Consider the following 72,089-nt stretch of genomic DNA (forward strand, 5'->3'; position numbering starts at 1 on the left):
TTTGAATATGGAGGAAAACCTTTCCTCTGCTCTCTATCAATTCCCTACTCTCCAGTTAGAATAATTTCCAATAGTAAAATTGGAAAAAGATAAAGAAAATCATGGTGAAATAACAGATGTAGAAAATTCACTGGATTTTTCTGACCAGTTCAACCAACGTGAACTATTAGGGAATACATGTGCACCCCATTCCCACTGGTACTCACTGTCTCTGGTTAGGCAATTCTGATGAAGACAAGGAACAAGATGAAAAAGTGAGGAATGGTATCATTTGCAAAAAAAAATGGAGAAGTATTAAAGCAAATTTTTGTTTGGGCTGCTGAAAATAATCGGCTTACTACAGTGCAGACACTGCTTTCCTAAAAGGCCACTCATGTGAATACTAGGGATGATGATGAGTATACCTCTCTTCATCGGGAAGCCTCCAGTGGGCACTTAGACATTGTCCATGAGTTGGTGGCTCAAGGAAGATATTCATGCAATTACTGTGAATGGCTAGACACCCCTGCACAGTGCTTATATGTTGAATAATACCAGAGTGGCTGCTTTCTTAGTTCACATTGAGTCAGATACCAATGCCCAAACTAAAGTCCTCTTGACTCCCTTGCATCTTGCTGCTTGGAATAGAAATAGCAAAGATACCTGGATCGCCTTCTATTGAAGCATTATATCAAACCAGGTCTGAAGAACAACTTGGAAGAAACTGTATTTAATATTGCCAAAAGGATAAATATGTATCACTACCTCTTTTAAATTGTGGAAGGCTGTAAAAATTGTTCTCTTAACTCATAATGGTTTGGTTAAGATTCTTAAATTTCAAAAATGCCAATCCATCTTTGTGTCTGTACAAAATATTTTCACAATACAAAGCAACAGCAATATCTTACTTTAAAAATTCATGGATTCCATAGTATTCTTCAAGTGAATTGCCTGACTTTGATGTCAAAATGTATTCAAGAGTTGTTTGTATACATCTATAATGATTTCTGCAGGGTTTGTGATTTTTAAATCAGAAATCACTTTAACTTATCTGTTGAAATTAGTAGTACAGAAACTAAAAATATTTCTGGTGCTTGTATGAAAAAAGTATATTTTAAAATACTCTGTATTTTGTTTGTATAATGTCCATAATCTATTTAATTCTCTCCTAGATATAATACTTTGAATTATACATTGTTTTATAATATATAGGTTCGTTAATAAATGTGTTATTTCAGATAGCATTCCAAACAGAAAAAGTTTAAGATTCCTTTTTTTTCCTAGGCCCTTATAGTATTTTATTTCTTTGGGATAAAATGACAATGTTATCCAATTTCAAATGTTTTGTAAAGATTATGCTATGTAAAGGCCATTCTAAGGTGAGAATTTAACGCACTGATGTCAAACTAACTTTCAGTTCAATGAATTACATATATTGTTACATTTGCCTTTTTAAATTTTTTATTGTGAAAATACTGTACAGAGGGGTTACAATTACATGGGCAAGATAATGAGTACATTTCTTATCAAGCATTGTAGCCTCCTCCTGTATTTACCCTTCCCATCCATTCCCATCCTTCCCTTGCTCCCCCACTCAATCCTCCCTCTACCCCTCCACCCGCACAAAGTTGTAAAATTTATTTTTCGACATAACGACTTGTATTTTTGTAATCAATTTTTTAATAACTGTTTTTCATTTCTTGTATCTCAAGAATGAAAAATATGGAATATTTCACAAATTTTCATATCATCCTTGTGCAAGTGCCATGATAATCTCTATATTGTAGTAATTTGGGTAAACGTCCTGCTGAAGCATGTAGTATCCTGTAAATTTAAGTAGTTATTGATGCAATCTTTATACAGGCATATATCCTTGGTTGACTGTTTGTAACTAGGAAACCTTATTGTTCCTAAAAATGTTATTGATCTTACTTCTCTAAAATTCTGTGTATATTGGGAAAAGCTTATATTGTTTGGTCGATTGCTCACATTTGCAATTTTTTTGTCAATGACTATTTTAAGTCTTTTTCATTTTAAATTTGATCATACTTTGAAGCCTTTATAGCTAGGTCCAAAGGTGATTGTTTTTCAAGTACTTATTTATAAACTGAGTTAGCTTTGTGGAGCTAATGGATTCAAAGTAAGCCTTGCTTAAGAGCTACTTCTAAACTTCTGCAGCTTAAAAATTCCTAAATGATGTCTTACTGGTACAAATGTCTACCTGACCCTTTATTCTTCTTCCCTGTAGCAACAGACCAACCAGAATATCTTACCCTGACAGCATAGATTTTCTTATTGGAACAAAACTAGTATTAGTTAAAAGGGATCATAGAGAGATAAACAGTAAAGACAGAATCATTTAGGCTAGAAGGTATTTTATCAAAATATAATTGTTTTTTTATACCTAACATTTCAATAGTAGCTAAAGCCAAGAAGGTGAAAAAAATTTTCACATGCATGATTACCAAATGTCCTGGCCAGTCTACCATCCATCCAGGCAGGAATTTACACTACTGCCTCTCTTTCATCAAATATTTTCATAGTTAAAAGAGTAGTCTATATGTTTCTCCTCGATATTAGGCCTTAAATTGGTAATGTTTCAACCACAGTGTTTCCTCTTGTCTCTAGGCTGTAAATCTCCAAATGGTAAAGCTTTAGGTCCAACTCTACCAAACACTGAGGTAGAAATAATGTAATAATATTTTAAAACACAGTTGCCTTTGATACCCTAACCACAACAGAACATTGCAAAACATGTGCCTTTTTTCTTATATTTTATAGTTATATATTTTATATTTATACGTGCTAATATTTTATTTACTTACTAGAATTAATTGATAATTTGACAAATAAATAGATATTTATTACAATAAATAGATTGGAATATAAATAATAAGGTTTAGAATGTACATTAGAATATAAAAAGTATCAATGCAATGTCTTTGGTATAAACTTGTGATATGTTCTAAGTATTCTTGGTCTTCTGAATTCACATTGTAAAAAAAAACAATTGTTTTCCTCTAATCTATAAGGGATTTTACTCTGCTGCTCTGTTTATTGTTTTAACTCACTGGTTGCAAAATGTTTTTCTCTATATTTCTGAAGCATTTCTACTGATTGTACCCAAATTTTGCTGATATGATATCTGCAGGATCCACGGGTCCTAGGATCCCAGGTCTTAGTTATCCTCTTCATCTGATAACAAGGGGAAGATTTCTCACCTAGGCTCATGAAACATGCCAACAGAAAGTAATTGAAAATCCATCTCAATTCCTTATGACACCGGAATTAGTGGTAAGAAATTGTGTAATGCAATGCAACTTAAAATGAAAGATGAGATCACAAAATCTGAGAGAAAGTACAGTAATTCAAACTTTCAGTTTACAAATGACCAGCCCATATGAGTGACCAAGATCACAAATGTCACAAAATTATTTTTAATACCCCTCTTCTAATGATTACTCAAAGATTTCAGTCCAGCATAAGTAGGCAAAAAAAATAGTTCCTAGAACGATAGATCCATAATTGGTCTACCAGGGCTAGGAAAACTTGACTTACAGGTCAAATATAATTCACAAAAACATTAATTGAGAAGATCGTTAATGCTTCAAAATACTGGTACTTCAGTAAAACTTGTTTCTGTAGAATAAAAATGTTATCATTCTCAAACCAACGATAACCTACACTTAATCTCCTGAAAACAGATTCCTTTTCAAATAATCTTTTAAAAATCACATTCACCAAAATAACATTTGACAAGTAGACAATATTGACATTACAAATTTTTCAAGTTTAGGGTGCAAGTTACAATAGAGTTGTTTTATTTACCCAGCACTAATGCCAAACAGGTTCAACCATTCATTAAAGTGTAGAAATAGTACCATCCACCACTTGTGCTGTTCAGTAGGTGCCTTACAGAAATGTGTCAAATAGAAAAACCTCCCATAATTCAAACCCAAACACTAGCTAATAAAGTAAGTTTAATCACTCACTAAGGTACATTTTAAAAAGTCACAAATAGTTGCTTTATCATATGTTGTTTTATGTTTTACCTATCAGTCTAACATAGTAAGAAATATGACTTAAAATCATGAATATGGGTACTCATCAGAGATGTGACAAACATAAAATCTGTCTTCTATTTCTACCAAGTCTTCTTCTTATTCCAAAACTTATAGGTAGTAGAAAATATTATCCCATGTAAAATAAAATAATCACAAACCTTTTTCAAAGCCATTTATAAAATTTGGTAGTTAGGAATATATCCTAAGCCATTTTTAAACTTTCTTGTTGACTAAAGATTAATCTTACAAATGGATGAGAATAAAATCATGTCTAGGTGCTTCACATCTCCAGTCTTGCAAATTGTTATTGCAGATGAATGAATTATGGAAATATAAGCTGACATCAGTTCAAGTGTACGCAGGATTGAAACTCCATGGATAGTATATAAACCTTTCAAAATATTAACAGTTTAACAGAATGACTATCAGGAAGTTGAAACCAGAGAGGAATAATAGTAAAGACAGAATGAATGAAAAATGGAACAAGGGGCAAGTACAGCTAGAATACTCAATGTACACATGTGATAAAGGAAGTGATAATTCTGAAATACATCTTAGAGAAGGGGTTGGTTGAGAATGATAGAAGGAGTCACTCTGATCCAGGAGCATTGGACAATTAGATGGACATATTTATTGCAATACACTTGCACAACCTTTTGAAATTTAATTAAAAAACACAACAAAAAACAAAAACACACAAAAATCACAACCAAACAGCAATCTCTTGAGAGGATGTATATGACCTCTCAAAATTTTAAATAGTTCATGAAGGGTAGTCTTGGGAATAGCAAACAAAGCTGTTCAAAGAGGGCAGTTTGAGGTAGCAGAGAATTTTGAACAGATTTAAGTAGATTGTCTAAGGTTGTGAATCACCTACATCTGCTGCAAATATTTTCTTCTGTGAGTTCTCTTTGTCTGCAATGGATACTCCAGTCCTCAGCCACACTTGATAGCTTGTGAAGATAGAATGGAAGAAACAAGATCAAGAATCCATTACTCCACTGGAGACAGAAGAGTCCTCTTTGTTTTCTCTCATCTCTCTTCACTACTCTTTCTTCATACTTTTAAGTCAAGTGATTTTGAATTACATCTTTCATTCTTTCTTCTGGCAAAATAATTAGCCAAACTAATTTACTAAATATTATTTGCCATTTTTTTTCTACCATGCTGTTTACTTGTCCAAGGGAGTCCATTAAGCTTCACCGTTGCATTTGGTTGCCACGAAAATCCAACATCTATGTTAATGAGGACAAACTCTAATGTAAAACTTTGTCTCCAAAAAACCGATCCAAGAAGCTGTGATCACAAATATTTAGCTATACTTTTTTTCTTTTACCTTGAAAGTCTTCTTGTGTCTAAAGTTCCACAAAAATAAGTACTCCACTACTTTTTGGTTCAATCACTTCTAACCTCAAAGATATATTTTGCTAACAAGATGCTTAGAGGAAACCGAAGTATACTCCACTTTTATGTTCTCTCTTAAGACTCTCCTTAGATACCATATCAGGATCAGTGAAGTTATTCTTTGCAAAATTATTTCAATAGATTATTTTTTCTTGGTCTTGCATTTGCTCAGCAAGATGTATGGAACAGAATAGAGTTAAATCATCCATACCTTGGGTAACAGTGTCTATTACAAAGGACAATGCTTCTATGTCCTAATTCTATGTCCTCCTCTTAGCTCTTCCCTGATTTCCAATTAAGCACAGCTTCTTGACTTCAAGTCCAGTGAAGCTGAAAGACTATAAGATCTCCTCCCCACCCCACCCTGCTACATCTTCATGGTTTCTCTTTTAAAACTCTTTTAAGTTGCCTCATTTGGACGTAGAATTTATTTTCCTGTCCTCATTCAAACTGTTCTACATTATAGTGAGCCAAATAGGCTCTGTAAAATCACTTTAGGTAGCAAAAATATTAAGACAATCTATATCAAAATTTTTGGCCTCCCTCCACTGCTGAAGTCAGTATGCTTAGATAGGGCTTCTAAGAACATTGTTTTCTTACCCTTTCAATTTTCTCAATTCTTTTCTGATCCCAAACTTTTTGGCTTATGTAATAAGAGAAGTCTTCACTACCTCATGTTAATAAGGATATTATTTTTTGTGAGCTACTTAGAAATGTGTAATCATTGGTGTAACCAATCAGATTTTTTTCTGTGTTTCAGTGCTTCACGTGCAAAGACATTGTGGAAAGTGTTACAAACAGAAAAGTGTGAACCCAATACTTTCTTTCATTTTGAAGGGCCCTTTCTCCCTAAATATTTTGACCCAAATTATCTTTTTCAAAGAATAATTTTGGTAATTAAAGGTCAATTCACAAAATTTGATGTCTTAGTTTTCTTAAGAACTTTGAATTTCACACAGTGAGAGTATATTTCCTGGGTAAGGACAATTCTCAAGGGAACCTACAGGATTTACAGTAAGGTTTCTGAAGTTTGTTTAGTGTGAAAATGAGCTATCTTTACCCACATTGCTCCCTCTCAACTAGGTCTCCATAGCTTTCTTTGCATGTAAGCTTATTTTCCCAGGCAATTTTCTTAATAGGCTAATTTGTTAAAAATTTGAACAATTAAAATATACCTGTCATAATTTTTAAACTCTTTTGAAATTCCTTTATCAGAATCACGTTTTCCCCAATCCTAATTCAACCTTTTCCATCAAAAACAGTAACATGTTATTTATATGATATAGTGTCCATGCAGCTATTATTTTCCAGTGGCTTTATGTGTTTATATGAACATATAAGCTGATGCTGAGCAAAATGAACTCCAAGGTATGGAAACAGAGATTTTTTTTTGCAGTTGTTTTTAATGTACTATGTGATTTCTATTTTCTTTGGGTTTTCCACCTATGGTTTGGCATCGGCTGTATTTGATTTTGTGCCTTGTGTATTGTGTATACATTTACCTTAATTAGGGAAGGGAAGAGGAACAACAAAATGGCAAGACAAAGGACAAAGGGCAAGCCAATGCAATAACAATACTCACAAGACAATATGTTGGAAATGTACATTAAAACTTGTGAGGAGTATTGAGGTAAAAGAAAAGTGTAAGAAAAATGAAAGAGGGGGTAAAAGTTTGAAAAGTTATGTATTCACTACCTTACAATTACTGTAACCCATTGTTCACCAATTTGACAATAAAATTAAATTAAAAAATAAGCTACATAAAAAATAATTTCACTGTATTGTTATAGTAAATATTATTTTATGTAGTAACTTTTTAAAAATCAATACTATTTGGCATCTAATTTGAATTGATTACTCCTTTATTTATCAGAGAGTCATCAACTTGAATGTTATCCAACTAGACAATATTTTCACAATAAACTTGACAATATTTTGAAAAAAGGAAAAATTTAGTACTTTCTCATACTAAAAGCGAATATAGTTTAATTCTATGGAAATCCATAACTTTTAAAAGTAAATGAGTTGTTAAGAGGACAGAATATATGTGTTCCTCAAAATTCCTATGACTAATAACTACTCATTTTCAAATTCTGAACATTCCATACCTGAGAGATTCAAAACAGTACCTGTTTGCATGTTATGTAATTTTGCAATAGATGCAGTTTCCAATGGAGTGTTACAGATTGAGAAGTCAACAGAAAAATAGCCACATTCTGGTAGAGGATAAAATTATGAAGCATCTGTAATTAATTCTTCAAGAGTAAGCAAATTTTATCAGAGTAAGCTATAATTTCTATGAACCATAAATCCAAAGATTTATGCCATAAAGTCATCCTAGTCCAATAATTTCCAACTTGTAAAGTGCACCTTAATATTCCCTTAATTCACATCATGAATAGCTTATCTCTATTGTGAAAAAAATACTACACCTCTGATAATGTGATTCTCTCCTTGTTCTGGAAAGAATACTACAATTAACTGGGTTGCATAATTTTTCCCCCAGTGAGATTCTTGAGATCAGAACACTTGCAAATGTTATTTATATTTATACTTTTTTAAACTATCACAGATATTTAGGATGCTAAGGTCAGAAGATTATGGTTCAAATATCCAATAAATTCAGAAAAAGTCAGACACAGGTGGCACTGAGATTGAAGTGGTAGCGCACGAGCCTTGAGCATAAACAGGCTCAGAGACAGTTTCCAGGCCCAGATTTCAAGACCTAGGACAAACTAATGAAACAAAAACAAACCCCAAATGTAGCATTTTTCTCATTGTATACAGAGGCACGTAATTAAGGAAATTGCTTCCTGTGTTACATATAGGTAGAAGAAAGAAGATGTCACACAATTATTCTCTTCATACAATGTTATACAAAACCCTCAAAAATTGCAATTTTTCTATATTTATAAATTAATATCGATTTGTTGGCAACTCTGTCTAGATTATTTACATTATCATTTTATACATGAATTGTTGGAATTTTCTATTAACTAAGATCTAATTATAACTCTCTTGAAAGCATATTCTAGGCAAATAGAACACCAGAATCATTTGTGAATTTGTCAATTAAACCCTCTACTCAAAAAAAATTTTGTAGTATCCTATAAAATATGAAATTACAAGCAAAACTAAAATATTTATGTTAACTCTAAATTCTAATTTAGCAAGATCTACAAAGTCCTGCTTTAGATGAACTTTGAAATTTCTCTAGGCTTAAGATTTTGTAATCCTTCCTCATTTCTTTGGAATCCAACAGAATGATGCTTACTTACTTTTTCAAATTTTGGGTGGGAATCATGAGCCATTTTGAATCTAGGAATGTTCTGTAATGAAGAGAGCATTTAAAACAAAACTGAAGATTATATACGAGTTGCATTTCAATAGGAAACTTGACTTCTCAAAACATAATAACAAAAGTAGCCCAAACTTCCAACTGTGTATTTCTTTCTTGTTGTTTTTTTTTTTTTTTTTTTTTAAATAATTTTATTTGTGAACATACTGTACAGAGGAGATACAGTTACATGGGCAGGATAATGCGTACATTTCTTACCAAGCATTGCAGCCTCCTCCTTTGTTTATCCTTCACATCCCTTCCCAGCCTCCCCCCTCCCCCCCTAATCCCAATCCTTCTCCTTCCCCCCCCCCCCCCGCACCAACGTTGTAAAGCTCGTTTTGGACATGACAACTTGTACTTCTCATTGTTGCAACAGGTCCACCTGTATCCTTAAACAACTGGTTTTTCCCCATCTCCTCCACAAGTTATACTGACATCAAATATAGTGAAAGCAGGGGTTATACTGTGGAGGATGGACATACAAAGCAACAAAGAGATAATCTTATAAATGTGTTAGAAACACATGCATGAAAGAAAAAAAAAACATTAAAATACACATCTAAGGGTTCATTTTCCTGACATCACATTATCTGACCTTTTCCGCTTGACTCATACATATACTAGTTATTACAAATAAGGGAAACCATGGGACCTACGTTTCTTTGGGCCTGGCTTACTTCACTTAATATAATTTTTTCCAAGTTTTTCCATTTCCTAACAAATGGGGCAATGTCATTCTTTCTGATGGAGGCATAGAATTCCATTGTGTATATATACCACATTTTCTTGATCCATTCATCTACTGAGGGGCATCTGGGTTGGTTCCATATCTTAGCTATGGTAAATAATGCTGCAATAAACATAGTTGTGCTGGTAGCTTTAGTGTGGTCTTGTTTGTAAACATTAGGGTAAATGCCCAAAAGTGGGATTGCTGGGTCATAGGGGAGCTCTATGTGAAGTCTTTTGAGGAACCTCCATACTGCTTTCCAAAGTGGTTGAACAAGTTTACATTCCCACCAACAATGAAGTAAGGTTCCTTTCTGTCCACATCCCCTCCAGCATCTGTTGTTGTTAGAGTTCTTGATTTTTGCCGTTCTAACTGGAGTGAGGTGATATCTCAATGTTGTTTTGACTTGCATTTCTTTTATGGCTAGGGATGTTGAACATTTCTTCATGTGTCTATTGGCCATCCTTCTTTCTTCTTCAGAGAAGCTTCTCTTTAATTCTTTCGCCCACTTACTTATTGGGCAGTTGTTTCTTTGAGGATTAGTTGTTGGGTGGTTTAATTTTTTGAGTTCCAAGGATATTTTAGATATGAGACCCTTGTCCGTTGTACGGCTAGTAAAGATCTTCTCCCAGTCCGTGGGCTTTCTATTGATCTTGCTAGCTATGTCATTTGCCCTGCAGAAGCTCTGCAACCTTATACAATCCCATTTGTCCAACCTTTCTTTGATTTGTTGTGTTTCCGGGTCCCTATTCAGAAAATTTCGGCTTGAGCCAAGGAGACCCAGGGTTTCTCATATTCCATCCTGTAATGTTTTCAGAGTGTCTGCTTTGAGTTCAAGGTCTTTGATCCATTTGGAGTTGATTCTGGTGCAGGGTGATATATAAGGATCTAGGTTTAGATTTCTACATGTAGTTAACCAGTTTTGCCAGCACCATTTACTGAAGAGGCTCTCTGTCTTCCATTCTATTGTTTTAGCTCCCTTATCGAAGATTAGATGGCTATAGGTCTGTAGGTTCATTTCTGGGTTTTCAATTCTATTCCATTGGTCCTGAGGTCTGTTCTTATGCCAATACCAAGCTGTTTTGATTACTATGGCTTTATAGTAGAGTTTGAAATTTGGTATTGATATTCCTCCAGCAGTGTTCTTTCCATTCAGGAGCGTTTTTGCTATTCGGGGTCTTTTATTGTTCCATATGAATTTTTGGATTGCCTCTTCTATTTCCTTGAAGAATGAGGGTGGAATTTTGATAGGTATTGCGTTGAATTTGTACATAGCGTTGAATTTGTACATAGCCTTAGGAAGTATTACCATTTTCACGATGTTAATCTTTCCAATCCAGGAGCATGGGAGGTTTTGCCATTTTTTAAGTTCTGTGTTGATTTCCTTTTTCAAGGTTTTAAAGTTTTCATCATAGAGGTCCTTCACTTCTTTAGTTAAGCTAATTCCGAGGTATTTTATTTTTTGTGGGGCTATTACAAATGGAGTTGCTTTCCTAATTTCAGCCACACTTTTCTCATTGTTGGCATACAGAAAAGCCATTGATTTTGGGGGATTAATTTTATAACCTGCTACTTTGCCAAAGTTTTGAATCAGCCTGAGTAATTTGGGAGTGGAGTCTATGGGATTCTTTAAATACAAGATCATGTCATCTGCAAAGAGGGAGAGTTTTATTTCTTCTTTCCCTATTTGGATCCCCTTTATGTCTGCATCTTGTCTTATTGCTGTAGCTAGGCATTCTAATACTAGATTGAAGAGAAGTGGAGAGAGTGGGCATCCTTGTCTTGTTCCTGAGTTAAGAGGAAATGGCTTTAGTTTTTCACCATTGAGTATAATGCTGGCTGTAGGTTTGTCATATACAGCCTTTATTGTATTGAGGAATGTTCCATGGATTCCTAATTTTTCCAAAACCTTCATCATAAAGGGGTGTTGGATCTTGTCGAATGCTTTTTCTGCGTCTATTGAGATAACCATGTGGTTCTTATTCTTGCTCCTGTTGATGTGATGAATAATATTAATTGATTTGCGTATATTGAACCAGCTTTGCATCCCTGAAATGAATCCTGTTTGATCGTGGTGTATGATTTTTTGGATGAATTGTTGAAGTCGATTGGCCAAAATTTTGTTGAGAAGTTTTGCATCAATGTTCATCAAAGAAATGGGTCTATAGTTCTCTTTCTTTGATGAGTCTCTGCCTGGTTTTGGGATGAGGGTTATGATGGCTTCATAGAATGTGTTCGGTAGTGAGCTTTCTCTTTCAATTTCATTGAAGAGTTGGAGGAGTATTGGTGTGAGCTCTGCTTTGAAGGCCTTGTAAAATTCCGCTGTAAACCATCTGGTCCTGGACTTTTTTTAGCTGGGAGGTCTCTTATTGCTGTTTCTATTTCAATGCTTGATATGGGCCTGTTAAGCTGGTTTAACTCATCTTGGTTTAGTTTTGGCATGTCAATATTTGCTAGGAAAAGGTCCATTTCTGTCAAGTTCTCAAACTTATTAGCATAAAGTTTTGAGAAGTATTCCCTTATAATGTTCTGAATCTTGGTTGTTTCCGTGGTGATGTTTCCATTCTCATCTCTGAGTTTATTAATGTGGGTGTGTTCTCTTCTTTTTCTGATAAGATTTGCTAAGGGTCTGTCAATTTTGTTAAGTTTTTCGAAGAACCAACTCTTTGTTTTGTTGATTCTTTCTATAGTTTTTTTGGATTCTAATTCATTTAATTCTGATTTAATTTTGATTATTTCTTTCCGTCTACTGGATTGGGGTTTATCTTGCTGCTCTTTTTCAAGGAGGTTTAGATGTGTCATTAAATTGCTAGTTTCAGATCTCTCCAATTTGTTGATGTAGGAGCTCAGAGCTATAAACTTGCCTCTGAGTACTGCCTTTGCTGTGTCCCAGAGGAGCTGGTAATTTGTGTGTTCATTTTTGTTGAATAGCATGAACATTTGAATTTCCTTTCTAATCTCTTCCATGACCCACTCTTGATTCAGCAGTGTGTTGTTCAGCCTCCATGTGATACTGGACTTTCTTTGGTGGCCTTTGGTGTTGAGTTCTAATTTTATTCCCTTGTGGTCAGAGAGAATGCAAGGTATAACTTCAATGTTTCTGAATTTAGACAAGTTTGCTTTGTGGCCTAAAATGTGGTCTATTTTAGAAAACACTCCATGTGCTGCTGAGAAAAACGTGTATTCTGATGCTGCTGGGTGAAATGTTCGGTAGATGTCTGTTAAGTCTAGTTGATCTATGCAGCTGTTTAGATCTGCGGTTTCTCTGTTGAGTTTTTGCCTAGTTGATCTATCTAGTGGGGAGAGTGGTGTGTTAAAATCCCCAACAATTAATGTCTTTGGATCTATATGGGATTTGAGGGAAAGTAGTGTTTCTTTGATAAATTTGGGTGCTCCATTGTTTGGCGAATAGATATTTAGAATTGTAATATCCTCCTGAAGGAGAGATCCTTTAATTAGTATGTAGCGACCTTCTTTATCTCTTCTCACGAATTTTAATTTGAAGTCTATTTTATCTGATATTAAGATTGCAACTCCCGCCTGTTTATGGGGGCCGTTTGCTTGGTAGATTTGTTCGAGCCTTTAACATTGAAAATGTGTTTGTTTTTACGGGCAAGATGTGACTCCGGCAGGCAGCGGATAGAAGGGTCTTGTTTTTTAATCCAACTAGACAGTCTATGTCGCTTAATTGGAGAGTTCAGTCCGTTAACGTTAAGAGATAGGACTGAGAGGTATTTGGGAGTTCCTGCCATGTTATCCACCTTCTTGGGGGCTGCGAAAACTGGGTTCTTCCTATGGTTCTTGGATTCTCAGTTTGGGTGCAGTTTCTTGGCCTTTGTTGCGGTCTTGTTGGTTTTCTATGGGTAGGACATCTTTAAGAATCTTTTGCAGGGCTGGTTTGGTGGAGATGTATTGTTTCAATTTTTCTTTGCTATGGAAGGTTTTTATTTGGCCTTCAGTTATGAAGGAGAGTTTAGCTGGGTACAGTATTCTTGGTTGATAGTTGTTTGTTTTTAGGGCATGGCATACATCATTCCAGGCTCTTCTTGCTTTGATTGTCTCTGCTGAGAAATCTGAGGTGATTCTAATTGGTTTCCCTTTATAGGTGATTACCCTTTTCTCCTTAACAGCTTTAAGGATCTTTTCCTTGGTCTGAGTTGATCCTGTATGGATTATAATGTGACGGTGGGATGTCCTATTATGGTCTGGTCTATTTGGGGTTCTAAAAGCTTCTTGTATCTGAATAGGCCTATCTTTTTGTATGTTTGGGAAGTTCTCTGCTAGGATCCTGTTAAACAAATTTCCTAGACCATTAACTTCTGTTTCTAGGTGCTCCTCTACACCCATTATCCTTAGATTAGGCCTTCTGATGGTGTCTTCCAGGTGTTGGATAGATCTATCATACTTCTTGGACTTGTCTTGGATGGTTGTATGTTCTTTCTCTATAATATCTAGGCTGTCTTCAATCCCTGAGATTCGATCTTCTGCATGGTCTAACCTGTTGTCAAGACTCTCTACTTTGTTTTTTTATCTCTTTTCCTTCTAATTGGTCAGCTTTGATGGCTTCAAGTTCTTTGTTGAAGCTCTGTTTTAGGTCTTGTATGAATTTCTTTACTTCCTTAATTTGGTGTTCAGTGTTTGTTCTCAAATCACTTAGTTGATTGGTTATGGTTTCTTTGGACTCCCTTTCCTTCTGTTGGGTTCCATTCAGCCTTCCCTTTGTGGTCTCCCTGACTTCCTTCAGCTATTTGTTAATGGATTCCATGAATGCCTTTAGTGATCTTTGTGTGTTCTCTACCTGGTCTCTCAATTCCTGAATTACTCTTTGATTAGCTTCCTCCCGTTTGTGGGATTCCTGCAGTTCTCTTTCCTCCCGTTCGTGGGATTCCTGCAGTTCTCTTTGAGTGTTCTCAGCCTGCTCACGCCATTCCTCCCTTTCTCTTTGAGTATTCTCAAGTTGTTCACGCAAATCCTGTATCAGTTTTTGAGTAGCTTCCTCACGCTTATGATATTCCTGTATAAACTTTTGGGATGCCTCCTCTCTCTTCCTATCACGCTCATACAGAGTCCTTTGTAAGTTGTCAAACTTCTCATTTATCATGTTTGCCACCAGTGTTTGTAGAGCTATTTGGGAACTCTCCTCTGGATTGTTCATTATCTGATCTGACCCCTGATTATCAAGATTGGGAATTGAGATACCCGGATTTGCCATTTTTCTTTTGTTTTTCCGGCTTACTCTGCCCATTTGAGATGAAAATAGCACCAGTTTTGTGCTAGAACACTATCTTAAGGCAACCATCAACCAACGTTTGCATTTATACAGTCAATAGTCTACAGATACAATCTAGTTCAACAGATACATCTATTCAACATCAAACAACTATATGTTAATGGGCTTCGAACTGCAGAGAAGAATTTGGAAAACCAGAAATTTTTAGGGTTAGGGAGAGATGTGGGTAAAAATTAGGAATAGATTAGTGTGGGGAGGCCCAGGGAGAGTTAACTATGTCCTAATCTCAATGCAGGAAATAGGTTGGGTAGGATACAAGTAGAGAGGGAGAGAAAAAGAAGAAAGGGAAAGGGAAATGAAAAGAGACCAGAAAAAAAATTAGAAACGTAAAAATTAATATAGTTATGGAGATTGAAAGACCATCTATTTAGGGAGGAATGTGAATATAATGAGAAAACAGGAGGGAGATAGAGGAGATGTGAAAAACTTAAAAAATGCTTAAAATATTATATAGGTATAAAGAGGTAGTACTGCTATTAAGGAATTTAAGTTTCAGAGGTTTTGGATTGAGTAATAAATTTGTGGATTAAGTGTGTACACAATGGGGGATAGGGTCTACTAGTTAACTATGGGTTTATCTGAGGATGTGCAGGGCAAGAGTTAAGTCACATACAGAAGAACAAAAGAAAGGAAAAGGTGAAAAGGATAAGAAAGGGAGAAAAAAAAAGATCAGAAGTTCAGTAGAGCTAGACAAAAAACAAAAAGATAATTAAGAAAGAAAGAAAAAGAGAGAGAAGACAAGAAAAGAAAGGAAAACGTACATTCACGTATTCCTAAAATAAAAATTATAAGAGGAAAAAAAAAAGTTACTGGAAAACAATTATTTTTTCAAAAAAGGCAAAAATTAAAGATTAATAAAAGTTTTAGAAAAGGAAAAAAAAAATTTATATATATAAGGTACCCCCCCCCAAAAAAAAAAAGAAAAAAAAAAGAAGAAACAAAAGTTCTTTGATTTTTTTTTTTTTTGGGAGGGGTGGGAAGAATCCTGTATCTCCCTTTTGTCTGTAACCAGCCTCTTGTTGGAGTCTCTGGTCAGCTTGAGGTCCTGTGGCTTGATTGGTTTCTTGAGTCAGTTTGTTCAAACAGGCAGAAAAATGCTCTGCTTTACCCAAGATTTTGAGATCCCCCTCCCAGGTTAGTTTAATGGGAGGGTGATCTGCTTTGAGAATCACAAAAGAGGGGTGATGAGGCTAGGTTCTGGTAGAGTTGAGGCCTTTCAACAAACTGTAGCTTTTCCCTGGGGCTATTTTGTGAAAAATTCACAGAGCCCACCCTGGATCCATTCTCAGGGTTTCTGTTTTTCAATTGATTGTGGTGGCTGCTAGAGGGAGGGGCAGCCTCTGGCTCTGGTTACCCAGTGAGGAAAGCCACTCCAATGGCTGGCACCTGAGCTGGGTGACTTTTCCCTGGATGGAGCTGAGTCTGGCAGGTCACTTTGCCGTTAAGTTCTTGTGACCTGTTATATGACTCGTTTTATTCCAAGGCCTGAGTTGGAGCTAGCAGCTCCTCCGAGCTTTGTCGGTATCCAAGATGGAGATCACCGGTGCTGGGGGGGGAGGGGTGGCCTTCCCTCCTCTGCTCCCGGAGAAGGAGTGAGGATGTCGGGCTTCTACTCACGCCGAGTCTTGGATCCTGGGTCGTCTCTGGTCTGCAAACTGCAGGATGAAGATGTCCACTCCTTGTTGGTTCTTGCTGTTGTTGAGTAGAATCCTCTCACCCGCTGCGTCTGGCTCCTTCGTCCCGGACTCTCTGTGTGAGCGCTCAGGTATGGCCGCGGCAGCAGTTGCCGCCGCGTCCCTGCCGCCGCCGCGGCAGCTGCTGGCAGGCGCTCAGATGTGTCTCCTTGTCTTGGCTTCCCCTCTCTTGTCTAACTCTCTGTCCTGTGATGGCACACTTGGTGTGATTCTCTGGCTTAGGACTGTTCACTGGAACTCTAAACCTGCTTTCTATGCGAGAGCTTGTTCAGATTCCAGCTTATCCTCCGCCATCTTCCCGGAACCCTTTCTGGTTTGTTTTATTAGACAAAATTATACTACCTGGTCCAGGAAATGTATCACTATTTAATTCCACTCTCTAATCTCCTGTCTTAGTCTGAGTACTAGAATTCCAGGTTTGTATCACATTGCCCTGCCATGTTTGTTGGTTTATTTAATCTAGACATAGACTAGCAATTCTGAACTTCTCCAATGATATTATCCACTAGACAGAGTGCTCAGAGTGTTTATGTACTATTTTAGAAGATCTTCTAACATTTGACACAGGATATGATCATTATCAGATGTACCTGCTGGGATCTCTGATTCATTCGATCCCTTTAATAATAATTACTTGACTCTCTTACTATCTCTCGTCCCTACCTATGTAATAGTCTCAAACTTTTTTGAAGAAAGTTCATGAGGACTTTCTAATATTAAAATTCATCTCTTAATTCTTACTCAGGACGTATTTTCTATTGCTATTTTTAAACTTTTCTACATATTCTAAGAGTTGTTTCATTTGTGTATTTGTGTGTGCACATATAAGTGCCTCTGTGTGTATGTGTATGTTTGTATGTATGTATGCAAAAGCCTCAAGCTCTTATTCATCAATCTTGCTCATGCCTGGTATTCCATCACCTGAGACATTCTTCCAATTCAGGTTTTGGCTAGTAGTGTGGCAAAGACTGTTCTGCCCAGGCTGCATGCAAACTGAACTTCCCAGACTGCTACATTCTTAGGTTTTGTATCTCCAGAAGTATCAACTTTTAAACTACAAACATTTTTGTGAGTGAAAAGTCTAAGCTGTAGCCCACATTTTTAACTCAAAAATTCATATAAAGGTAAATGAACATACACATTGCATATGCTGAGTGTACACTGTTAGAAATGTGATCTTAAGCTGCGTGGTGGAGAGATCTGGGGATTGGGGTTCAAAGCCAGCCCAACTAGGAAAGTCCCAGAGACGTTTTTCTCCAATTAACTACAAGAAAACTGGAAGTGGCACTGTGGCTCAAGTGGTAGAGCAGTAGCCTTGAGCTGAATAGCAGAGGGACAGTGTCCAGGCCCAAAGTTCAAGTGCCAAGACCAACAACAACAACAAAATGCAAGTAAAGGAAAGAAAAAGAAATGTGATCTTAGCCACTAGTTCATTGCCAGTATAATCCCTGCTCTCTCAAGATGGACTTGTTTTTCCAGTTAAGTCCATGCCCTTATATCTGACTTTCATTGGAACCAGAATTATTCTTCCATTCTACTTTTAAAAATTTGTGCGATTAGCAAACATGATTGAGAAAGGGAAAAGCCTCATACTTCATATTCCACTTAGGAACACTCCCATAAATCTACATATTGGACTTGGCTTTATTGTTTCGATGTTGTCTTATTTGTAGTCTTCTATATTGTATTGAACCCTTATACTTAAACACAGAACTTCTCTTTCTCCTATTGTTGCAAATGTTTCTCTTACTGTTAATTCATGTGCACTAGGGAAATAACGCACAACAAATACACTCACAAAAAGAATGATCTGAGGATCTTCTTCCCATTTAAAATTTGGCTTAATTTGCAGAGCAATTATGAAGTTTGAACTAAATGTACTCATGGATAATGTATTTATAAGCAATATAAATTTTATATTTTCTCTTTTACTAAGTTGTCTCTGAAACACCTATTACCTCATGTCCAAAAGTGTCCTTGTGTTATTTCAATGAAGACAGAAAACATTCATTAGACCTCAAGAAGCACCAACGATTGTTACTGGACTTTGTGGAAACTGATCCCAGGAGAGGAATTGAACACAGAGAAATGATAAAGTTCAAATTAACTTGTGCTTTCCTTTTTACTGTACAAGAAAAGAATCCCAAGGCTTGAAGGAAACTCTGTCCCTTACTTTTTCCAGTGTGTTTTTTATTCATATAAACTTGTCTGTAAACTTCTAGTTGAGAGTATTACAAAAGATAATAATGTGCCATGTGAAGGCCAGCATAGAATAAAAGGAATTAACGTTGTTGTTTTTTTAGTTAGTTTGTATTTGTTTTTGCCAATTGTAGGGCCTAAAGTCTGGGCCTGGGTGCTCTCCCTCAGATCTTCATCTCAAGGATAGTGCTCTACCACTTGAACCACAGCGCCATTTCTGACTTTTTCTGTTTATGTGGTACTGGGAAATCAGGGCCTCATGCATACAAGGCAAGCACTGTACCACTGAACCACATTCCCAGCCCCTAATAACATTGTTTTAAAGTTGTTCTACTGCAAAGAAACAAAGACATGGAAGTTTAAAAGTGTCTTATGTATGGATATTTCACCCCTGAGAAGATTCTCTTTTGGCAGGAGTCAGTTATCAATTCCTTTAGTCTGGTCCTGAATTCTCCATAGCAATAAGGATTCCAAAAAAGCTGGATCTTGTGAATATGTTCAGCACAAGCAGCCTCTTCTCAGAGCAGTACTCCTTTAAGGACAGTCCCAAAGAAATATCTGGGGGTTGTTTTTGTTTGCTTGTTTAGTTTGTTCTGGTTCTGGGACTTGAACCCAGGGGCTGGACCCTGTCCCTGAACAGTTATCTTTCTTGCCCACCTATCCTCAAAGCTAGTACTCTACTGCTTGAGCCAAAACTCTACTTCCGGCTTTTTTAGTGTTTATTTAGAGATAATAGTTTGACAGACTTTCCTGCCTGGATTAGCTTTGAAATAGGATAGTAAGAAAGCCAAGTGATATCGACAGTATGGACTTCTGTTTTGAAAAAAAAATATTAGATGAAGTTTATTATAAAGCTAATATTTGACAATTTTTAAAAGAAGAGAATATGCCCAGCAAAGAAGCCATAACTTAAATAACTCAGTGAAAGTAGGTGCACTGAATCATTTTGTAATTATTTTTATGCTTGGAAAGATTACTATTGACCTTGTCATTCCTTTTGGGGAAACTGAAAGTCATATTTGCACTTTTTTTTGTGGGCGCTGTCCCTCACCTCTTCATCTCAAGTTGAGCACTCTACCACTTTAGCTACAGCACCAATTCCGGGTTTCCTGTGATTAATTGAAGATAAGGGTCTCATGGACTTTCCTGACAAGGCTTGCTTTGAACCACAATCCTCTGGTCTCATCCTTCTGAGTAGATAGGATTACAGGCTTGAGCTACCAGCACCTGGCTCATATTTGCATTTATGTGTACTTAATGACACTATGTAGACAAAGAATGGAAATTTGAACCAAATGATGACATTGCAGCTTTTCAGAAAAATTGGGGTAGGAATAAATATGTCCTCATTTTTCCATGTTGTTATATTAATGACTCATGAGCTATGGGACTCTTACATTAGCATCCTCTGCCATCTGTGTAGGTGTTATTTAGTATTAGGCAATATTCATAGAGTAATATAGAAAGACTGAGATTTTTAGAAAGCAAAGGAGATCAGATATAAAAGAACAGCATAGAAGGAGATACATTTATCACACAGAGATTAAAAACTAGCCTAAGAGATTTACAATGTTAAAGGCAATGAGGTTTAAGCCTAGTTGATAACTAGTTCTTCAATAACCAAAAATATTTACCTAGAACAGTTTCTGGTATATGTTAGTTACTATCATTTATTCCTTCCATCTGGAGTTATTCTTTCTCTTCTATCACAACTGTTTATTAGTCTCTGCCTTTTTAGTGCCATGACTGACCAAAAAGATTTCCAAATCTCACTTAGACTAGCCTTCTCTGTGATTAGCAGTGACCACTCAAAAGCCTGGAATCTTTTAATTTCCAGAATTCATCTTCCCTTGACATCTAAGTACATTCCTGGCATTAACTGCAGTGATCTAATGAACAAAACATTTTTTTTTCAACACGGTATCCTAATATAGGCAAAATGCATGAATTAGGGACTATTGTCAGGTATCAGTATGGAAGGAGCAATTATATATTCCAAGTATGTGTTCTTTATTTTTCATTTACTAACTGTTTTGTTTTGTTTTGTTTTGTTTTTGACAGTCCAGGGGGCTTAAACTCAGGACTAGGGAATTATTCCTGAGCTTGCTTTTTTTTTCCTCAAGGCTACCACTCTACCACTTGGGGCACAGCACCTCTTTCAGTGTTTTTCTGTGAGGAATTGAACCCAGGCGTTCAGGCAGGCTAGGCAATCACCACACCATGAAGTCACATTCCCAGAGCCCTAAATGACTTTCTTAAGATGGCATTATATTTTCATTCCATAACTATGTATCATAATTTTGGCCAGGTGCTAGAAAATAACATACAAAAAATACTAAGTCCAGTAAGGCTGGATGGACAATGAATAACCGTTATAGTCTAGCCAGGGCACAGAGGGGCTTACCTCATGGAGCTGGTTCAACAGGCTGAGCAAGACAGCTCCTAACCCACAGTCTACCTCCAGAATGAGAGGGCCACCTTGGGTTCCAACCACATGGGGACGCTGGGCCACCTCCTCCAGCACACATTCAACCAGTTCCTGTGAGAGAGAGAAAAAAAGTCAGAATTAAACTTAAGCCGGGTGCCCATGGCTCAGACCTGTAATCCTAACTACACAGGGGGCTGAGATATGAGGATCATGGTTCACAGCCAGCCCGGGCAGGAACGTCTGTGAGACTCTTATCTCCAAAGAAGCACCAAAAAACTGTAAGCGGCGCTGTGGCTTAAGTAGTAGAGTGCTAGCCTTGATCTGAGGAGCTCGGGGACAGTGCCCAGGACCAGAGTTCAAGCCCCACGACTGACAAGAATTGGACTTCTCACCACAAGAAGTGGACTGAATAGCACCCATTGTCCTAGGGAGTATGGCAGAGAAGTCAGGCAGAGCTTCCTGTGAACTGGAAGTCATGAGTATGTCACCTGGCTTCTCCTTGCCTCAGTATCCCCAGCCGCAAAACTGAACACAGTGAAGGATCCCCTTCCTCATGGGGATAAGGTAAGGATGAAAGAGAGACATGTTTTGTTTCATAATCCCTCACCTGTTCCATGATTAATAACAAGCCCCACGTGAGCCTTTTCCAGGTATCTTCCTTTCATTTGCTCACAGAATTGCCAAGAACCATATCTAATGGCCACTCCCTCTGTGCCCTGTGCCAGAGATCCCTCTGTATAAATCCCTTGTTTCCTCACAACTGTCCCAAGAGGAGACTGAGGTCCAATAGTTGAAGCCTAACCCAGGGCTTACCCTGTGGTCAAGAATTGACTGCTGTGCACTAAGAGTTTGAGATAATCCATCTAAACCGATGACTGAACATGGTGCTACATGTCTACTATCCCAACTACAGAGAACCAGGCCTGGTGGAGCATGCCTGTCACAGATAGGAGGACCATGATCCAGCCCAGCCTGACCATATATTTAGTCTCTATTTTGGAAATGCCCAAGACAGAAAGGCTTGGCTCACATGGTGGAATACCTGACTGGCAAGCCTAAGGCCTTGAGTTCAAATCCTAATATACCAAAAAGAATCAGAGGCCTGGTGCCAGAGGATCATGCCTGTAATCCCAGCTACTCAGGAGTCTGAGATCTGAAGATCACAGGTCAAGATTTAAAATAAGGTTGGCCTCAACCATCAGACATCATGATGAGAAGACCCGGAGTCTGACTTATGCTGGTGCACTCCATACTCGCAGTGTGCACATCCTTACTAAGTGCTGGCCACACACTCTGTCCCCCTGGGAAATCACCCCCTGTGAGACTCACCCCCAGGTCCTACCAAGCTCCCACTGCCACCAACCATGCCCAAGGGAGTAGAGAGCTCCAGGGCACACAAATCCCTTGGTCTTGTAATTTAAAGGTGATCAGTCCCTTCAAGCACCTTACCATTCCAGGCCCCTGGACCTCAGCCGTGAAGATCATGCACCCCCCCTCCCCTCGCGAAGATAGCAGGAAAAGTTACCAAAAGGTTCGACCATCTTTGTTGAAACCCACTTCTACACACACACAAATCCAGACTGGTGACAGAAGACTTATCCATGCAGCACCTGAAATTTGCCAATTGATAACTCACCTGAGCATTGTCAGGATGTACAAGTAGAAAGATGATCTCTCTCTCTTTCCCTCTCTCTCTCTCTCCCTCCTTCTCTGTCTCTGTTTCTCTAATGCACACACACAAACACACACACACACACACACACACACACACACACACACACACACACACACACGACTCAGAGCAGTGCCTCTGTTCATTCCTCATCTGGGACAATGTACAAGCTGGAGCATGGAGGTTCCCTTGAGACAACCAGGGGCTCCCACCCAAGGGGAGCACCACTCAAATGATGCAACACCACCCCACCTCTCTGTTTCTCCAGGGTCAGATCCTTCCCCTTGGGAACAACCAGCCTTGACTCTACATTCACCAAAACCCTAGGCCAGGATGCTGGGTGAAGGAGTCCTGAGACAGGTGTCTCCTCAGAGCCTGGGAAAGGAAACTAGTTCTATATATCATTTCACTGATATTAACCACTAAACTCACCCACACTAGCACTATGGATGCTCAAGAAGTAGAAACTATCTGAACAATTCTTCCAGCTGTTATCCTAGTCATGATTGCTCTACCCTCCCTTCGCATTCTTTATATAATAGACGAAATCAACGACCCAGCATTAACAGTAAAAACTATAGGACATCAATGATATTGAAGCTATGAATATACCGACTTCAATGACCTAATATTTGACTCCTACATAATCGCCACATCCGACCTTAAACCTGGAGAACTACGTCTCCTAGAAGTAGACAACCGAGTCGTCCTTCCAATAGACCTACCCATCCGCATGCTAGTTTCCTCAGAGGATGTTCTACACTCATGAGCAGTACCCTCACTAGGAATCAAAACAAATGCTATCCCAGGACGACTAAACCAAGCCACCCTATCATCCACACGACCAGGATTATTTTACGGCCAATGTTCTGAAATCTGCGGTTCCAACCACAGTTTCATACCAATTGTCGTCGAAATAGTCCCACTTAAACATTTCGAATCATGATCAACAACAATACTTTAGACCCCATTATGAAGCTATCAAAGCATTAACCTTTTAAGTTAAAGACAGGACACCAATTGTCCCATAATGGTATGCCACAATTAGATACATCTTCATGATTTGTTACCATTACAGGAACCACACTTACCCTATTCATTATCTTCCAATTAAAATTCAAAACTTTCACCTTCCACCCTCAACCACAAACCAAAAATCTTATGCACATCAAACCAACCAATCCTTGAGAACTAAAATGAACGAAAATCTATTCACCTCTTTCACTACCCCTACACTTTTAGGCCTACCCCTCGTTATTGCAGTCATTATATTCCCATCCATCCTATTTCCACAACCAAAACGACTAATCAATAATCGTCTCACTACTTTCCAATCATGACTCATAAACGCAATCATTAAACAAATAATAAGCATACACAGCCTAAAAGGACGCGCCTGAACACTCTTACTCACATCCCTAATTATCTTTATTGGCTCCACAAACCTCCTAGGCCTCCTACCCCACTCATTCACCCCTACCACCCAACTCTCCATAAATCTGGGAATAGCCATCCCATTATGAGCAGGAACTGTCTTACTAGGATTCCGACACAAAACTAAATCATCACTAGCCCACTTTCTACCCCAAGGAACTCCATTACCACTAATCCCGATACTCATTATCATCGAATCCATCAGCCTATTAATCCAACCTATAGCCCTCGCTGTACGACTAACAGCCAACATTACAGCTGGCCACCTCCTAATCCACCTAATCGGAGGAGCTGCCTTGGCAATCTATTCTATCAGCCCAATCGGATCACTGGCAGCATTCATCATCCTCACACTCCTTACAATCCTAGAATTTGCAGTAGCCCTTATTTAAGCCTACGTCTTCACCCTACTAGTAAGCCTATACCTACATGACAACACCTAATGACACACCAAACACATGCCTTCCATATAGTAAACCCCAGCCCTTGACCATTAACTGGAGCTATATCAGCTCTCCTCCTAACATCAGGAATAGTAATATGATTTCACTATCAATCTACCCCACTCCTCCTCATAGGCATCTTGTCCAGCATCCTTACTATATTCCAATGGTGACGAGACGTAATCCGCGAAGGAACATTCCAAGGCCATCACACCCCTGTAGTACAAAAAGGCCTCCGCTATGGCATAGTCCTATTTATTATTTCAGAAGTATTTTTCTTTGCAGGCTTCTCTGAGCATTCTACCACTCCAGCCTAGCCCCCACTCCCGAACTAGGAGGATGCTGACCACCAACCGGAATCACTCCACTAAACCCTCTAGACGTCCCACTACTCAACACCTCCGTCCTCCTAGCCTCCGGGGTATCAATTACATGAGCCCATCACAGCCTCATAGAAGGTAACCGAATACCAATAATTCAAGCCCTTTTCATTACTATCATTTTAGGAATTTACTTTACTGTTTTACAAGGCTCCGAGTATATAGAAACCTCCTTTACTATTTCAGACAGCGTGTACGGCTCAACATTCTTCATAGCAACAGGCTTCCACGGCCTACACGTCATAATCGGAACGACATTTCTTATCGTATGCCTAATCCGCCAAATCCAATTTCACTTCACATCCACTCACCATTTCGGCTTTGAAGCAGCAGCATGATATTGACACTTCGTAGATGTTGTCTGACTATTCCTATACGTTTCCATCTATTGATGAGGATCATACTTTTCTAGTATAACTCAGTACTTGTGACTTCCAATCACCCAGTTTTGGTCTCACTCCAAAGAAAAGTAATAAATATACTAATCGCACTAATAATTAATTTCAGCCTAGCCTCACTATTAATCCTAATCGCCTTTTGAATTCCACAAATAAACATCTACTCAGAAAAAGTAAGCCCATATGAATGTGGATTTGATCCAATAGGTTCCGCCCACCTACCCTTCTCAATAAAATTTTTCTTAGTAGCCATTACATTTCTCCTATTTGACCTAGAAATTGCCCTCCTCATCCCACTTCCATGAGCTCTTCAACTAACCTTTATTCATTCAACTACAACCCTCTCACTTCTCCTAATTATCTTAGCCCTAGGCCTAGCTTACGAATGATCAAACAAAGGCCTCGAATGAAACGAATTAGTAGTTAGTTTAACTCAAAACAATTGATTTCGGCTCATTAAATTATGATTCAATTCATAACTACTATTAATGTCCCTAACCATATTTAACCTCTATATCACTTTCTTAGCCTCTCTAATAGGCACAATGATCTTTCGCTCACACATAATATCATCCCTCCTATGCCTAGAAGGAATAATATTATCCCTCTTTCTCATATTATCTATCTCCATTACTTTTACACACTCATCCTTCTCATATACCCTACCCATCATTCTACTTGTCCTAGCTGCATGCGAGGCAGCTGTAGGACTAGCCCTACTCGTAAAAGTCTCAAACACATATGGCTCAGATTACGTACAAAACCTCAACCTACTACAATGCTAAAAATCACCATACCCATAATTATAATAATCCCAATAGTCTGACTATCAAACAACAAGTTTATCTGAATCAATACATCCATATATAGCTTTTTAATCAGCCTTCTAACTATCACAACCCTAATTACCCCCTACAGCTCCATACATTTCTCAACACTATTTTTCACTGATCCCTTATCTACACCACTCCTAATCCTTACATCATGACTCACCCCACTGATAATCATTGCTAGCCAAAAACATATATCTAAAGAACCACTCATCTGAAAAAAAACTTACATCTCCCTAATCATCATCCTCCAAACTACGCTTATCCTAACATTTTCATCAACCGAACTAATCATGTTTTATATCCTATTTGAAGCCACACTAATTCCAACCCTAATTATCATTACACGATGAGGAAACCAAACTGAACGCCTAAATGCTGGCTCATATTTCCTATTCTACACACTTATAGGGTCCCTACCCCTCTTAATCGCATTAATCTATATGTACAAATCAATAGGAACTTTAAACATAACTTTCCTGATGTACAAATCAGACCCACTATACAATTCATGATCCAACCACCTAGTATGGCTAGCATGTATAATGGCATTCATAGTAAAAATACCATTATATGGCCTTCACCTATGATTACCAAAAGCCCACGTAGAAGCCCCAATTGCAGGTTCAATAGTTCTAGCAGCTGTATTATTAAAACTAGGCAGTTGCGGAATGATACGTATTTCAACCTTTATCGAACCCCTTAACAAATCTTTAATATACCCATTCATCCTTTTATCTCTATGAGGCAGAATCATAACCAGCTCAATCTGTGTACGACAAACAGACTTAAAATCACTAATTGCATATTCATCAGTAAGCCACATGGCCCTAGTAATTATCGCTATCCTCATCCAAACCCCATCAAGTTATATAGGAGCTACAGCCATAATAATCGCCCACGGATTAACCTCCTCAGCCCTGTTCTGCCTAGCCAATACCAACTATGAACGCATCCACAGCCGAACTATGCTCCTAGCACGAGGATTACAAACAATCCTACCACTAATAGCCCTCTGATGACTACTAATCTCACTCACAAACCTAGCCCTCCCTCCATCCATCAACCTAATCGGTGAACTAATAATCATCATTTCGTCATTCTCATGATCCCACCCAACCATTCTACTTATAGGAATCAATATATTAATTACCGCATCATACTCACTATATATACTAACCACCACACAACGAGGTAAAACTACCCCCCACACTATAAACATTAAACCGTCCTTTACACGCGAACATACACTTATCTCCCTTCACCTTCTTCCTATCCTCCTTCTAACTGCTAAACCGAGCCTAATCCTAGGCCCCACTTTCTGTAATTATAGTTTATTAAAAACCTTAGACTGTGAATCTAAAAATAAAGAGTTACATCTTTTAATTACCAAAAAAGTACAAACAGAGAACTGCTAATTCTTCTGACCCATATATAACAATATGGCTTTTTTACATACTTTATTAGGATAACAGTAATCCATTGGTCTTAGGAACCAAAAACTTGGTGCAACTCCAAACTAAAGTAATCAACATATATTCATTATCCACCCTAGCTATATTCACAATCTTACTTTACCCTCTCCTTTTTTCCACCTTATCACCACCCAACTCCAACTTTCCAAAAAAAGTTACATCATCAATCAAATACGCATTCCTAATCAGCATAATCCCCCTCACAATTTACCTAAACTCTAATAAAGAAGCCTACATCTCCAACTGACACTGAACAACTATCCAATCAATAGAACTCTATGCTAGTTTCAAGCTAGACTTTCTATCAATTATCTTCATACCAATCGCACTTTACGTTACATGATCAATCATAGAATTCTCCACATGATACATACACAACGACCCCAACATTAACCAATTTATACAATATCTTCTTATATTTTTAATCACTATACTCATCCTAGTCTCAGCCAACAACATATTTCAACTTTTTATTGGCTGAGAAGGTGTAGGAATTATATCTTTTCTTCTAATCGGATGATGATACGGACGATCAGATGCTAACACAGCTGCCCTCCAAGCAATTATCTACAACCGAATTGGAGACATCGGATTTGTCCTAACAATAGCCTGACTATTCTCTAACTACAACTCATGAGACTTTCAACAAATCTTCTCAATAGATACAAACTCAAATATTCCAATCCTAAGACTTATCTTAGCAGCCACTGGAAAATCTGCCCAATTCAGCCTACATCCATGACTTCCCTCAGCAATAGAAGGTCCAACACCCGTATCAGCTCTACTCCATTCCAGCACAATAGTTGTTGCAGGAATCTTCCTTCTAATCCGTTTCCACCCTATTATTCAAAACAACCAAAAAATACTCACCCTCATTCTATGTATTGGCGCCCTAACAACCCTATTCACAGCTATCTGCGCCCTTACACAAAATGATATTAAAAAAATTATCGCATTCTCAACTTCCAGCAAACTAGGATTAATAATAGTCACCCTAGTAATCAATCAACCATACCTATCCTTCCTACACATCTGCACACACGCTTTCTTCAAAGCCATACTATTTATATGTTCAGGATCAATTTTCCACAGCCTAAACGACGAACAAGACATCCGAAAAATAGGAGGCTTAGCCAAAATCCTTCCATTCACCACTTCAGCCCTAATCACTGGCAGCCTAGCACTCACAGGCATACCTTTCCTCACAGGATTTTACTCCAAAGACCTCATCATCGAAGCAATGAATACGTCGTATACAAACGCCTGAGCCCTAATCATTACTCTCATCGCAACCTCACTTACTGCAGCCTACAGTACACGAATCATCTTTTTTGTTCTAACCAATAATCCACGATTTCAACCCATCACTAACATCAATGAAAACCACCCAAACCTAACAAACCCTATCACACGCCTTTGTGTATCTTTGTGTATCTTTGCAGTATCTTTGCAGGATATATCATTTCAAATTTCATCAACCCAATCACTACCCAAACTATAACCATACCAACCATTATCAAACTCACAGCACTTATCATTACACTAACAGGATTTGTTATTGCAATAGAACTCAACTCTATAACACTTCACTTAAAACTTTACCCAAACACATACCACTACAACTTTTCAAAACTATTAGGCTATTTCCCACTAATAATCCACCGCCTAATTCCATATTACAACCTATCTTTCAACCAAAAAATAGCCACATCAACATTAGATTATATCTGAACTGAAAAATCCATACCCAAACTTATCAGCTCACTTCAACAAACAGCTTCAACTTCAACATCAAACCACAAAGGACTAATCACAATTTACTTCCTATCGTTCCTCCTATCAATAATAATCCTTACAATTACAGTAATCTAAACACCTCGTGTTACTTCCACAATAATAAATACACCAACAAACAAAGACCACCCTGCTACAACTATTAATCAACTACCATAACTATATATAGCCCCTACACCTACCGAATCTTCCCGAACCAATACCATCTCATCATTATCAATTACAACCCACTCATCCACATCATAAACATTCTCCAACATATCTACCCCCTCATCCCCGAGAACATAAACCACCAACATAGCTTCCATAATCACACCTAATAAAAGCAACATTCACAGCCAAATATTTGAACTCCAAGCCTCAGGATACTCCTCAGTAGCCATAGCAGTAGTATAACCAAACACCACCAACATACCTCCCAAATAAATTAAAAACACCATTAATCCTATATATGAACTACCATAAATCATCATTAACCCACACCCCACTCCACCACTTACAATTAACCCTAAACCAGCATAAATAGGAGAAGGTTTCGCAGCAACACCAACAAATCCCACTACCATGATTGTTAATAAAATATACATTAAATATGTCATAATTACTACATGGATTTAAAACCAAGACTAATGACATGAAAAACCATCGTTGTCCATTCAACTATAGTAACCTATAATGACAATTATACGAAAAACCCATCCACTAATAAAACTAGTTAATCACGCATTTATTGACCTCCCAGCGCCATCAAACATCTCTGGTTGATGAAACTTTGGATCACTCCTAGGAATGTGCCTAATTATTCAAATCACCTCAGGCCTCTTCCTAGCCATACACTACACACCCGATACTCTCACAGCATTCTCATCCGTCACCCATATTTGCCGAGATGTGAACTACGGGTGACTAATCCGCTACATCCATGCCAACGGAGCATCCCTCTTCTTTATTTGCCTATACCTACACATCGGCCGAGGAATCTATTACGGCTCCTACTCCTACATAGAAACCTGAAACATCGGCATCATCCTATTATTTCTAACAATAGCCACAGCTTTCATAGGCTACGTACTCCCTTGAGGCCAAATATCTTTCTGGGGAGCAACCGTCATTACTAACCTCCTATCAGCCATCCCATACATTGGAACAGACCTTGTAGAATGAATCTGAGGGGGTTTCTCAGTAGATAAAGCTACCCTCAACCGATTCTTCGCATTCCACTTCATCCTACCATTCATCATCGCCGCCATAGCCATAGTACACCTTCTCTTCCTTCATGAAACCGGATCCAACAACCCCCTGGGAATCCCATCAGACTGTGATAAAATCCCATTCCACCCATACTACACAACCAAAGACTTCCTAGGAATCGTACTTCTCCTAGCCTTCTTCCTCACTCTAGTTTTATTTTTTCCAGATCTATTAGGAGACCCAGACAATTATTCACCCGCAAATCCCTTAAATACTCCACCACATATTAAACCAGAATGATATTTCCTTTTTGCATACGCCATTCTACGCTCAATCCCTAATAAACTAGGAGGAGTCATCGCATTAGTTCTCTCAATCCTCATTCTAGCCCTACTACCACATATTCAAACAGCCAGCCAACGAAGCCTGATATTCCGACCCATCAGCCAATTCCTATTCTGATTATTAGTGTCCGATGTCCTAATCCTAACATGAATTGGAGGCCAACCAGTTGAACGACCATTTATCATCATCGGACAAATCGCATCCCTTTCATACTTCACAATTATCCTAGCCCTCATGCCAATCGCAGGAATCATCGAAAACAAAATATTAAAATGAAGAAGCTTTGATAGTATAATAATTACTCAGGTCTTGTAAACCTGAAATGAGGAGCCCCTCCTCTCAAAGCATCAAGGAGAAGATTTTACATCCTACCTCCAACTCCCAAAGCTGGAATTCTACTTCAACTACTCCTTGTATGTAATTCGTGCATTATTTTATTACCACATTAATATCGTACAGTACATTAAACTAACTATCGTACATAATACATTAAATCTTAATCTCACAATTCAACCACAACAACATGAATATCGTCACAGTAACTTAAATTAATGTTCGAAAGACTAGATTTTCCATGATACGTGCATAAACCATCCTATTATGTCTATCCTCGTCCAAATGACTATCCCCTTCCATTGGTGGTCTCTTAATCTACCATCCTCCGTGAAACCATCAACCCGCCCACTAGGACCTCTCTTCTCACTCCGGGCCCATGACACTTGGGGGTAGCTAATATGAAACTATACCTGACATCTGGTTCTTACCTCAGGGCCATAAGCTGTAAAACCGCCCACACGTTCCTCTTAAATAAGACATCTCGATGGATTAATGTCTAATCAGCCCATGATCAACATAACTGTTCTGTCATGCCTTTGGTATTTTTTTATTTTCGGGATGCGAGGCTCAGCTGAGCCGTCAAAGGCTTGATATAGTCAATTACAGTCAAGCTGGACTTCCTGTCTAATATTCAAGACCCCCAAAAGATTAAGCTCTCGAGTATTTTATGAATGCTTATAAGACATAAAAAAGAATTAATACTAACTTCCCACTCAACCCATCACTTTACCTAGAAGTGAGCCAAAAACAGGATTTTAGTAGACCTATTAGGAGCAATTATTCTAAATTAACACTTTAGTCCCTATCACCTTATCACACCTTTACACAACCAGCTCTTCAAAATTAACTAACCAAAAACTTTGTCACAACATACATTCCCTAAATCTACTAGTTTACGTAGCTTAAATTATAAAGCAAGGCACTGAAAATGCCTAGATGAATCATAAAGATTCCATAAGCATAAAGGTTTGGTCCTAGCCTTAATATTAACTGTCAGCAAAATTACACATGCAAATATCCGTAAACCAGTGAGTTCAGCCCTATGTTTTCTACAGACCACAAGGAGCAAGTATAAAGCACGCGTACCCAAACACGCAGCTAAAAACACTAAGTCTAACCACACCCCCACGGGATACAGCAGTGATAAAATTTAAGCAATGAACGAAAGTTTGACTAAGTTATGCTGACTCCATTAGGGTCGGTAAATTTCGTGCCAGCCACCGCGGTCATACGAAAGACCCAAGTTAATATTCCAACGGCGTAAAGAGTGCTAAAATCCTAAACAAATAAACAAATAGAGTTAAGACTTGACTCCGCTGTAAAAAGCCAAAGTCAAAGCAAAAATAAACAACGAAGGTGACTCTAATTTTTGCAGCACTAAAGCTATAGCCTAAACTGGGATTAGATACCCCACTATATCTAGCCATAAACATAAATAGTTCATAACACTACTATTCGCCAGAGAACTACAAGCCACCGCTTAAAACTCAAAGGACTTGGCGGTGCTTTATATCCATCTAGAGGAGCCTGTTCCATAATCGATGATCCCCGATCTACCTTACCACTCCTTGCTAATTCAGCCTATATACCGCCATCTTCAGCTGACCCTAAAAAGGAAACAAAGTAAGCTAAAAAAGTAAATACTAAAGAAGTTAGGTCAAGGTGTAGCCCATGGAGTGGAGCGAAATGGGCTACATTTTCTAATCCTAGAACATTACGAAACTCTATGTGAAACCCATAGAATAAAGGAGGATTTAGTAGTAAATTAAAACTAGAGTGTTTAATTGAATCGAGCAATGAAGCACGCACACACCGCCCGTCACCCTCCTCAAAACCTTAACAATTAAAAGTCCATAACGCCTAATTATAAAAGACTGAGAGGAGACAAGTCGTAACAAGGTAAGTGTACTGGAAAGTGCACTTGGAAGAATCAAAATATAGCTTAAACAAAGCATCTGACTTACACTCAGAAGATTTCAATCCTAATGAATATTTTGAACTATATCTAGCCTAACAAACTACCAAATTAACTATAACATACACATAAATCAAACCATTTACCAAAAATTAGTATAGGTGATAGAAAATTTAACTTTAGCGCTATAGATAAAGTACCGTAAGGGAATGATGAAAGAAAAACCTAAGTAAACAAAAGCAAAGATTAAACCTTCTACCTTTTGCATAATGAACTAACTAGAAAAACTCTGACAAAGAGAACTTTAGCCAGAAACCCCGAAATCAAGCGAGCTACCCTAGAACAGCCTTTTACAGGGCCAACTCATCTATGTAGCAAAATAGTGAGAAGATTTTAAGGTAGAGGTGAAAAGCCTACCGAGCCTGATGATAGCTGGTTGTCCAGGAAAGAATTGACCTCAGAGGGGTGTCTGACCAGGGGTGGGGCATTGTTGGTGAAATGGATGGAGTCCTGAGGCTACATACATCGACATACTCCTTCCTTCTGACCTACATGCTTCTGGGCTAATTGGTGGATTCTTGGGAAGGACGAGGAGACCAAATGGACCAAGCATCAGAACATACTGGCAGAGCTGGGAAAGGTGATGACCCTGTGAGAACTGTTGACAGCTGAAGGGTAGGGAAACAGGCCGGGTGTATGTGTGTGTGGGGGGTGTTGGGGTTATTCCTCCCAGATATTCACCTTCTGCTTTGACCCCCAGCGCCCTTCACCTCCCTCCTGGGATTTTCTGGGACCCTCTTCAGGTGAAAGGATGACCAAGCACAGAAGACAAGAGCTCACACAGCAAGGGGGGGGTCTATCTTCTGCATCCAACAACCCCCATGCCCAGAAAAAAGGAAAAGACCCGAGAAGGCAGGTGTGGAGGTGCTGTTCCCCACCTTTGACTAAAGCCACCAAGTTCCCACTAGGGAGAGAAAGGGTGCAGATGCATGGCTCTGTAGCTCCCACTGCTTCAGGCCAGGGACCATGTGGTGCTCCCTTTTCACCCATCACTGCATCTGCCCTTTTCCTGGGACATTGGTCACTAGGGATGGGAGTGGGATCCCCGGGTTGTCACCCAGCCCCTACCCTTGGGGCACATTAGTGGCAGAACCCTGGCTGGACTGTGGGGTGTGAGGGAGGTGCAAGTCTGTGACCTGGGGGGGTGTCACCAGGTACGGGTGTCGCAGGGTGCAGTCCCACTGGGCGGCCACTCACCTGTGCTGCTGGGAGAAGTTGTTGGTGGATGCTCCTGGTGGGGTGAGCAGCAATGGAGGGGGCATTGCAGACACTCAGGTCCAGAGCAGAGGACTAGGGGCCGGGACCAGGCCAGGGCTGCAAGCCTGCTAGCAGCTTGCCACCATCTGAGGTTTGAAATGCAGTGCCTTGGAGGAAGCAGGGGAGGGGGCTGGGAAGCAGGAGGGCACATCAATTTCCTACTCCAAAGTAGCTTCAAGACTCTTGCTCACTACTCAGCCATCTCTACCTTCTTCAACTGCTGGTAGTGGTGACAACCAACCTAGGGAATCCCAGGGGGTACAAGGCAGCATGGAATGTGGGCGTGGCCACCATTCTTGTATTCCATTGGTCAGAAAGAAACCTGAAAGAATGGTGGTGTGGCCAGAATCATGTGATGCACGCAGCATGGGCAGAGTCAAGATGACAGCAACTCCCCCAGCCACTTTCCCAGGGAACTATGTCCAATTCAGTTGGGGACAAGAGGGTAACCTGCTTTAGCCAGATGGCTGCACAGATTCTTGTGTGTGTCTATTTGTTGCCAGTCCCAAACCTTGAACTCAGGATCTGGGCACAGTCCATGAGCTGCTTTTGCTCAAGGCTAGCCCTCTACCACAAGAGCTACACGGCTCTTCTTCTGGCTTTGTTGGCACTGAAGTTGGACAGGGGTCTCAAGGACTTTCCTACTTAGGATAACTTTGATCCTCCCATCACAGCCTTGTAAGTAACAAGGAGGATTGCTGAGAGCCACTGGGCCTGCCTAATCACTGGTCTTGTTTATGTTCTTGGACAGACTGGTGAGTTCCCTATCCTCAGGTTGAAGTGGTGGGAGCTGGAGCCCACTATTCGAATCCTGGTCCTGCCACCTCTAAATGGTAGGAGATCCTAAGAAACTTGTTCCTATCCATATGATTACCAATGGAATGTGATGTAAGTCATGATTGAACAGTTCTTGAATAATTCTAGGATAAAATGATACACAATTATATTATAAGACACTGATTGATTTTAATTAATACTTTATTAAGCATTTAAACAATCACATTCATAAAATGGAGGCATAATGAAATACCTAAGAAATGGACCTTATATACTATAAAGGTGCCATTTTTTTCTGCCAAGACTGGGATTGGAACTCATGGTCTGGGTAACTCTCTTGCACTGTGTGGGAAGGGGAAGATTTCCTCCTTGAAGTCAAGAAAATCAAGTCTGTTCCTTAGGCCTGAAATTGATCCCCACCACTAGAAAACATCCTACTCATGTATAATTTCCATATATAATTTATATTTATATACATATGTTGACTCCATATTGCATTCAGTGGAGTTATTCATTTTATTTTTTGTTTTAATCATGTATTGACCATTTATTTTATTGACTATTATGACACATAGAACATTGATTACATTGATTACATAGGACATAGGTCTGCATAGTATTCCACTTCATACCTGACACTCAGAAGATTCACAGTAAAGGAAAACATGTCACCATCAGATTCTTACTCCACGATTCATTATTTGGGAGTGCTGGCATCTGAACTCATGGCCTACAAGGCCAAATTAATGAATGGGTGAGTGTCCACATGCCATCCTGGGGCAAATTGAGCTGACAGGCAGTTCCTACGACCTAAGATCGAGTCCCAGGGGTTGACAAAATAAGAACAGATTGACACGCAGGTGGCTGTATACTAATAAATATATATCTTTATACCATTCCAGAGATGTCTGTCCATTATTCACTTATATAGACTACATTTGTACCAATTCTTGGATATTTATTATACCTCCATGTAATTATTGTTATTGTTTTCATCTTTAAATTATTAATGAAATCTGTGTCTTGAAATTATTGTGTTCCTGTAATAGTATTCTTTTAATGCTTCATAATATTAAATAAAATCAATCAGCCTCCTGAAATTATGCTGTCTAATTTTATAGAAGCATCATTCACAATCAACTCATTCAACCGTGACATTGATAACATTCCATTGTTATTCCTATGGATGAGAATAAGTCTCTTAGTATCTCCTGCCATTGGTTGTGTCAGGACAGGGATTCGAAATCAGGGCTTACATTGCCACGTGGGCCTATGGTTTTCCCGGTATTCTGTCAGCCTTCAGCAATGCAAGGTGAAGTACCCTTTGCAAAAGTGTCATTTAGACCCAGGAGGTCACTGTGCAAAGGAAGAAAACATAAAAAGCTGTCTCACAGCATTTTTCTGTGCATTTTTTCCCTGAAAGGCCTGGGGGTTTAGGATCCCAGGAGCAGCTATGGGTCCAGTGGCTCCATCCCAGCCTTGAGTGATCAAAGATGAGGCAGAGTTGCCACGACCTGAGTTCAAGTGCCGTGCTGAGCATAAAATAAAATAAAATAAAAAATAAATTAGCTCTCTGGCTTGCAATTTGCACTGTTTATTCTGCATGGTTTTCGATTTGAACTCAGGGTCTGGGTACACCTGCAGCACTGTGGATGAAGCGGAATCTTACCATACTTGAAGATAAGAAAGTCAGGCCTGTTCATTAGGCACGAATTCAAGCCCCAGCCCTGGAAAACATACTATTTATATACATTGTAAAGATAGGATTTATACTTACCTATAGATGTTCAGTCCATACATGTTTGGTGTGGTTGTTCCTTGTATTTTTTTATTCATTTATTTACCATTGATTTTATTTACTACGATGACACCCACTCCATTGATTACATTGATGATATACTATCACATAGCATCTAGATTTGTAGACATGTTCTCCATCATGCCTAACACCCGGGACTCTCAGAGAAAAGAAAAATAATTTTCACACTCAGTTTCTTACTTCATGATCCACTTGGTAATGCTGGGATCTGTCTCAGGGCCTAGCAGGACCAATTGGTGAATAGGTCAAGGTGAACAAACCAGCCTGTGAGCAACTAAGGAGCTAGGCCATTCCCAGGATCTGACATTGATCCTCAGGGTGCCCCACGATAGTCATAAATTCATTATTTAAACATAGGATCTATGTTTACATACATGTGTGGACAGCATTTTGCATTCAGTGTACTTCTTATTTTGTGACTAATTCATGGAGGTATTGTGTATTTTATTGAGTATGGTGACAGGTATAACTGTGCTGACATGGATAACAACCTGTTCCTATGGTTATAGGGTTGCCTATGCATTCTCCATCCTTGTTGAGACCCAGGACTTTCACAGGAGAGGAAAACATGTGCAACGATTGCCTTCTGACATAAGGAGGAATCTTTTGTTAGTGCTGAGATTTTAACTCAAGTCTGGGTAGCTCTGTTGCACAGTGGGGGAAGGGGAAGCTCTCCATCCTTAAAGACTAGAATGTCAGTTCCAGTCCAGAGCCTAATTTGAAGCCCCAGCACTGGACAAAATAATAAACCCATCTTTTTTAAACATAGGATCTCTCTTTACCTACAGGTGTCGTATGCATCTTGCATTCAGTGTAGATTTTTTTAAATTTTATTTATTCATGGATATATTGTGTATATTATTGAGTATGGTGACAGATATAACTGTGCTGACCTGGACAACCTATTTCTATGGCTATAGAGTTGCCTATATAGCATTCTCCATCCTCTCTGAGACCCAGGACTTTCACAGGAAAGGAAAACAGGTAGATTGATTGGATTCTCACATCAGGATGAAACTTTTGGCTGTGCTAAGATTTGAAGTCAAGGCCTAGCAGACCCAATTGGTGAAAGGGTCATCGTGAGCACACCAGCCTGTGAGCCACTAAGGCACTAGGTCATTCCCTACACCTGAGATCGAGCCCTGGTGGGGGACAATATAGTCATAAATTCATAATTAAACCAAGGATCTATATTTCCATACATGGGTGGGCAGCATCTTTAGTTTGTCTCTTATTCATTGATATATTGTGTATTTTCTTGAGTATAAGATGACAGATATAACTGTGGTGACCTGGATGACAACCTAGTCCCATGAGTATAGAGTTGCTTATACATTCTCCATTCTACTTGAGACCCAGAACTTGCAAAGCACAGGAAAACAGGTGCAATGACTGGCTTCTCACATCAGGGTGAATTTTTGGCAGTGCTGGGATTCACACTCGGGGCCTAGGAGGCCCAACTGCCCAATGAGTCCACGTGAGCACACCAGCCTGTGAACCACTAAGGAGCTGGGCTGTTCCCAGGAGCTGAGATCAAGCCCTAGGGAGGCCACAAGAGTCCTCAATTCATCATTAAAACATGGGATGTATATTCACATCTGTGTTTGGACTGCATCGTGCCTTAATGTAGTTATTCTCTATTTTGCATGCTATTCATGGATATATTGTGTATTTTCTTGAGTATATGATGACAGGTAAAACTCGGCTGACGTGGATGACACCCTATTCCCATGGCCACAGGGTGGCCCATGCATTCTCCATCCTAGCTGAGACCCAGGACTTAAACAGGAAAAGAAAACAGGTGCAACGATTGGCTTCTGACATCAGTATGAATATTTTGACAGGCTGGGATCTGAACTCGGGGCCTAGCAAGCCCAATTGGCGAATGGGTCCATATGAGCACAGCAGCCTGTGAACCACCAAGGAGCTAGGCCATTCCCAGGACCTGAGTTTTAGTCCCCGGGGAGGGAGAAGGAGAGCACAATAGTTATCCATTCATAAGCTGAATTTAGTATGCAAATAAGTACGTATTTGTATAGAGTAGGAGAGAAGGCGACCTGTGATGGAATCCAATCTACCGTGTGACTTCCGATTTTTGGATCTTTCCTGATTCCTCCATTTCATGACTGTGATGATTATTGTCATGCTTCATCAATTCTTCATTACAAATAATTGATACCCCATGAGTCTTGCCTATCATTTTCTACTCCCATCATGCACAAACTACTCATTCAAGGATGATAACAATTGCATTCCATGGCTCTTTCTAGGTCCAGAAAAGAGAATCTCAGGCTCTCCTGCCATTCCCTCCTCCTAGGGGGGCTGAATTCAAGCCTCAGTCCTGGAAAACATACTCCTTATATACCTTTTAAAGAAAGGATTTCTACTTCCATACAGATGTTCAGTCCATATCATGTTTGGTGTGGTTATTTATTTTATTTCTTGTTTTATTCATTTATTTACCATTTATTTTATTGACTCTGATGACACCTATACCATTTATTATATTGTTTACATCCTATCACATAGCATCTAGATTTGTAGATGTGTTCTCCATCATGCCTGGTATTGCTAGGATCTGAATGCAGGGCCTAGCAGGCCGAATTCATGAATGGGTGAGTGTGAGCATGGCATCCTCTAGCCAATGAAGCTGTCAGGTGGTTACTAGGCGCTAGTTTGTGCCCCAGGTTTGGCCAAAACAGCGATAAATAGATAGGCAGGTGGTGGTATACAAATAAATAAACATTGGTAAACAGTGCCAGAGCCTTCTATGACTGAATGACACCTACTATGTTCCTACCAACACTTAGGTATTTATTATTCCACCATTACAGGAATATTATTCTTTTCATGCTTAATAAACTATTAAGATCAATCAGCAACCTAGGATTATTGCATCCAATTTTAGACTCAACTTGTGCATGAACTACTCTTTCAGTTGGCATTCATATGCATAGGAACAAGTCCCTTGCATTCTTCTACCATTGTTAGGTGTCAGGACCGGGTTTGAACCAAGAGCCTATGTTGACAGGTTGGCCTATGGTTTCCCTGATAGCCCGCCAGCTTTCAGCAATGGCAGGTCAGCTCCACTTTGCAACCAGGTAATTAAGACCCAGGATAGTCACCTTGCAAAGAAAAAAATCCTAAAACCCTTCAGCCCTCTGCAGCTCACCACTTTTTGTGCTTTCCAGCTTTTTTTTTTCTTCCTGCAATCCCTCTGGGCCTAAGATCCCCCAATCGAATATGGGTCCAGATGCTGCACCCCAGCCTAGGGTGATCGAAGCTAAGGCAGACTTCCATGACATGAGTTCAAGCCCCATTGTTGACCAAAAAAAAAAAACCAAATAAAAATTAATTAATTAATTAATTAAATTAAAAAAATAAAGCTCATTTGTTTGGAATTTCTGCCAGTTTTCTTTCCTAGCCTAGGATTTGAACTCAGGGTCTTGGTAAATCTGTAGCAATGTGTGGGAAGGTGCAGTGTTGTCACTACTTGAATTCAAACCCTGTGCCAAGCCAAAAAAAAAAAAAAAATAAGTCACTGACCTGGGCAGTGGGAGTAGTTGTGGACATGGTAGAGAAGGTATGGTAGGGGGAAAACAAAGGAGGAAGCAACAATGCTCAATAGGAAATGTGCTCATTACCTTGCTCATGTAACTGTAACCCCTCTGTACAACATTTTTACAATAAAAATGTACAAAATGAAACAATATAGTTCTCAGAGAAGCACTTTAGGGGTAAAGGAAGGATGTCTGAATAGCTGTACAAAATTCACCACTGCATTTTTGTTTAATGCTCAGTATGAAACTGAATAAACATAACAGCTTCCATTAAAAAAAATTAAGTCTCAGTCTTGGAACTGGTGCCAGTATTTCTGCTATTGCTGGGATTTGATCTCACTGTCCAGGTAACTCTTTTGCACCATAGGTGAAGGCAAATCTCACTGTCCTTGAGGAAAAGAAATTCAGGCTAGAGTTCCCAGGGACTGAATGAAGGCCCTGCAATGGAAAAACTATTTCTATACATGTGTAATATATGATATATACTTACATATGTATGTTTTTTACATATTATGATTACTATTGATTTTGTATTTTATTTTTATTTGATTCATTAATTTATTGTTTTATTATTATACACATAATATTTATTACATTTTGAACATACATTATAAAATTATACACAATAATTTAGGACATTAACTCATTTTTCATTAATCTTTTATTAAGTGTTGAAACATGATACATAATTAAATGGAGGCATTTGTCACAGTCTTCACATGTTTAGAGTCTCACTCAAGTATGAGCTGTGTTTTACCTTTGGATACCTTACTATAGTGATCTCTTTAGATGATTTATAGTCAGAAGCCTTTTCTTGAGGATAGGCAAGTTGAGGGATAAAATTGTAAGGGTGGGGCAAGAAATGTGGCTTAGTGGTAAAGAGCTCACTCAGCTTGCATGAATGTCAGGGTTTGAATCCTCAGTGCCACATACTCAGAAAAAGCCAGAAGCTGTGGAGGGGCTCAAGTGGTAGAGCACTAGCCTTGAGGAAAAGAAGCCCCAACACTGTCAAAAACAATAGGCCATATGCCAGTGGCTCACACTTGGAACTCTAGCTTCTCTGGAGGCTGAGATCTGAAGACCACCGTTCAAAGTCACCCTAGACAAGGAAAGCCTGTTAGACTGTTATCTCCAATGAACCACCAAAAAACCCACGTGGTGCTGTGGATCAAGTGATACAGTGTTTGCCTTGCTCAGGAAAAGTCCCTAGATTTGATTCAATTCACACAATTGGAAAAAACTAAGGGTTAATCAAAGTACTTTTTCTATTTGCTAATTAGGAGAACATTCTCTGGAAAATGAACGCTGATATATAGCAGAATTGAAATCAGAGCTCAAGGTTCAAGTGTAGCAGATCCATATGCCCAGCCTCTCCGACTCTAGCATTATAACCTTGTGTCCTACGGGGTTCTGAAAGGTCAAATGTTGAAAGACATAATATGCTCACCAAGCCCTTTGTGATGAGCAGTTGACTTGTATTGTTGATGTCATTACACTTCTGAACCCAGCAGAACAGCAGTGGCTCACACCCGTCACCTAGCTCAGGAGGCTGAGATCTGAGGATCACAGGGTGAAGCCAGCTAGGGCAGGAAAGTCTAGGACAATCTAACTTCCACTTTGGAAAGGTCAGATGTTCAAGAGCTTCCTGTGTTTCTCTTGGTGATGAGAAGTTACTTGCACTCTAAATGTTCTTAGAATTCTTGAGCTATAGAAGCAGAAAAGAAACATTTTTAACCCATCCTGGGTTCAAATGAAGTATTCAGGATCCAAGCCCTAGCCCTGTTAGCAGGAAGAACTCCTGTGTAACATTGTATTTGAAGGACCAAAAACAGTTTCAAAAGACATGCTAGGTGAAGAGACCTAGGCTTGCAGGATTAGGAGGCAGAATGTACATAATCAACAGGGAAGTGAGCTGCAAAAGCACTTCATGCATTCCAGGCACAGCCAGCAAAGGGGGGAACCCTGAAACATTTGTTAGAGTTACACCAGGGTCAGGCCTTTCTCAGCCTCTTCAAACAATGACTAATTAACCTTCCTCTCTCAGGTGAAGGGAGCCTCAGGCTATCTTTAGGTTAACAATAGAGAGCCAGTTTAGAGAGGGAGAGGGGAGGAACAGAGAAGAAAAACCCTGCTCTCTGCCTTAAGGAATGGGATTTTGACTCTCCATCTGTCAGATTTAAAGACCATTCTTCTACCTCTGCCAATTCATTCTCTTTCCTTCATTCTGCACATCATTAATGCAAATTCCCAGTCCCAGGAGAGGCAGGGCCCTTTCTCTTCTGTCTCTAAGCACCTGAGTTAGAACCTGGCTCTGCCCTCTTGGCTCTTGGGCCTTCTGCTGCCTGAGAAGTGGGACAGAGACAGTCTTCCTGCTCTGTGGTTGTGTGAAGGCAATGTGGTGGCCTGGCTCCCTGCAGAAGGCCTCACACTGGGAAGTATTCCCTTCTTTCCTCCTGACGTCCAAGATCTATCTATCCACCTATCTACCTACCTTCCTTCCTACTTACCTACATAGCTAGCGATCTCTTATCAGTTTTTGGGATGAACTCAAGGCCTGGGCACTGTTTCTAGCTCTCTGCTACTTGAGCCACAGCACCAATTCTGGCTTTTTTCTGTGTGCTACTGAGGAATCGAACCCAGGGCTCTTGCATGCTAGGCAAGCACTCTCTCACTAATCCAAATACCCAGCCCCCTCATCTTTTTCTTCATTGTAGTTTTTACATAAGTATGCTACCATTTTACGTCCCCAAGTTTAATTCTGAATACTGGCTATTTCTATGAACACTTTTCTTCCCCTGCCTGATTTGTCACTGTCCCTGCCTTGGCCTCATAATAAAATGTAAATAAAGGCTGTTGAGAGCTTAAGTGTGCATCATATAAAGACACAGGCCTGCTACCCTGGAAGAGAAAAGCCATGGGCTTGAAATGAAAAGAATGGTGCAGTATGTGCAACGAGTATATCTGAAAAATAAATCAGTAAATAAAGCAGAAGCATTGAATATGGTCTGTTTGCACTCAGGGTGGTAATATACACACATAAGTAGGTAGGGCACTGATACATAACTTGGTATTCTCTTCTTTAATTTATTTTGTGGCCATCCCAGGGCTTAATCTCAAAGCCCGCTGCGTTCCTCAGTTGTTTTGCTCAAGGGTGAGGCTCTACCACCCTCACAGCTCCACTTCAAGCCATCTGGTCATTAATTGGACATAAGTACCTTCCAAACTTTCTTGCCTGGTCTGGCCTGTTTTTCCTGCTCGGCTTTCTCTCTCAAAGCTGGAGCTCTACCCTCTGGGCCACTGCTTCACTTTTGGTTTTCTTTTGGTTTTTGGAGATAAGAGTCTCAAAGACATTCCTGCTTGGGCTGGCTTTGAACGGCAATCTCCTGAGGAGGCTTCAAGCGGCTTTCCTCAAGGATTCGCCAAGGAGGTGCTCCACAGAAATCCTTAGTCTAAATCTTGAGACCATGAGCTCAGAGCAGAAACCCAGAGCTTTACCATTTTGTGCCACAGCTTCACTTCTAGTCTGTGTGTGTGTGTGTGTGTGTGCGCGCGCGCACGGGCTTCTGCTCTGAGCCTATGGTCAGCACCTAGTCCCTGTGTTCAACCCCAAAACCTAGCCACCCAGGGCCCAACTAAGAGAAGTGAAACATTTCAAAACTTGATGAGCTTCACCAGACTCATATGACAGGAAGCATTGTGATACCAGACATGTGCTTGGATTTCCCAAGCTTCCAGAACCCTGGGAGAGGCATCATAGGTCCATCATTGCTGCAGGTCCTGGGGTTGAACTGTGAGCCTAGACATACTCTCTGAGCTCCTTTTACTCAAGGGTATTGCATTAACCTTGAATCCAAGCCTTACTTCTGGGTTTTTCTTTGATCTCTCAGAAATAACAATGTCAGGGACTTTCCTATGCTGGCTGGATTCAAACTAAGGTTCTCTACATCTCAGCCTCCTCAGGAGCTAAGATTACAGTCAGCAGCCCTTGGCACCTGCCTTTCTTTTCTTCTTCATTTTTTAATCTGGACAATCTGACTTCTTAACAGGGTCATTCCAATGGTTTGAATTTATAAGTAAACTACCCCAATGTTCTTACAGCTGCTTTCTCTGAGAAGGATTTTCTCTCCTCATCTTCTCCTCTGGTCACAGGTTTGAAGCCAAAAGTGAGAAATGAGTGTCCAAGGATTTGGGAGCAAATGTCCACAGGACATGCCAGCTTTGTCACTTAGCATTGAGCTGCAGTGAATTTACTGTTTCAGGATGAGAGGACCGAAAGCTGGAGCGATCCTCATACTCTCTGCATTGCTCCCTTTGCCTATAAAATGACCTAATAATTATGAATGTTTTTTTGTCTACACCCTTAAGTATCTAGAACACACTAGAAGCATATTCATGTTTCTGTTTTTCTCTAGCACACACACATGCACGTACAGCTTCACTTCTGGTCTCTGTGTGTGTGTGTATGTGTGTGTGTGTGTGTGTGTGTGTGTGTGTGTGTGTGCATGCGCACACGCTCATGCACACACATACACATGTGTGCATACACCAGTCCTGGAGCTTGAACTCAGGACCTGAGCACTGTACCTAGTTTCTCTTATACAAGGATAGCCCTCTCCCACTTGAGCCACAGAGCCACTTCAGGCTTTTTTCTAGTGATGTGGTCCTGAGAAATCAAGCCCAGGGTTTCATATATGCAAAGTACTCTACCTCTAAGGCACATTCCCAGACCACTAAGTCAGGTTTGTTTGTTTGTTTCTGTTTTTTTTTATTGTTGTTGTTGTAGGTTGTAGGAGTTAAAGTCTGGGTCTGGTGCTGTCCCTGAGCTCTTCAGCTCAAGTTTGTGCTCTACCACTTGAGCCACAGAGCTACTTCAGGTTTTCTGGTGGTTCATTGGAGCTATATGTCTCAAGGACTTTCCTGCCCAGGTTAGTTTTGAACCATAATCCTCAGATCTCATCCTCCCGAGTAGCTAGGATAACAGGCATGAGTCACAAGCACCCAGCTTCCACTTCAGTTGTCTTAGTGGTGAATTGAAGATAATAGTCTCATGGGACCTTTTGTGTCTGGGATAGTTGGGAACCCATATCCACAGATCTCAACTTCTTATAAGGCAAGGCAACAGACTTCAGCTATCAACTCCTAGGCCGTGGCATTCTGCTGCAAGGTGGTTAGTGGTTCCATGTGGTGGAGTGTTAGCCATGAGCCCAAGAGATAAGGGTCAGCACCTAGGCCCCGAGTTCAAGGTTCATGACTGAGAAAAATCAAAACAAAACAATTGTCCACAGGAGACAACTCACTAGTCTTCAGTAATACATAATTTTGTCTCTGCCATGGGGACATATCTGAGCCTCAATATTCTTGTCTGCATAATCATCTGAGTTGTGGAGGTCTTCGAGTACCAGGTGAAAGAGTGCACCCAATGAAGGACACAGCACATGTTACTCTTTGCAGGACTCAGCTGAGAGCATCTTATGAAGGACTCAGCACATAGCTCTATTCGATAAGCTGTCATTAGGATTGGGGTGCTTTCATCAGTATCACCATTCTTTGAGGAATATTTCACAAACCAAACAAGTTCACATCTAATGGTTTAATGGTATTTTTGAGGGGGGAGTTACCCAGGGTGCTGGAACTCAAAGCATGGGGATACCGTTCTAATAACATTTGCTCAAGGCTAACGCTGTACCACTTCAAGCCACATTTTAAAGTGTCCCGCAGACTTCCTGCTAGGACTGGGTTTTAAAGCCCCCAAGCAGCCAGGATGATAGGGGTAAGCCAGCAGCGTCTGGTTCCTTGCAGCTGGGTTGCAGGGGTTTACATCTGGCTAAGTTAGGTTAGGTGGAAGCTTTCAGCACCAGACTCCTAGCTTGCTTTGTGATGAGGTATTTGAAGTCCTGTCCTTCTACAGTTGCAGTTAGAACATTCTGCCTTTTTGGCAGCAGTCCTGGGGCTTGAGTAAGGGCTTCGACAGTGTCCCTAAGCATTTGTGCTCAAAGCTGGCACTCAATTGAGGAAAGGCAGCAGAACTTCCAGGTTTTCTGTTTATGTGGCACTAAGGAATCAAAACCAGGGATTCGTGCTTACTAGGTGAGAACTCAACCACTGAGCCCCAGGAGTGAACAAGATATAAATAGATAGAGATTGCTGTACATAAATATTATATACACAAAAAGAGATGCCTGTATATTATTAAATTATAGATAATATTACTACCAATTATTAGGTATTAAATTATGTCTCTGTTTAATGATGTGTCCCAGTTGAACCATTAATAAAGCATTAATTAATAATTACTCAATAACCTGTTATTATTTATCACATATGTATATACATCCATACATATAATTACATATTTTATAGAACAAAACAGATGTCTACATATAATTAAATTATGTATGCATCATGTGTTACTACCAATTATTATGTATTTAATTATGTCTCCATGCAATTTTTATTCTGTTAGTGCTTAATAAAATATTCATCTTAATGCAGTCCTATAGTTCTTATATCTAATATTATCCTACAATGATTCACTACTAATTCAATTTGTTTATCATTTACTGTAGTGATAATTTTTCCACCTATGACATTTATTACATTTATGACATCCTCTTACATAGCATATAGATTTGCATACGAATTATACATCCTACCTGACACCGAGCACTTTCAAAGAAAAAGAAAACATGTGTCATGCTCAGCTTCTCACTCCATGATTACATTTTTGGCAGTGCTGGGATCTAAATTCAGGGCCTACAAGGTTTAATTCATGAATGGGTGACTGTCAGCACAGCAGCCACTAGCCAATTCATCTGCCAGGCAGTTCCCAACCCTGAGATCAAGCCCCATATGTTGACTCCATATTGTGATTAATGTATTCATTCTTTTTGTATTATTCATTTATCTACCATTTATTTTATTGACTGTTAATACACAAGGAATATTTATTACATAGGGCATAGATTTGCTTGTGTATGAAACTTCACACCTGACACCCAGACCTTTCACAGAAAAGGAAACATGTGTCACTTTGGGCTTCTTAATCCGCGATTCAATTTTTGTGAGTGCTGGCATCTGAACTTACAGCCTACAAGGTCCAACTCATAAGTGGGTGAGTGTCAGCATGTCAGCCTGGGGCATATGGAGCTGACAAGCAGATCCCAGCATCTGAGATCGAACCCCAGGGGTTGACAAAATAAGAGCAGATTGACATGCAGATGGTAGTACACAAATAAATATAGATCTTTATAGTGCCAGAGATGTTTATACATGATTCAGTTATATATGCTACATTCCTACCAATTCGTGGATATTCATTATGACTCCATGTAATTAATATTATTGTTTTCATCCTTAATGAATTATTAATTAAATCAACCACTGTCCTGAAATTATTGTGTCCATGTAATTAATTGTATTCTTTTAATGTGTCAAAAATATTAATTAAAATCCATCGGCCTCCTAAAATCACTCTAATTTTATAGTAGTATCATTCAGGAAGAACTAATTTAACCTGGACATTCAAAACCTTCCATTGGAATTCCTATGAATATGAACGAGACTCTTAGAATGTCCTGCCATTGGTAGGGGTCAGAACTGGGCTTTGAACTCAGGGCCTATGTTGCCATGTTGGCCTATGGCTTCCCTGGTAGCCCACCAGCTTTCAGTAAGCCACGTTAAGAGCATTTTTCAGCTGTGTCATTCAGATCCAGGATGGTCACCTTGCAAAGAAAACAAATGTAAAACTGTCAGCCATCTGCAAGTTGAACGGTTTTATTTTGTGTTGATTTATTTACTTTTTTCCTGTCAGCCTTTGGGGCCTAGGAACCTAGGATTGGCTGTGGATCCAGTGGCTGCACCCCAGGGTAGAGTGATCAAAGTTGAGGCAGAGTTGCCACGACATGGGTTCAAGCCCTGTGGCAAAATAAAAATACATACATACATACACATATACACACATACATATGTACACTATAAATATTTTAAAAATTATGAGGCTCCTTGGCTTGGAATTCATGCCATTTTTTTCTGGCAGGCCTGGGATTTGAACTCAGGATCTGGGTAAATCTACAGCACTATGGGGGAAGGGCAAGCTCACTGTGTTGGAAGACAAGAAAGTCAGGCCTGTTCCCAGGGCCTGAATTCAACCCTAGCATTCAAAAAAAATATTCGTATACATTTTAAATACATGACTTACATTTACTCTCAATTGTTTACTGCAGGGGCTGGGAAGGTGGCTCAGTGGTAGAGCGCTTTCCTTGAATGCCTGAGGCCCTGGGTTCGATTCCTCAGCACCACATAAGCAAAAAGAAAAAAGCCGGAAGTGGCACTGTGGCTCAAGTGGTAGAGTGCTAGCCTTGAGCTGAAGAGCTGAGAGACAGCACCCAGGCCCAGAGTTCAGGCCCCGCAACCAGACCCAAAAACAAATGTTTACTGCATATTACAGTTAGTGTATTAATTGTTTTATTTTGTTTTTAATTATTTGTTTTGTATTTTAGTGAGTATGATTGCATGTATAACATTTTTTACATCCTATCACATAGGACATAGATTTGCATATATATTGTACATCATACTTGAGACCCAGGACTTTGACCGGTAAGGAAAACGTGGGACAATTGGCTTCTTCCACCAGGATTAAGTATTTGGCAATTCTGTGATTTGAACTCAGGGCCTAGAAGGCCCACTTCATGAATGGGTCAATGTTAGCATACCAGTCTGATGCAAGTGAAGTTGTTGGGCAAATTTGAGGACCCAAGTTCACGTCCTAGGAGTGGCCAATATATAAACAGACAGATGTGTAGACTGAAGTGTGTGTGTGTATTTATATATGTATATGCATCTATCAATAAATGTATACAGAGACAGACATTTATGTAGATTCTAGTGTATAACTATATATAAAGTGTGATATCTATATTGTATTTATATATATATTCTATTACTACCAATTATTTGGTATAAAATTATGCCTCCATTAATTAATCACAGTAGAAGACTTAATAAAGTATTAATTAAATTAATCAATAATCTATATTTATTGTGTACAATCTTATACTAGAATGACTTGCTAATTAGTGATTCAATTAGTACATGTCAACATTCTATTAGTGTTCTTATAGATAGGAACTAGTTTCCTAGGATCTTCAGCCATGTGTAGGTGGCAGTCCCAGGATCGAACTAAGGGCCTCTGTGCATGGATTGGGCTCAGGCTTCATTAACAGCCTCGGCTATGCAAGGTCACATAAAATTTTCAAGCCTAGTCACTGTCACCCAGGATGGTTACAGTGCAAAGGAAACAAAGGTAATACTGTGGTGTAAAACTTCCTGGTTTATTCATCCTCCATTTTTGTTGGTTTGATGATTTTTTTCCAGTGAAGGGAGTTGAACTTGGTTCCTAGGATCCCTGGGTCATCTGTGGGTGTAAAAGCTGCACCCCAGCTTAGGGTAATCAAGACTGAGGCAGAGTTAGGGCAACCTAATTTCAAGACCCATGCCTGCCCCCCCCCCCCCCCACAAAAAATGTTAAGGCATTGACTTGGAATTTAGGCCATTTTTTCTGCCATACCTGGGATTTGAACTCAGGGGCTGGGTAACACTATTGTGATCTGGGTGACATAGGAGTTCACCGCCTTGAAGAAAAGAAATTCAGGAACATTTCCCAAGGCATGAATTCCAGGCCCAGGACTGGCAAAAATAATCGTTATATACATTTATAATGTATATCATATATATGCATGTATTTGCATAGATATTATATATTGTACCTAGGACACAAGATTTTCACAGAAAGGAAAACAGTTCAAAATTGGCTTCTTACTCCACCTATTAACTTTGGCACTGCTAGGATTTGAACTCAGGGCCTGGAATGCCCAATTCATCAAGTGGCCATTAAGCACAGCAACCTCAAAAAAATTTACTGCCAGGCAGTTCTCAGGACCTGACTTCTAGCCCAAGGAGTCGCCAATATATAAATAGATAGAAGTGTAAATTGCTGCAAATATATATATATATATATGTATATATATATATATATATATACACATACAGAGAGAGAGAGAGAGAGAGAGAGAGAGAGAGGGCTGGGGGAGAGAGAGATTTATAGGTTTATTTGATTGTATATTTAAATATATAAAAATTTATAGAATGCAAGATGTTTACATATTAAATTACATGTAATATATTACTAATAATTAATAGATATTGAATTATGCGTCCATTTAATGATGTATCATATTTTAAGGCACAATAAAATGCTTCCTTGAGCAAAAGGAGCTCAGGGACAATGTCAAGAATCACAGTTCAAGACTCAGGACCTGCCGCAAAAAAAAGAGCCAGTAACTCCACGTATCTGTGTATATATGCAAGTATTTCTATCGGTGAACATCCAGAGTCCCTATGAAGAAAGGAACTCAGCTAGGTAATTTGCTTTGAATAGAATGATTTCTTAGCACAGCTTTCAAGACACTGCATGTTCCAGAGCTCTCCTCACTGTTCCCAGTGTAACTTGAGGGTTTCTCCACACCCCAGGCTGCTGGAGGAAGTCTGCTTCATTGTTGGAACAGGCAAACAAAAAGCCTTACTCCTGTACAGCTGTGTAACAAACATTTCATCTGGGGCAATTAGTGAGGATGAGTGTGGGTGGGCTCTAAAGGCCAGGTGAAAAAGCCCTCCTTTTCCCCAAGCTATCTCTCTCCCCAGTGCTCTGTTTGGACAGGAAGTCTTCATTTGTGCCACCTCCTGTGGCAGGCCAAGTTCCCTGCACTCATCCTGTCTTTGTTACACTATGTTCCAATGTTGAGACAAACTGCTACAATTAATTGAAGAGTCCTTCTGGCAGACAACTAGGGCCCTGAATCTAATGAAATGATTCATTATTGGCAGTGTTGCCTCCCTAGGTTTCCAGAAGCTTCCTAAATCTAAGCACTTGTGCAAAATCACAATGCTTCCTGTCATCTAGGGCTGGTGAAGCACATCAAGATTTGAAACCTTTGACCTCTCCTAGTTTGGCCCTCGGTGGCTAGATTTTGGGGTTGAACACAGGGCGAAGGTGCTGACCATGACTTCAGAGCAGAAGCTCAGTGTTTTCCCATTTGGTGTCACAGCTTCACTTCTGTTCTGTGTGTGTGTGTGAGAGAGAGAGAGAGAGAGTGTGTGTGTGTGTGTGTGTGTGTGCATACACCAGTCCTGAAGGACTCAGGAACTGACCACTGACCTGAGTTTCTCTTGTACAAGGACAGCACTCTACCACTTGAGCCACAGAGCACTTTAGATTTTTTTTTCTAGTGAGGTGGCACTGAGGATTCAAGCCCAGGTTTCATGCATGCAAAGCACTCTACCCCTAAGACACATTCCTAGCACTCCACTTCAGGTTTCTTTTTTCTTATAAGTTGGAGGAGTTGAAGTCTGGGCCTGGGTGCTGTCTCTTCAGCTCAAGTCTAGAGCTCTACCACTTGTGCTAAAGAGCCCCTTCAGATTTCTGGTGGTTCATTGGAGATAACCATCTCAAGGAATTTCCTGCTCAGGCTGGCTTTGGACTGTGATCCTCAGCTCTCAGCCTCCTGAGTAGCTAGGATGACAGGCACGAGTCACCGGTACGCAGCTTCCACTTCAAGTTTCTAAGTGGTGAATAGGAGATAATAGTCTCATGGGACCTTTTGTGTCTGGGAAAGTTTGGAACGCAGATCATCAGATTTCAGCTTGCTAAGTAGGCAGGATGACAGACCTCAGCTAAAGACACCTAAGCTCTGACACTATACTAAAAAGAGTCGTTGGCTCCACGTGGTAGAGTGCTAGCCATGAGCCCAAGATGAAAGTCAGTGCCTCGGCTCTGAGTTCAAGGTACATGATGGAGAAAAGTAAACCAAAATAATTGTCTGCAGGAAACAACTCACTACATTTCAGTACATACATCATTTTGGCCCTGACATGGGGACATATCTGAGCCTCAACTTTCCCATCTGCACAATCATCTTACTTGTGGAGCTTTTACAAGGACCAGATGAAAGAATGAACCCCGTGAAGGACTAGGCATACAACAACTCATGAAGAACTCATCACATAGCTGTATCCCACATGCTGTCATTAGAATTAGGGTGCTTTAATCAGTATCACCATTCTTTTAGAAACACATCACAAACCTCACAAAGTTCACATCTAATGATTTAGAGGGGTGGTTTTTTTGGGGGGGAGTCAGCCACATGGATTGCACTCAAAGGTTGGGGGTACTATCCTAAGATATTTAGCTCAAGCCTAGAGCTCTGCCACTTTGAGCCACAGGTCAGAGTTTCGCAGACTTAATGCCAGGACTGAGTTCTAAACCCACCACTGTCAGATCTCAGCCCCCTAGTATCTTGCATGACAGGGGTGAGTGAGCCAGCAGCATCTGTTTCCGTGGAGCTGGGTTGCAGTGGTTTACCTCTGGCTAAGTCGGGTTAGATGTCACCTGTCAACACCAGACTCCCAGCTTGCTCTGTGATGAGGTATTTGCTGCCTATCCTTATATCATTACAGTGAGAACATTCTATCTTTTTTTTTTTTGGTGCCACTACTAGGGTCTTGAATAAGGATCTAGACACAGCCCCTATGCTTTCATTCATCCTCAAAGCTAGTACTCGACTACTTAAGCAAGACAGCACAACTTTCGGATTTTTCTGTGCATGTGGTAGTGAGGAATCGAACCGAGGGCTTTGTATGTCCTAGGAGAGCACACTACCACTGATCCCCAGGAGTGACAAGTATACAAACAGATAAATGTGTAGATTGGTGTATAGATAGGTAAGTAGGTAGATAGATAGACAGATAGATAGATAGATAGATAGAGAGGTATATGCTTAAAACAAGAAAGAGATGTCTGTACATTATGAAATAGCATATACAATATTGCTACTGATTATTGGCAATTAAATTATTCCTTCCTTTTTTAAGTATCATGATTGAATACATAATAAAGTATTAATTGAAAATTAATGTAGTATAATTTTTGTATATAGTTTTATAATATAATCATACACTAGTAATTTATTTGTTACTTTTATAACATTTCATTTGTATGGATGTATATCAGAATGTGCCTTAGAATCTCCCCCCATTCATTAGTGGCAGTACCAGGATTCAACCTCCAGGCCTAAGTTGCCTCTTTTGGCTATGGCTTCCCTAATAGCCCACCAAATATCAGTAATGCAAGGTCATGTACACTTTCTGGGCCTTGTCATTTAGACCCTGGATGGCCACAACACAAAGGTGGAAGAAAAAGTTAAACCACCTTCTTGAACTTCTCAGTTTTTTTTTTTATTGTGAGAATACCATACAGAGGAGTTACAATTACATGGGCAAGATAACCAGTACCCTTCTTATCAAGCATTGTTGCCTCCTCTTTGTTTCCCCTTCCCATCTCAATTTTATCCTTCTCTCTCTTTTTTTTTTTTTTTACTAGCCTCAAGATTTGAACTCTGGTCCTAGGATCCCAAGGTTGGTTGTGGCAGAGATGCCAAGACCTGAGTTCAAGCCCCATGCTTTGGCCAAAAAAAATAATAATAAAGCCCTGGATTGGAATTTGCACCTTTTTTCTGGCAGGCTTTTGATTTGAACTCAGGGTCTGGGTAAATCTGTGACACTGTAGGTGAAGGGGAAGATCACCGTCCTTGAAAACAAGAAATTCAGACCAATTCCTAGAGCCTGAATTGAAGCCCCAGCACTGGAAAAACTAATATTTATATATGAGATCTATTTATATTGCATGGGTTTACAGCTTATGACATTTATTACACTTATTAATTTAGTATTATTACACATATAATGTTTCATTTCCTCATATCACCTAGGCTATATTTGAATATGGATTATACATCATACTGAGACCAAGGACTGTCACAGAGAAGAAAAAAATATGTCAAAATTAGCTTCTTACTCCATGAATAAATTTTTGGCCATGCTGGGATTTCAACTCACAATGCCCAATCCATAAATGGGGTCACAGTCTTAGCAGACCAGGGTGTGGCAAACTGAGCTGCCAAGAAGTCCTGAGGACCTGTGATCAAGCCACAGTAGTGCCCAATATATAGATAGATAGAAAGATAGATAGATAGATAGATAGATAGATAGATAGATAGATAGATAGATAGATAGATAGATAGATAGATGTATATATATGTGAGTATGTGTGTATATATATGCATATATATTCAGGGAGGGAATGTTAAGATATTATATATATAACCAATTATTAGTGATTACATTATGCCTCCATTTAATGAAGTATTATGGTTGAATACTTACAAAATCTGTAATTAAAAATTAGTCAAAACCCTTCCATTAGGTGCTAGAATGGAAGATATAAATCCAGTAATTTGTGTGTGGCACTCTAAAATAGAATCAAGAATTAACTGCAAATTATTACTTTTATGCATTCCATTAGCATTCACATGAATAGGAATGAGTTTGTCAGATTCTCCCTCCATTTGTGGGAGGCAGTCCTAGCATTCGAACTCCAGGCCTGGGTAGTTTCCTTCGAATGCAAACCATTGGAATGGCACTGTGAAGACTTCAGATTGTCACGATTAAAAAAAGAAGAAGAAGAAAAGAAAGCCAGGTGTCAGTGGCTTCTGCCTATAATCCCAGCTCCTCAGGAGGCTGAGATGTAGAGAATGCCAGTTTGAATTCAGCTGGGGCAGGAAATTTCCTGACACTCTTATTTCTAAAAGACCACAGGGAAAAAAATGCACTCATGTGTGGGGCTGTGGCTCAAGGGCAGAGCACTACCCTTGAGCAAAAGGAGCTCAGGGACAGCGCCTAGGCTCATAGTTCAATCCTGGACCTGCCAAAAAAAAAAGGAGGCAGTAATTCTAAGTCTCTGTGTATGGATGGATGGTGTATGGATGATGGGCATTCAGCAGGTTGCCCATGCCCAGCCCCCAAACCTGGGCAAGGTGGGACAAGCACTGAGACAATACTAAGTCTGAGCCGGCAGCTTGAACAAAGCATCCTTCTCTGCCATTTAAGTACTGAAACCCCAAAGGCTTTGCCTGGGCTGGTGTGTGCAACAGGTGCATTATGTTGTGGGTTAGGTGTCCCATCAGGACACCTAGAAGCCAGCCACTGCCTCCAGGGAGACCACACTTCCTAGGCTGTAGGAGTTGTCCAAGGTTCTGGCTCCATATTCTAAATCCCTCTGTAGGATGTGGGGTCTGGTGCCTATCACTCATTCATCATTCCTGACTGCCAAGTCTCAGGCTGGTCCCAAATCCTGGGAAAGATAGGACATAGCCAGTGATTTCTGTGCCGAAAGGGGTTAGCCAATAAATTCCACCCTCATAGCTCCTGTTAGAAGTGAGTCTTGGGCTGTGAATGTGGCTTAGTTGTAGAGTGCTTACCTAGATTGCATGAAGTCATGGGTTCGATTCCTCTGTACCACAGAAAAAGAAAAAGCCAAAAGTGGCACTGTGACTTAAGTGATAGAGTGCTAGCCTTCAGAAAAGAAGCTCAGGAACATGCTCAGACCTTGAGTTCAAGCCCCAAGACTGTCAAAAAAAATAAGGGACCCAGTTGAGACATATTCTTCTGGGACTCAGAGGAGGGCTGAGGTTAGAAGTAAGAGGTAGAGGTCAGGTACTGGTGGCTCACCCCTGTAATCTTAGCTACTCAAGAGGCTGAGATCTGAGGATCAAAATTACAAGCAGGAAAGACTATAATGAGACACTTTTCTCCAATTAAACACCCAAAAAGCCAGAAGTAGAGCTGTGGTTCAAGTACTGGTGTGTTAGCCTTGAACACAAAAACTCAGGGATACTGTCAAGGTGATGAATTCAAACCCCCCAGTCTGGCAAAACACACACACCAGTCAGCCTTCACAAGTTCCATCTCTAGCAATTCCATATTTTTTTTTAAAAAAGAGGGAAAAGTGAAGGAAAGAGTTGCTCCAGGAGGTGATACAACCTGTGCCAAAATTCCACAGGAGTTCTAAGATGTGGAACAGGACAGAGAGCCTCAGGCAGAAGGTACAGCATGGGCAAAGGTCCTGAGGTATGGTGTAGAGCCGGTGGTGTGGGTGGAATGAAGGTTCTGTGGCAAGACATTCAAGGCTGGGTCAAGGTTTGTACTTGAATCACAGGTAGGGCAGAGGGTGGGGACCCAGAATGGGGCCCAGGGGGAAGATTAGCTTGGCTTTTCACCACGGACCCCAGCCATTTTCAGTGGCTGGAAGCCTATTTTTCACAGCTCCTGACCCTCAGAGGCCTCCTTTGCATGGAGGAGTCAGGGCAAATGCAGGGAAGAACTCTTTCTTAAGTTTCTAGCCATCAGTGGCTCAACCCCTGTAAATCCTAGCTATCCAGGAGACTGAGATCAGATATAGTGGGTCAAATACAGCTCAGGAGAAAAAAGTTGGTGAGACTCTTTTTTTGCCAATGAACTACCAAAAGACAGAAATGGAAATGTGGCTCAAGTGGTAAAGTGCCAGCTTGAGAAAAAATTAAGGGACCAGGGCTCAAACTGAGTTCAAACCCCAGTACTGGCACAGAAAAAAAATAAAGAAAAGCTTTAAGAAGCTCCTAACCCACTGTGGTGAAAGGCCAGATCACCTAAGTGCGTGTGGCTCTTACATGTCCTCCTAGATCCTCAGGAAGCTGAGGTCAGAGGATCGTGGTTCAAATCCAGCCCTGGAAGAAAGTCCAGGAGACTCTGATCTCCAAGGAACCATCAGAAAACTGGAGGACATGCTGTGGCTCAAGTGGTAAGCTGAAGAGCTGAGCTACAGTGCCCAGGCCCAGAGTTTGAGCCCCATGACCAACACCTGCTTGTAGCTCACTCTGTGACTCTAGGCAGAGTACTTTCCAATGGGCCCCTGAGAGTCGGGTCTCCCAATGTCTAGGTGTCTTCAGAGCAGTCTCTTTGGCAGCCTTTGTGTATGGAACGGGCCACAGTATCAGAGAAGGGTCCCGTCTTGGGGCATGGAGGTCATCAGCCGGGTCATCAGAATGGCATCACTCATGGGTATAGTGTACATCTGAGCAGTAAACCGATGTCTCAGACCACGGTTCTGGGCCAGGAGGGCCAGGAGCTGCAAGATGGCACAGCAGGTAATGCCTACTCATGTGGGTATCACAAGTTTTCGACTCTGTCAGGCACACCTTGGGCAGGTGTTGAGTTGGGCTCATGAAAGACTTGTAGGCTCAGGAATCCACAGCTGGCTGGCTGATGCTTGTAGCAGTCACTATCCCAGGAGTCCCAGGGCTCGGAGCCCTGCTTTCCTCTCCACTGCTTGGGGACAGATGAAGGTCTTCAATCTTGGACTGACTACAAAGGAGCATCCATAGTGTCCTTCCCTTGATCCTGTGGCCCCGTGCACGGATGGAGGGGCAGATTCCATGGAACTTCCTGCCATGGCCCAGACCCACTTGGCTCAAAAAGGACTTATGGAGAAACCACTTGATCTACTTTGAGAGTTTACTATGACTATGCCTCAGGAGTGCCCCCAGTTCTAGCTCAGCTCATCATTAACACCTTCCTCTGTGTGTGTGTGTATGTGTGTGTGTCTGTGTCTGTGTGTCTGTGTGTATGTGTGTATGTGTGTGAGCATGTGCGTGTGTGCATGCATACCCATGCATCTTTGTGCTAGGGCTTGAACTCAGGGCCTGGGATCTGTCCCTCAGTTTTTTCCTTCAAGGTTACCACTCTACCAGTTGAGCCACAGCTTTTCTTCCAGCTTTTGGGTGGTTATTTGCAGAAGAGAGTCTCACACACTTTTCTAGCTGGACTGGCTCTGAATGGTAATCCTCACATCTCAGCCTCCTGAGGAGCTAGGAATAGGACAGCATCAGCTATTATCATCTGGCCACACTTTCCTTCTTGGCTAAAACAGAGTACCTCTCTCCCAGCCGAGTACCCAGCTGCAGCTACCCCTCCTAACCCAGGCTTCAGAGGAAACATTCCCTCCCCTGAGGACAAAGAAATAGGATCAAGTTTGAGCTTTATGTTCTCCACACAGTCAGGGGCTGCTGGGAGCTGATGTGGAGGTCAGAGGATCTAGGCCAGGGCAAGTAGACAATGTGTTATAACAGAAGAGAGTATGAGAAGACATCCTTGTAGCTAGATGCCAGTGGCTCATGTCTGTAATCCTAGCTACTCAAGAGTGACACCTGAGGATCAATCAAGATTCAAAGCTAGCCTGGGCAGACTCTTCTCTCCAATGAATCACCAAAAACACTGGAAAGCAGAGCTACCCTAGTTCAAGTGGTGCAGCACCAACCTTGTGCAAACAAGCTAATGGATACCACCGAGGCTCTGAGTTAAAGCCCTGGTAAACACACACACACACACACACACACACACACACACACACACACACACACACACACACACTTACATGTGCACGTACACACACATACACACGGTAACATCTTTAGCAGTTGCCAATGGCTCATACCATTAACCAGCTACTCAGAAGCTGAGCTCTTAAGATGGCAGCTTGAAGCCAGCCCAGGCAGGAAAGTCCACTAGACTCTTCTCTCCACTAAACTAGTAAAAAGGTTGAAAGGTGAGCTGTGGCTCAAGTGGTAGAGTGTTAGCTCAGGGACAGTGCCTAGGCCCTGAGTTCCAGCTCTGAGATATTTTTTCTTAATAGACACCCTTTGCCATCCCCATCCCCACAGGCCATACATCCAGATTTTGGTTATCCTAGATCTCACTTCCACTCCTGCCACTTCCACAACACTGCCACAAGAGGCTGGTGTATGGCCAGCACTGGATTAACAAGTAAACATACACAAGGGGGGCATAGCCAGATCAAGGCTAATGCCCCAAAACATTGAGGTATTGGCCATACCAGTCTCTCATCCCCCAGTTCCCTGGCCATGGAATCTAAAGTCTGTGCCTCTGTATTCTGGGCATCTGGAATTGTCTAGAAGGACCTAGAGAGGCCCAACTGGGGCTGGAAGATACTTTCCTGTGGTAAGGTACATTGACATTTCCTAGACACTGACAGATACTTCCAAGCCACCATGGCCTCACCTCCCATGTAGCCCCAGAAGATCCTTGGTTGGGTGGCCTTCAGTCAGCTATCATGCTTGAGTTGGCCAGAGCCACTGGCAACCACCCTTCCCCCACTCCACTACCAGCCTACAGGAAGGGACATGTAGCCAGAGGCCCAACTGAGAAAAAGGACAGGACATCACATGACTGAACCCTCGCCCCCCTCACCCTGTTGTCAGGGGAGAACCTATGCCAGCCTGCCCTGCTAACCCAGAATCCCCTGGAGGTGGCCAAAGACATGGATGACCAGACTTGGGCCCCAAAGAAAAGCTGGAATATGCAGGTCTCTGGCAATTTAAGACTCATTGTAGACCCTGGTAGGGGGCTAAAGGCAAGGTTGCTGTGCAGGAAGGGCACCAACTGAAGTCAGAAAGAGGCAAACAGGCACCAATGAAGGGGACAGAGAAAGATGAGGGAAAAATACACACACACACACACACACACACACACACACACACACACACACCATGGGTAGCCCAAGGCCTCAGCAGTCCCTGAGCACCTTAACATCCCAACCCTTGAGAAGATGGCACTACCATCCTCAGACCAACTGTAGACAAAACTCAGAAACTCTCACATGTCTGGAATGGATTATGACACAGCATGCCATTTCCTACTGTACACACCGCTATGTAGAATACTCAGCTACCTTATTTTTATTTGTTGGTCATGGGGTTTGAACTTTGGGCTTGTGCGCAGTCCCTCAGCTCTTAAGTTGAAGGTGCACGCTCTACCACTAGAGCCACAGCGCCACTTCCGGTTTTCTGGTGGTTCACTGGAGATAAAGTCTCACAGATTTTCCTGCCCAAGCTAGCTTTGAAACTCGATCCTCAGATCTCAGCCTCCTGAGTAACTAGGATGACAGTTGTGAGCCACTGGCAACGCCTGGCTTCAGTCACCTTCTCACACCCAGGGGAAACCCACCTTGTCAGGCCACAAACCACATGCAGCCCTTCCCTTCAGACTTTGACACCAGCATACAAAACCATTCTGCCATGGATGGGGAGAATATAATTGACACTACCCTCCCACCCCTATTCCCATTTGCCACTCCCTGCCTAAGAAAAGCCACGACCTCTGGAGTTCTTGGTAAGGCAAAGCCCACCATGCTGTAACTTCACCCTTGGGCAAAACTGGGCAGTTCTTAGAAATGTCTGTACCCTGAGGCCAGCACCTGGTCTCCCAACCACAGCAAACCCACTCCTTCACCATCTCTTGCAGGCAAGGGCAAGGGGTGTCTTTCTTTCTTGTTTTTTTCTTTTTTTTTTTTTTTGGTTGAGGGTCTTAAACTCAGGGCTTGGGTACTGTCCCTGATGATGATTTTTGCTCAAGGCCAGTGCTCTACCATTTGAGCCATGGTGCCACTTGTGGTTGGAGATTGGAGATGAGACTCTCCTGGGACATTCCTGCCTGTGCTGGGGAAACAAGATACTCCCGAGTAGCCAGGATGACAGGCATGAGCCATCGGCGCATAGTTTTTGGTGTCTCAGTCTTTAGAATTTCCAACTAGTCCTCCTCTAGACACTCCCACCTAGTCACTCCTCTAGATCCCTTAGGGACAGCAAAGGGAGGCTCAGAATCTGGGTAGGGCCATAGGCATTAAAGTGCCCCTTCCATATTACTACTCCTCTCTAACCTCCCATCTGCTTCCTCTGGAAGGCATGGTCATCTGGGGCAGATCAGACCCACTAGGACTTCTGGGGCCTGCCCTGTATCCCCCTGCCCCACCCAACCAGTATCTGAGGATTTCTGGGGCCAGCTGTTCCATGTCCTGGTGGAAGATGTTGGGAGGGTTGCTGATAACTGGGTCCAGGGGATGCCAGGGCAGAAGGAGTGTCCAGCTCCCCTCTGTCAAACAAGGAGACACATAAAAATGGATGGATCTACTAAGAGCTACAGGGCATAGCCATCCACCTGTCACCAAGGACCCTTGGAGTGCTGTTTTATGTTGACAGTCTAGGGGCTTGACCTCGGGGTTTAGGTGCTATACACAAGCTTCTTTTGGTCGAGGCCAGTGCTCTTCCACCTGAGCCACGGTGCCACTTCCAGCTTTTTCTGTGTATGTGGGACCTAGGAATAGAACCCAGGGTTTCCTGTGTGCTAGACGAGCCCACTACTGCTAAGACACAATCCCAACCCTGGATAGCTGTTCTTCTGTAACCCCTCGGGCGTGTCTCACGACAGTCTTGCACATCTGTACTGAGTTTCTCAGCAGCAGCTCTGGCTGAAAGTGAACATGCTCCTCTATGTTGTCCTTTATGTACAGCATCTTTGTTCTGTGTGCTTCCTGTCAGAAACTCCTTGTTAAGCAAGACCCCTTTTCAAGTGCTGCTTCTAAGAAGCCTGCTCCAATCACCATGGCAGAGTGGGGTCTTCTCTCCTCTGCAGGATGTTGGACTTGTCATGCCTTCCCTTCCTGCTGGTGTGGGTTGAAAGCAGATGAAGAGGAAGGTCTGGCTTTTATCACCCAATTTCTGAAGGCTCTGATACACTACCCAGGGACTGGTGCTGTATCACACTCCGTGAGAGGGCACTCAAGGCCCAGGCAGTCTGGGGGCAACAACATGGGTCCATTTCTTTGGTGGGCTTGAACTGAGGATCTGGGAGCTGCATCTCTGAGTTTTTGTGCTCAAGGCTGGTGCTTTACCACGTGAGCCACAGCTCCACTTCTGACTTTTTGGTGGTTCCATGGAGAGAAGAGTCTCACCAGCTTATGGCTGGCTGCAATCTTTGATCCTGAGATGTCTGCCTCCCAAGTAGCCAGGATGTCAGGTGTGAGCCTGAGCCAGTGCCATGGACCTGCTCTGTCGGGATGACGGAGGACACCTGGTGGAGGTAACTGGAACAGGTGGGGAGATGGCAAACAGACAACTCACACACAAGAGGAGTGAATGCTGAGTGCGATTTATTGCAGAGGATAACAAGCTTTTATAGCAAAAGTCTCCATGAGAAAGGGCAAAAAGTTACACAATCTTGTTGCAAGGCTTCGTTCTTGGGTGGTCACCAGCTGGTCCCCTGATCTTGGTTTTTGGATGACGAGTTATGACGATAGGCACTTGTTTTCGGCTTTACCTCTATTTTTAAGAAATACAATTGGTTTTGATGTTTATCACCTATTAACCATTAACCAGAGCATATGGGCAAAGTGCTGGACAGAAAGGCATGAACTCTAGTACTTTATTATTATTTTTGTTTAGTTTTGTACTTTATGTGTTTTAAATCTTTTCTAAGCAATTGTGCTTCTTTGCCATTCTTTAGAGTGTCCCCAATTTGTGGCCAAAAATCATGATATTCAGTATACTTAGTTAAATCTGGCCATATATCAAATTTAAGCTCATAGTGTCTTCTCTGTAACCCTTTCACAAAATTTTTTACTCTTTTTCATAAAGGCCTTAACTGTCTCATAAGATCTTTCTTGTTTCTTTTTTTTTTTTTTGATAGTAAGCACCTAGATCTAGCAAGTCTCTCAGTAAACGGAGAGTTATAGGAAGTTCTTTCTCCTAAGTAGTTTACCCAACGGTTGCCATCCTTATCATACACACCTGTAAAAGGCTATGGATCTGGAGGAAGTCTTTGGGGTCCTCTAGATAATGGAGGATTCCACCATTTTCTTCTGATAAGTCATTGCCATCTTCCATCTACCAACCTTTTAGGAATCTTATTTAGCTTTTGGTCTAAATATCCCTCTACATCTTTCTTATCTACAGGATATCTATATTGGTCTATTGTATATGTTTCAGGATTAAAGGGAAGTCTCCAATAGCCATGCACTCTTTTTGTTTTAGCCGTGCCGACAGCTTCTTGTAAATCTCTTACAAACAATTCCTTCTGCTGAAGTGACGTCATGAAACCCCCAATACTTTTATATTTACTTATGACTTGTCTAATAACCTCCATAAGAGGGGCTTTTAGGGTAGCACTTAACTCTGGTGAGTTAGTCATATTCTTAGGACACTCATCGGATGTTGGAGTCGTCAACACTTCCAAGAAAGAGCCCTGAATAAGGGAACGTTGAGCATGAGTAAGTAGAACAAACAGCAGGAACAGTAAAAGATTAATAGGCACTCCTATACAGTGAAGAAAAGAAAAACAGGAACAGAAACATACCTTTCCCAGGGGCTTGCCAGCCTTTCCAGGAGGTAGGCCTCTTTGATGCCCCATTTTCTGAGGTAGACTTCGGTGAAGCCCATTCTCAGAGGTAGGCTTCTGTGAAGCCCCATTCTCAGGTCTGAAAGTAGGTGTTCCATGCTAAGCAGACTCCGCCAGAGTAGGCGTGGCAGTGATGGGCACCAGAGCCTTTCTTTTGAGCTTCTTTTTATCTCATGTCAACTAGTGAGCCCTAGTTAAAATAGTCATTTACAGGGGATCAAGTTCCTCTCCTAGGTCAGTTAATCCAAGGAGATGAAGTGTCTTTGGAAAAAGCTAGTCTGAGTTGGCCTGGGTGAGTATGTGTGTGTGTGTGTGTGTGTGTGTGTGTGTGTGTGTGTGTGTGTGTGTGTAAGTTTTGGGGATACCTACTCTATCTCTCTGGTGACTTATCCTCCCTGTGGTGAGTACAACCAGGATCCCCACCCCAAGGAAGGCAGGCAGGGGAGGGTACATAAGGTCACATTGAGTGGAATGATCTGAATTCTATCCTTCAACTGAAGCCTGGAAAGATAATGGAGAGAAGAAGAAGTTTAGAGGAACATCAAGAGAAGCCCATTATCTTTGGATACAAGTACCAGAGAGAAGACTGAATCCATCCTTTTTGGTAGTAAGGTAACAGATGCCCATTCTTCATTTATTTCATTATTTTTTGTGAGTCCTAGGGCTTGGATTCAGGGCCTGAGTGTCATCCCTGAGCTTCTTTTACTCAAGGATGAGGCTCTACCACTTGAGCCACATCACCACATCTAGATTTGTGTGTGTGGTGGGGTGGTTGTTGGCTTATGGGAGATAAGAATCTCACAGATGATCCTGTCCTGGCTGGCTTTGAGTCACGTCCATCAGACCTCAGCCTCCCCAATAGCCAGGATGATGTGCGGGAACCATGGACACCTGACCACCACCATCCATTTATAATCCCCTAGGGCAAGTGCTGGACCACCTGCACTGCACTCCCTTGTTGTGAGTGGGAAGCAGACATGGGTGGATTTGATACTTCAACAGCCTACATACCTTTGAGCATTGTTCCAGGTCAGTCTGATGGCGGTTTCCTCATCATACACAGCAATGACTTGGCTCTGTCACAAGAACAAATGTTCCCCAGGAGGTGGCAGTTCTGGGGTCTTTCCTCTTCACACTGCCCCCACTCCTCGAAACGACACCCCAGCAAAGCGATATAAACATAGAGTGAATTCATTTTCTTATAACCAGGGTCTGGCCAGAAAGGTAACAGTGAGGAATCCCGATGCAGACCAGCCTGAGCATATATTGAGACTCTATCTCAGAAATGCCCAAGACAGAAAGTCTTGGCTCGCATGTTAGAAGACCTGACTGGCAAGTCTAAAGCCTTGAATTCAAACCCTAATATACCAAAAAGAATCAGAGGCCCTGGTGCCAGAGGCTCATGCCAATAATCCTAGCTACTCAGGAGGCTAAGATCTGAAGATCACAGCTCAACATTTAAAATAGGGTTGGCCTCACCCATCAAACATCATGATAAGACCCAATGTCTGAACCATGAAAGTGTACTCCATATTAACAGGGCTCTCATCCTTACTAAGTGCTGGCCATGCTCTTTGTCTCCTTGGGGAGCCACCCCCTGTGGGCTCCACCCCCAGGTCCTCCTAAGCTCCTTCTGCCACCAACCAGGCCCAAGGAAGTAGACAGCTCCAGGACATACAGATCCCTTGGTCTTATAATTTAACAGTGCTGAGTCCCCATCAAGCATCTCACCCTTTCAGGTCCCCAGACCTCAGCCACAAAGTCCATGTACCCCCCAAAGAAAGCATGCAGAAGTTACCAAAGGGTCCACTGCTCCTTATTACAGCCCACTTCCACACTCACATACACACACACACACACACACATACACACACACACACACACACACACACACACAACCTCTGCAGGGGTGGTTCATGTTTGTCTTCCTTGCTACTCAGGAGGCTGAGGTTTGAAGATCACAGTTCAAAGCCAGCCCATTCTGGAAAGACTGTGTGGCTCTTATCTACAGTGAACCACCAAAAATCCAGAGGTGGAGCTGTGGCTCAAGTGTTAGAGCAATAGCTTTGATCACAGAAGCTCAGGAACAGCACCTAGACCCTGAGTTCAAGGCCCAGGTCTTCTAACTCCAAACACACACACACAGACATAGACACAGACACAGAAACACACACACACACACACACACACACACACACACACACACACACACACACAGACAGCCCAAGGCTTCAGCAGTCCCTGAGTACAGACCCATGAAATGTCTCAATTAGGATCACATCCTACTCTCAAGAAGGTGGCACTACCGACATCAGACCCACTATAGAAAAACCAGTAAGCCTCTCACATATCTGGAATGTATCATAGTCCAACATGGCAGTTCTTAATGTACATACTGCTATGTGGAAAACTTAGCCCCTTCTTTTTTTGTAGTTGGTCATGGGGTTTGAACTCTGGACCAGGGTGCTGTCCCTCAGCCCTTCAGGTGAAGGTGAGCAATATCCCACTTGAGCCACAACACCAAATCCTGTTCTCTGGTGGTCCATTGGACATCAAGTCTCACAGACTTTTCTGCCCAAGCTGACTTGGAACCATGGTCTTCACATTTCAGCCTTCTGAGTAGCTAGGATGACAGTTGTGAGCCACCAGCGGCTTCCAACTTCACCTCGTCAGGCCACAAACTTCTTGCAACCCTTCACTTCAGACTTTGTCACCCAGCATCCAAATCCGTCCTTCAATGGAGAGAATAAAGACACAATAATCCCACCCCTGCACCCATTTGCCCACTCCCTGCCTGCCACAGTCCAAGTCCTCTTGAAGCTCTGGCTTCAAACTGGGGCAAACGGGGAGTTCTTAAAAATGTCTGTACATTGAAGCCAGCAGATGGTCTCCCAAACAAAGCCTCTCCCACACACACACCTCCACCATCCTTTGCAGGCAAAGATGTTTTGCTTTCTTTCTTTTTTCAGTTGTGGGGCTTGAATTCTGGGCCTGGGTGCTGTCCTTGAGTTCTTCAGCTCAAGGCAAGCACTCTACGACTTGAGCCACAGCACCACTTCCAGTTTTCCAGTGGTCCGTTGGAGATAAGAGTCTCAGGGTCTTTCCTGCCCATGATAGCTTTGAACCGTGATCCTCAGATCTCAGCTTCTGAGTACCTAGGATGACAGCCATGAGCTACTGGCACTTGGCCAAAGATAATTTTCCATCCTTTTCATCCTATCCCCTCAGGAGACTGTTATCTGAGGACTACAGTTGGATTCCACCCATGGCACAAAGTCCATTAGAACTTTTTTTCTATAATTAAACACCCAAAAAAGTTGGAAGTGAAGCTTTGGCTCAAATGGTAGAGTGCTAGCTTTGATCATCAAAGACAAGGGATAAAACCCAGTCCTTAGTTTCAAGCTTTTTCTAGCAAAGACCCACCCAAGAAAGGGAAGCAGGTTGGTACACGGGAGCTCAAAGTTCACACATAATACTCAGGACTCCCAGAACAGACCCCATCCAGCTCTGATTCTCTAGATTCTATGTCCTACATCATGGCAGTCTTAGATGGGACTGACCATGAACCAAGTTAGGATCTTGAAGTACAATCTCATACTGAGGATCCCCTGACCTTATCAAAGACTCAGGATCTCTCACTGTCCTGCCTTGACACTGGGCAGCAAGGTGAGTTGCAGTTATCCAACCACAGGATGTGAATATGAAAGGATTTCTCTGCCAGGGACTCCAACTGGAGGGGCTCTAGGTCTGTCTCTCTCTGGAAGAAAGGTGCTGGTCCATCCCAGGAATGTTCCTAGGTTGTGAGTATCCTCAAAGAAACAACCCTGCTCAGAGCCCAGTGCCTCTTGTTTTCCCACCAGCCTCTATCCAAGCCTGCCCCACCTTCAGTCAGCCCTCTCTGAATCCCAGATCTACCATGTAGACTAAAGGTTGAGCCAGCAAAGAGACCCACCTCTGCCTCTGAGAATGGCAGTCACGTGGTCCTAGTGCCCTCTACAGGAAGTCTCTAAGTAACTCCGGTCCCGACTCAGTCCTCATTCCCTGGCTGTCCTGTGCCAGTGGCTCACTTACCTCTGTCTATGGTGGCAGAATAAACACCGGGGGTGTCATCTTCTGATTGAGCCAACGAAAGTCCCAGTCCCCAAGGATGTACTGCACAGGCATCCTGCAGTGGACAACAGCCAGGCAGTCAATGGTGAACCCAAGGTTCCAGGACTCTTAATAGAAGTGTGGCTGGGTGAAAGACTCTATAACTGGTGGTCTATATTGTCAGGAGAGGTCATGGCTCCAATGTCCTGAAACACCTGACCTGGGATCGTCTTACCTCTTCCCTCATCCCAACACCTCCCTAGCCCTTAGACAATTTCTTATTATCTGTCCAGGAAATAAACTTGCTGGGGCAGGGATAATTGAAACCTGGTGACCCCCCCTGAGCCCTAGGTCCTTCCTGAGGCTGCTTCCCCCTGCAGTTGGTGACCACACAGCTCCTGGATGTCATGAAGTTGCTGAAGGGTCAGTGGCTTAATCCTACATACTGGCTTTAGGCTCTGAAATGTTACCCACGGAGATTGTGAGTGGTTGGCTCTCTTGATCCAGGGACTCCAAACCAAGGCTCGCATGCTCCCTTCTTCCTTCCTTTCCTCTTTTTTTCCCTTCATCCTTCCTTCCTCTCTCTCTGTTTCCTTCCTTTGTCTCACTCCTGGCCTTGAATTCAGAGCCCAGGTGCTACCCCTGAGCCTTTTTACTCAAGGCGACCAATCTTTAGCTTGAGGTACACATCCATTTCTGACATTTTCTTTTTGGTTGTTAGTTGGAGATAAGAGTCTTATAGTCTTTCCTGTCTGGGCCTTAAGCCTTGATCCTCCCATCTCAGCCTCCTGAGTAGCTAGGATGACAGGCATGAAGCCCCAGCATCCAGTTCAAACCAAGGTTTCTTCATGTGCTGTGGAACCAGCACCGGAACCTTTCATCATCTATGACTCCCACTCCCTTACTCCCTTGAGCATGGCGCATACTGTAACTCTTTGTTGGATTACTAAATGAGCATCTGTCTATGACAATATTATAGAAAAGTCCCATTCAATTCATGTAAGCATCCTGGGGCAGGGCGTGGGGAGGCAAAGCCTGATGTAGCTCTCCCACAGTTCTCCCTCGTCCCTCTTCCCACCCTCCTGATGCCACTGCACTTAACTGTTTTGGCTCCCATGATTTGAGCCACGATGTGCTCGCTGGATTCTGGGGCCACTGGGATGCCTATCTTCTCAAAGATCTCTGCCCAGTGGCTGACCAACTCTGTGGCACTCCATGCCCCCTCAGGTGTGAACGAGGTTGCCGTGAGCTGAACCCCTGGCTCAAGTGGCCTCCTTTCCTCTCTGTGGGGCCAGACAGGATGGTCCACTATATCTGGCCCCCAAGTTTCATGTTACAGAGAAAGCATTCCGGATCTCTAAATCTCCCAGAGTCCACTGCAGGTGCTGAAAATCATCTCTGCTCACAGCTGGCAGGCTGGGGATGGTGAGGTCACTCTCTGCTCCCCATGACATCCTTGACTGTGGTGGTCACCCTAGAGAGAGCTGTAGAAGAATCAGCAGCTGCCAGAGAAAGGCAGTCAAGGCACGACATTCATAGCAGGAGACCATCTGGCTTGGGAACTCTGTGTGTGCCACTTTGAACTTCACTGTCTGACCGCTGAATTGGTTCATGTAATTTGACCCATGAACCCGGCATTAGTGGAAATTGCCAGCTTCAAGGAAAAAACACCTGGAAAAGGTGGCATATCACTTGTCCCAATCAAACTTAAAGGGTTCCAAAGTCAGTGGTCCCCTTTTCCTTCCAGACAGCCTACAGCAGGTTACAGAAACTGGCATTCAGAGAGCTCTAGCTAACTGCCACGGTATGATACCGAGCAGGCTCCAGGAGGGGAAACTTGCCTACCACTGTCCAGCTGGAAACAGCCCAGGTGGGACACAGATTGGAGACTGAAGGACTCCAGGGAGGACTACACATGGATGCACTGCCCCAGGAGGGAATCCACACCACCAGTGGGGGCCCAGAGCCCCCTGCCCAGATGCCCACAGACACGTCAATGTCCTGGGTAAGGTTCTCCTCTCATCCTTGGTTGTGGTGAACCATCTGCCATGTTACACCGTTCAACACTCCCCAGACACTCCTAGCTTCACAACCCTTGCCCTACTCCCACCCATCTCATTCCTTAATTATATTTGGCAGACACATTCCCAACCCTTGAATTAACTCTAACTATACACATGAGAGCAGAGTGTCTGGCTGGAAGAGTGTGGCTGTGGTCACACTGGCCTCACGAGCCTTCTGGCTGAAGACAGAAGGACAGGTGTCCACTCTGTTCTGTGGTTCACACAGGCCTCCTAGGGAGTCCATGCAGGTCCAGCAGCTACTGTGGCTGCAAGAAAGTGGAAGAGGGAGGTGGAAAGAGGTGGAAAGGAACATATACTGAAACCTTCCCCAAAGGAGCCATGAAATGGTGAAGGAGAAAACAAAAATTGTGGCTGAGCTCATACTGGGCATTATGAAAAAAGAACAACAAATACACACATGCACACAAATAAACTGCTTTTGCTCTTTTTAGACATGATGACTTAAATATACTTTCATTTTTCTCATCTCCTAATCTCCCGACACCCACCCACCCACCCACCCACCCACCCACACACACACACACACACACACACACACACACACACACATCTAAACTGGTCACAAAAGACTCACCATGCAGCACCTGCAATTTGCCAACTGATCACTGATCTGAGCACAGTCAGGCTGTACGAGGAGAAAGATGATCGATATCTCCCTCCCTCCCTCCCTCTCTCTCTCTCTCTCTCTGTCTCTGTCTCTGTCTCTCTCTCATACACACACACACACACACACACACAAACACAGAGAGAGAGAGAGAGAGAGAGAGAGAGAGATTCAGAGTAGTGCGTCTCCTGAGTTTGTTAGTTCCTCATCTGGGCAATGTACAAGCTCGAGCATGGCAGTTCCCTTGTCAGAACCAGGGGCTCCCACCCAAGAGGATCACTGCTCTAATAATGCAGAACCACCCTGCCTCTGGAAGGGCCAGACCCTTCCATTGGGAACAACCAGCCTTGACTCCCCATTCACCAAAACCCTAGGCCTGGACACTAGGTGAAGGAATCCCGAGACAGGTGACTCCTCAGAGCCCAGACAAAAACAAATCAGGCAGTCCTGGTGCCTCCAGAGAGGTGTCTGACTTGGGGTGGGAGCGTTGTTGGGGAATTTGACGGAGTCTTAAAGGCTACATACATGGATGGATTGCCTACTTCCAGCCTAGATGCTTCTGGGCTAATTGGTGGATTCTTGGGGAGGACTAGGAGACCAAAAGGACCAGGAACACCAGCAGAAGCTGGCAGAGCTGGGAAATGTGATCACCCTGTGAGTACTGTTGACAGCTGGGGTGGGGGGGGACAGGATAGGTGTGTGTGTATCAGAGGGGGTGTGTTCCTCCCAGATAGTAACCTTCTGAACCCCTGTGCCCTCACCTCCCTAGTGGGTTCTTTTGGGGCCCTCCTCAGGTGAAAGGGTGACCTAGCACAGAAGACAAGGGCTCACACAGCAAGGGGGGCCTATCCCCTGCATCCAACACCCCCCACCCCCCGCAAAAAGGAAAAGACCTGAGAAGGAAGGTGTGGAGGTGCTCCTCCCCACATCTAACTAAAGCCACTAGGTTCCCACCAGGGAGAGGAAAGGTGCAGAGGTGGCTTCCACTGCTCTAGGCCAGGGTTTCTGTGGTGCTCTCTCCTCACCAATCCCTGTATCTGCCCTTTTCCTGGGACACTGGCTGCTAGGAATTGGGGTGGGATCCTTGGGTGACACCCACCCCCCTCTCCTGGGCCACATTTGTGGCAGAGCCAGGGTGGACTGTGGGGTGCAGAGGAGGTGCAGGCAAGATGGGAGAGAGTAGGCTGGAGGTGGAGGTCTGGGTCTGTGGGGGAGGGGGGGGAGGGGGCGAGGAGGTTCGCTGGGTGTGGGAGTCACCAGGTGGGGTCCCATGGGGCGGCCACTCACGCGTGCTGCTGGGAGAAGCTGTAGGCAATGGTTCTGGGT

At 41.7% G+C, this 72,089-nt stretch overlaps 2 long non-coding RNA genes and 1 pseudogene across 2 annotated transcripts; 1 reads left to right on the top strand and 2 right to left on the bottom strand.

Moving 5' to 3' along the window:
* Positions 1 to 1,695: 1,695 nt before the first annotated feature.
* On the bottom strand, positions 1,696 to 1,795 carry LOC122127608 (annotated as a pseudogene).
* Positions 1,796 to 25,320: 23,525 nt separating this feature from the next.
* On the bottom strand, positions 25,321 to 33,466 carry LOC122127586. Its single transcript, XR_006151205.1, has 3 exons — positions 33,455 to 33,466; positions 30,927 to 30,931; positions 25,321 to 25,766 (listed from the first exon to the last, which is right to left on the bottom strand). It is a non-coding gene; the product is annotated as an uncharacterized LOC122127586 (long non-coding RNA).
* On the top strand, positions 32,004 to 49,459 carry LOC122127585. Its single transcript, XR_006151204.1, has 3 exons — positions 32,004 to 33,776; positions 39,585 to 39,589; positions 49,447 to 49,459. It is a non-coding gene; the product is annotated as an uncharacterized LOC122127585 (long non-coding RNA).
* Positions 49,460 to 72,089: the final 22,630 nt, after the last annotated feature.

Source organism: Dipodomys spectabilis, unplaced genomic scaffold (assembly GCF_019054845.1).
Source record: "Dipodomys spectabilis isolate Male_0828 unplaced genomic scaffold, ASM1905484v1 ptg000304l, whole genome shotgun sequence".
NCBI lineage: Eukaryota > Metazoa > Chordata > Mammalia > Rodentia > Heteromyidae > Dipodomys > Dipodomys spectabilis.